Genomic DNA, 60,948 nt, shown 5'->3' on the forward strand with positions numbered 1-60,948 from the left:
CAAAAGACCATTTTACCCCTCCCCTCTGACTTGCTGCGAACTAGATAGGACTTCACCGGCTCACTGCTCTAAGTTCATACGGCCGATCGAACACGAAGGCGAGAGACAAAGCTAACGGGTTTTTCTGTCGGTGTTCGCATCTCTACTCCAAGATCGGTCGTTTCCCGCTGTCCGATCCGATCCCAGTGTTCTCTTCTGTAAGATCTTCGAGCTTTTGGATTTTCAGATATTTGTTGTTTGTTCAATTTTGTGGTTTCGAAATGATTCCTGATAAATTGATTCTTGATTTGTTGCCGTTTTTTATCAATTGGTGATTGAGGAGGTTTATTTCGTGAATCTATGTAATTTGGAGTATAATGTGAACTGGTGTAAACTCATTTGGATGTATTTGTTCTAAGTTTGATTGGACAAGGTCTGTCTGGCGTGTTCTTGTTGATTTCCTTGTTAGGGCGTTAAAGAGAATATTTAGATTTAGGACAATGCTGAGAGGTGAGGGTTTTGGGGAAGCAAGGTGCTAATGGTTGACGTGTTCTTAATTTTTCAAAATTATAAAGTAAGTCTATTTGTTTGTGTTCTTGCTCCTGTGCGATCTAGTGTAAATTATTGTCTCCTGCCTACTTTTCAAAACACACCCAAAATGTGTGTGAGATCGACCATTTATTAGAAATCAACTATATGTGACTATGAGTTTTCGTTTCTTTTACTACTGTCAACACGTTCAAGAACATCATTTCCATTAAAATAATTTAAAATCTGAAACACATCCAATTACACCCTTAACTATCAAGAATAACTTCATTTTAGTGATTTAATCTGACTGTACTTTAGCATTTGGTGTTCAAGTTTTTTTTTGTTTGTACTTGATCCGATGGCAGAAGGATAATACAATGGGAGCAGATAGTCAGAGCTGGCATCTGGAGTTAAGCTATGATCAGTGGGTAGCACTCCCTGTATCTGGTCCCCGCCCTGCTGCACGGTATAAGGTAATGTTTAAATAGTAAGTTCTTGGTTGCAGTCTGAATTGTTTCTTTCATCTTTTTCATTAGTGAGTATGAGCATAGGTGTGCTGGCGCTTTATGGGTTTTCTATTTCGGGTTCGGTTTTGTATATTGGTTTGAGTATTGGTTTTAATAGTGGTCTGAATGTGATCTTTTGTGAAAGGAAAATAGTATACTTTAAATAGGAAATCACGAGGGGTATAGTAAAGAAACTGAAACCAAACATCAAGTAAACAAAGCCTGTGTTACCTCTTATTTCCCTTTCCATTTCATTTTGCTCCACTTATATTCCAAGGAAACATTTCCTACTTTACAGCATGCTGCGGCTTTATTTGATGAGAAGTTATACATTACTGGTGGAAGTCGCAATGGTAGATACTTGTCCGATTTCCAGGTATTGTTTGAATTTCTTTTTCTATTACTCATGCAGGTTACATTACATATTTTATTTATTATTATTGTTCAAATTCTCAGGGATTTATTTCTTCAATGCTACTTAGGTTTTTGATTTGAGAAGTTTGACATGGTCCACCGTCAAATTGAATATTGAAGCTTCAGATGCGAAGACAAATGATGGCATCCCAGCACAAGTTTTTCCTGCAACTTCTGGTCATAGTATGGTAATGTGGTATTACAGAATGGTTTAGTGTGCCTTTGTTTATTATTGAGCCCTTGAACCGCTTACTATAGATTTTAAGATGCCAATTATCTAGTTTGTTCTTGATCGGTGTTAAGAAAAATATTTGAAAATCTAATTGTTTTGTGACATAAGCTATATCTTTTCTTTCCACAGATTAAATGGGGAAAAAGGCTACTTCTTATTGCTGGCCTTTCGAAACATACAACTGACAGGATGACAGGTTTGTTCGTACCTGATATAGTGTTGGGCTGCTTATTATTAAATTATTTGTGCGACTTGTTTGGTGCAAAAACCATTTCTACTTTGTAGTATTTGTATTGCTGAAATTTGCCTATTTTAAATCTGAATGTTTTGTTTTGTGTTCTGTAGTACGGTTCATTGACCTTGAATCATACAATTGCGGTGTTGTGGAGACCTTTGGAAAAATTCCGGTACTACAAAATTATTGAGCTTCTTATTAATTACGTACTCTCTTTTTACTAGTCCGGTTTGTATTCATTTAGGGTGTGTTTGTTTAGGGGATTGGATTTTAAATACACTATTCATCCAATTTTTTTTTCTTCAAAAACATCAAATCAAACACCTATTTTATATTTTTTATATTATACTAAAAATCAATTTTACATTCAAAACATCACATCAACTCCTATTTATATCACATCATACAACTAATCAAATCCCAACTCAAAATCCAAACCCCCAAACAAACACACCCTTAGTGTATCCATGTTGGCAACTTGAGTTGTGACTACAACAGGATCATCTAGTAATCTACAAGACCCATTCTCATTGTCATCCTTCATTTTTTTTGCAACTCATGTACTTATTAGGCATTCTTGTGAGATATCTGTAGGTAGCTCGCAGTGGACAATCAGTTACACTTTTTGGCTCAAAACTTATCATGTTTGGTGGAGAAGACTGGAATAGGAGATTACTGAATGATGTTAACGTTCTTGATTTGGAGACAATGACATGGACTCCTGTTGAGACTACGTATGTATCTGTATATGTAAATGGTTATAAATGCATGCTCATTGGACGAGTTCTTATCTCTTTTTTTTTTTACTTTTTGTACTTATGACAGGCAGGCACCTCCAACTCCAAGATTTGATCATGCAGCTGCACTGCACTCAGAGCGATATCTTTTTATCTTCGGTGGATGCTCTCATTCTGTATTTTTCAGTGACCTCTATGTGCTGGATTTGGAAGCAGTAGGTTTTTCTCCTTTTTTCTTAACAAATTAGTTTATCTCATTTTTCTTAAAATGCGATATTTTTAATGATGTTAAATGTTCAGAGCTTTATCTATATTTTTACTGGTCATAACCCCCATCCTGACCATGATAATAAAGTATTAGTATTCACTCTTGAGATTTAGGTTAACTCATTCATGGTGCCTATGCCTAGGGTGAATGAGTTAATAGGTTTTCATTTTCAAAAAGAAGTTATTGAACTCAGAACCATAAGTTATACACATTTTTGTTTATAACACTTTTGATAATAGTTTTACCGAATGGTTTTAAGTTCAGGTTGAATCCATTTGTTAATATAATATTTAAAATAATTGCAAAACATATGAAGACAAATTGGTATATAATAATTAAATTGGTCTTTACAAGGTGGGAATCAAGAAGGTATTCATCACTATCATTACAAACATATAATGTGTTGGAATGAATTATTATTGACATGTGATTTATTTTTATTTGTAAACTAAAAATAAAAGTTGGATACAAAGAATAGGTGATAATTTTGATCCACCAAAGAATTCAATGTAGTCTTGAGTGCATTGTTTAATTTAAACATGTCCTGGGCTTATTATGACATAGTATATTATATTTATTCAGCAGTATTTTTTCTTATATAATCAAAATCTTATATCTTTTATTGAATATTGCAGGGATTATTATACGGCTTATTAATTTAGTATTTACATATATAATATTGTTGTTTATAAATATTCGTAATTGATTTAGAAATATTCATCTTTATTGTTTATTTGATTTTATTTTCATGAAAACCCCTAGCCTCAGATATTCTTAAAATCTCCATCAAAATTTAACTAAATTTGCACACTCAAAATAAACACCAAACCAAATGTTAAACCCTTGATTGCAATATTGTTTTTGCTGTGCCAGATGGAATGGTCGCAACCACAGATTCAGGGTGATATTGTGAAATCAAGGGCAGGCCATGCTGGTGTTGATGTTGGAGAAAACTGGTTTATTGTTGGCGGTGGAGATAACAGAAGTGGTAAGTAAATATGCAGTGCAGTTGGCCTGAAACATTTTGGTTTTTGGTTTTTGTGACTACTATGTGAAGGCAAACCTTTCTCTATTTTTTTTATTTGAAGGTGCCTTGGAAACCCTTGTTATAAATATGTCCAAGCTTGTAGTATCTGTTGTGACTAGTGTAAAAGAAAGAGATCCACTGGCTAGTGAGGTATGACACCACCTTGCTTTCCACTAATTCCATAAATTTTTCAAGCTATCTGAAGGTTTTTAGTACATGTTAACGATAAGCAGTTTTCAAAACCCGGAAAATAGCATGCTGTGAGTACTTTCTCTAGAAGTACTAGGTTTTCTTGATTTTCCTTTTATTGCGAGTCTCAAGAGCTTAGTCTTTAGGTGATTCCACTAGTTAAGACTTAATATAATGTACATTTATTTGGCCACATTATTGTTCAATTTTTCTGCCCATGCTTTTGATTTCATATGTTTTTTCTTGCATGAAGCATGGGAAGGTGGAAGGGCCCTTGTAATGGCATGGCATAGATAGATACATGGGGCAAATCCTAAGATGTTAATGTTTGTATAGATTGTAATTTTCTTCTTAAAAATATCTTTACTAAAATCTGTGAAGAGCTTATAACTAGTTTCTATGAAGTTTATGGAGCCCGCAAGATTATTTAGTGCTAGTAGATAGTGTTTAAGCAAATGTCATTAGCTTTGAGAATAGTTATAATTATCTTCACAATATAAAATTGAATTCACAATATCTTTCCCTTTGTTTTATTATTTTTATTATTTTTTCCCCACAGTTTTGTATAATTTTTCAGTTTCAATGTGATGTGGAAGATGATCAGCTCATTCGTTTAGCACTCAATTCCATGCCTTGTCGCACTCCTACAATCAAGAACCACAAATGATATTTAGAAGCTTCTTTTTTCCTTCTTGTCTTCCTCTGCAATATGATATACCAATAGACACTTCATTACGATGAATTCCACAATTTAGTTAATTTTATAGTGGTCTGCACATTTTAATCCCTTGAGCTTATCACCTGCATTATTTCATTTATTATTTTCTGGCACATTTATTTTGTATAATATATACTATGGAGATGCAAACAGGGAATCAGCATTTCATCTGCATTGCTAGGTGGTGAGACTTTTTTGGTTACATTCGGTGGGTACAATGGAAAATACTACAATGAGGTATTCTTTATTTTTTCTTACCACTGCATCTTCATCCACTGGTTTTACAAATAAGATTTAGTTTATGCCAAAATGTTGCCTTTTATGGTCCTGGTGGTCTTTAGTACGAATAACAAGAGATAATACATAACTGGGATTGCTACCATGTAGTTCTGATTAAAAAGAAAACCATGTCGAATTCTGGAATGGAACTTTTCAATTCTTACTTTCTAGCAAGTATCTGGAATGAAACTTTTCGATTCAAGGTTTACATGATTTTGCTGTACAGATTAACCTGTAAGATGCCATTCAATTCTGTTTGCTCTTTTTGGATTTTTACTTTCAGTATATCTGCCGAATGTCTTGAGCCACTTTTCTTTTCTGTTGGATAATGCTTTCCTTGTAAGCAAAATCTTCTGTATGCCTTAACATTAACATTATCTTGTTTGCTGCATGTCTTTATTTTAATGCTTCTCTCTCCTACAATATTTATATTTATATATATATATATAGGTGTTTGTTATGAAAGTCAAACCAAGGGACTCTTCGCAACCCAAGATATTGCAATCGCCAGCAGCAGCTGCTGCTGCAGCTTCTGTTACTGCTGCATATGCCTTGGCAAAATCTGAAAGTTTGGATTATGGTGAGCAAGAGGATACAAATGCTAAGGTAATTACGGTGGATACTTCTCAACAAGATACTGCACTTGAAGTTAATTCAATCAAAGAAGAAATGAAAGCTTTGGAGTCGTCACTTATTGAGGTTACAGCAGAAACTGCTGCACTCAAGACTAAGATTGATGAAACAAATGGAAGTTATGCTGAGTTGTCCAAGGTTTGGTTCTTGAATAACTTGTGCAGATTTCTATAATACCCATGGCAACAATTTATATATCCTCCATCTTTTCTGGTTATAGGAATTGCATTCAGTCCAAGGACAGCTTGCTAATGAGAGATCGCGGTGCGCCAAACTAGAGGTTGTATGTTTTATTTGGAATGTGACATTCATTTTTTGTTCCTTCAGCAATTAATCAATCATCTATTGATATGATTACATTTTTAGTGTAGTTTTGGTTGGGATTGACTGGAAACTTAAAAAATTAGTAAAAGAGATTATTGAAATTTCCAGTTTTTTGAAGATTTTTTCTTCCTCGTACTGTAGTGATGCATTTAGTTACTATAAATGTACTGATTTTGTAGTTTATTTGTGTGTTATGTGTATGTGTTTTAATGTTTTTGAGATGAAATATATGTGATATTTTGAAAACATCGCTATTGGATTTATTTTTTATTTTTATTTTTGAGAAATTGAGAGATTGAATAGTTAACAAAAATTCAAAGTGAAAAAAAGTATTATGTTTATGCTCAAATTGTGGATAAACTTGACAAATAATATGATTGTCTGGATTTCTCCTTCAACTTTTTATGTTTTCAATTTTCGATTTAGAAGCTGTAAAAAAGTATTATGTATGCTTATGGTCTATTGGGATATTAATGTGAATATCTGATATCCTGCCATTGCTTAATGGTTCAGGCACAGATTTCAGAGCTCCAGAAGATGCTTGAATCTCTCCCATCATTGGAGAAAGAAGTTCAAGCCCTTCGTTCCGAAAAATCTGCATTCGAAGGTGATATGGAGCATGGTGGTGCAGCCCAGAGTCAGCGTTCTGGGGGCATTTGGAAATGGGTTGCAGGATAAGCAAACGTACTGCTCCAATCTGGTCAGGTCAGTGATCAATTCTCTTTCCTAGAAAACTAATACAATGTGTTATCGTCGATCAATTGCATATATCATATATATATATATATCTGAGGAGGTGAGGTTCTTCACATTTGTTGAGGGCCAACATTGTTGCCAAATTGAATTTTGAACTGCTTTTTGCTTGCGACATTGTTCCATTATCTTGGATTACGTGATTTTTTGGCTTTTATACGTGTAATCTGGTACATGAAAGAAATGTTATTAAGAATTTTATTCATGTGTTTTTTGTTCTTGGGTTAGCACTCCCTATTTCACATATCATTTGGGCATGGAGGAAGTTAGTCAATTTCATGCATAAATATTTGTTAGATTTCAACGTTTCCTTGTGCCAATTAAACCTCATGTTTTGATATGCGCATATATACATTTCTCAAGTTTTCGAAAACACATATATGGGGATGGAGTTTCATATTGATTGTCAATTTGTTCTTTTGGTGATTTTGTTTTGTTTTAATTTTCGTTTTAATTTTAATTTGAATAATTGTTTGTATGCGATTTTGCAAGAAATAATATTACAACTTATGTTATTCAAATGTGTCCTTTTATAAGAGGAAGACAATATGTTCTGCATAAGAGACCTCACTATGGCCCGATCTTCCACATACTTCTTCCAGACAATCACTTTGTTGTTCAGTTAGTGGCTGTTGAATATATTCCACTTTGAAAATAATGTTGGGACTCTCCTATTTTATAAGGTGGATGTTATTTCACTTAATATCAATTGGTTTTAAGTGGAATTTTCGATTCCTTCTTAACATGGCATCAGCGTCATCGTGCATGTATTGGGTATTGATCATATTTGGATTTTAAGATGATATCATCTCGAAGGGGGAGTGTTGAATATATCCCACATTGGAATAATGTTGGGATTTCCTTAATTTATAAATAAGAGAGAAGAATTGGGATTTCTTTAATTTATAAATAAGAGAGAAGAACTACTCTACTTAACAAGCTGAGTGTTGCTGCCCATGACCAAAAGATCATCAACATAAAGTGTGATCGCAATAAAGTCAGTAGTGTCACCTTTAATATGTATAGTGGACTCACTAGGGCTTTTTGCAAAGCCTAAGTTTAGTAAGTATTCATTTATCTTGCTATATTATGCCTTTGGAGTCTGTTTTAAGCCATATAATGTTTTCTTCAATAAATACACGCAAAAACTTCGGGCTACTCAATGTAAATTTGTTCTTTCGAAAGTCCATTAAGGAATGCTAGACCTTACATCAAGATGATAGATTTTCCATTTCTTTTGCGCAACAATAGCTAGAAACAGTCTAGTGGCTATATTGGATACCACAACAGAATAGGGTTAGAGAGCTAAAGATCAGAACAATAATGAACATAGTCAGATGTATACTTCATGAGAAGGATTCTCAATTATTGTTTTGTTCTTTAGCTCGCTAACCCTATTCTGTTGTGGGCTGCATGGGGCTGTCAGTTAATTTTCAATTCTAACTTCTTCACAAAATTTGAACCCGAGAAAATATATCCAACACATTTTGGAGAAATCATCAATGAAGATGACATAACATTTGTTTGTTTACCAAATTGACAAACTTTGCAGTATTTCTCCAATGTCCTTTTTGAAAAGATATCTTGCTTGTTTACCAAATTGAATTAATTGTAGCTTTGCAGTAGATCTCCAATGTCTCTTTTGAAAAGGAAGTCTTGCTTGTTTACCAAATTGACAAACTTTGCATCTTGGTAAATCTGGTTCTATGTGATGCAAGCCACGAGCTAGCCTCCCCGCTCTTTTTTTTTTTTATTTTTTTTTTTTTCATTTGCAATATTGTTGCATGATAGAAGTGGCCTAACCTTTTATGCCAAATTTCTGAGTTGGTCATTGCAGTAGTATAAACTGCTTGCTCCTTCACCATTGGGTCAAGAGAGAAGCTCTTGGTCATTGCATCTCATTTTAAGTTTTATGATATCGTTGTCATGAGCATCCTTGATCAACACTGATTTATTTCAAATATGACTTTGAATTCTTTTTCGACTAATTGCCCAAAGTAGATTCTAATCAATTTCAGGTACAAACAAACATTTGAAATTAATATTGTACCTGTGTAACTCTCTATTGCAACAATTCATTATCCTTTGATAGCAATATAGTCTTTGTTCCCTATTTTGACTTTGGAACCTTATGACCTATCCAACTATGTGAAGAGCTCTGCATTGCTGGTCATGTGAATGGTACAACCGTTGTCTATAAGCAAACAATCACTTGAGTTAGGGCTGTGGTTTGTAAAGAAAAATGCTACAAACAATTGTTGTTCTTCTTCTTGATTGCTTGCAATTTTGTCATTATTTTTGCTGGATTTTGCTTTTGCAAGTCCTTTCATGATGTCCAACTTTATTACACTTTTCGCACTTCACATCAAGTCTTTTCCAGCATTTGAAAGGGGATTCCTCATCTTGCCACAATTTCGACAAAGAGGAAATTCTTTTCTCTTTCCCTTTTTGTGGCTGCTAGGGTGTATCACTTGGGTTGAAGTTCCTTTTGTGACTTTTTTCTTGTCTTTCTCTCCTTGATTCAGTGCTTCTTGCACAAAGACCTTCACTTCTCATCCGTCTCTTTTGTTCTTGAGCCTGTAAAGCATTCGTTAGATCTGCCAAATAAATTCTTTATAGATCCTTGCTGCTTTTTATAGAGGATATGGTAGCATCAATGCTTTCAGGAATGGTTACAAGTATCTTCTTCTGAGCAATTTTAGCATCAGAAAATTCAAAGCCGAGCAACCTTATTTTGTTAGCAATGCCAAGAAGCTTATCTTTGTACTTCTTGATTGTTTTAGGCTCCTTCATTTGTTGCATCTCAAACTAACGAATCAGATTCGTCGCTTGCATTCATTCAACCTTTCCATCTCCTTCATATTCAGCTTTAAGGAAATTTCAGAATCAAATGTGGAGTTTTGGCTCATGATTCTTGTAAAGATCTCTTGTGAAGCAACAACAAACAAGTTTTGGCCTTTGACTTTTTTATTTTCCTTGCTGTGTGATTCTTCAGTTGGGCCATTGTTGGATTTTATAGCAAAAAGGAGATTCATAATCCTTCTCAATGGCATTCAAGAGATCATTTGCCTCTAGGTAAGCTTCCATTCTTCACATGAGGTGGAATGATTGACTTTGTAGTTTTGTGCCCCACTCCTACTAGGAGATTATGATGCCTACGCCATGTGGATGTTATTGACGAGTTCAATGCGAATCCGAAGGAAATTTGTTAGTTCTTTGAATTTTGGAGGCGTAGATGACCTAAACATAGGTACATAAATTCTTGAGGATAGGAAATATAAAAATTGTGTTACAAACATTATATTTTGTTGGATGGGAATAACTGGAGCATTAGAAGTCAGCTTAAGAATTTTATCACAATGCATGTGACCGAAAACTACTCTTTTCTGGTTTATGCCATAAAAATTGCTTCAAGTCATGATACAACTGGATTTTATGACTTAGCTTTATAATCGTTCAGATCTTATTCATGCGTAGATTTATATGGGAATTTAGAGAATCTATGAAAAATTGTTTAGAAACCTCCTGTCTATGACTTATGTCCATAGCAGTAAGGTCTCCAGACAATTTTTCATAGTTTCTTTGAAATCCCCAAATAAGAATACACATGAATTCGAATGACTGCAAAGCTAAGTTATTCCAGCTGTATTATGACTTGGACCAATGTCTATGACATGAACAAAAAATGGGTAGTTTCCAATCACGGGCATTGTTTTCGGATAGATAAAATTCTTATTGACTTGAAAGAATTGTTCTATCACGGTTACTCCCTTCCGACAGTAATATAATGCTTGCAACACGATTTTTGTACCTCCTATCCTCGAGAATCTCTGCATCTATATTTAGGCCCTTCTCAAAATTGGTTGAACGTCCAACATCCAAAGAACTAACAATTTCCTTTGTTTTCGCATTGGAGTTGTTAGAGCTATTTACATGGTGTAGGCACCATAATCTTTTAGTCGGAGTGGTGCACAAAACTACAGATATCTGATCCCGTCACGTCATGCTATGTATAACATACATGATAGCTGTTTTGGTGACTTTCAAAGGATCTCTACCATTACCATCACTGATGATATCTAAGACCAAAATAACATATATGGGAGCATGATGATAGTTATCTTTAGGTTGAGGTCCCTTAACCCTAATCAGAACATTAATGTCCGAATCGGATTGACGCTGTTGAATTTGAACAAAATCGACATTAATTGGTTCGATGGTGTTTGAGAATTGAGGTTACATATAATCATCAAACGGACGACACTCACGAGGAACTGTATGGGAAGGTACAACCGGCATCTTCCACCACAATGAGATGAAATCAGCACAAATATTAAGATAATGACCATTTACGGAACTGCTGAATTTTTTTATGAGATTTCAATGTTCGGTATTTTACTCAAAATAAACAACAACAACAATAATAATATGTGAAGCTGTTCTTCATAGGACCACGAATGAAACGGGAAGAACTGGTGCTCCCTTCTATCTCTTATGATGTCAGTTTGCTTGAAGGAAATATGAACCAAAATGGTGCATAGGTTTAAGGCCATTTCCAACCCAGCACCATAGCAGTTGTCTCCAACCGACGCCAAATCCTCCGTCATTTTTTGGTGTTATTACAATCCAACGCGCTGTAAAACTGGATAAAAGGAGTTGATGGGTTGGATATGGCCTAAGGGTTATATTCGATTATTAAATTCTGTTGGATATATTGATAGATAATCCAATAAAATTTATGAATTTTAAAAGTAAATTATTGAATGTTTATATACTCTTTAAAGTTTTTTTAAACTTGTATTGAATGACTTTGAATTTTTAAATAGTTTTAAAAATGTGAATACAACTTAAAAAATGTAAAAAAAAATCCTATAAACTCTAAATTGAAAGGAGATTGCATAATATAGATCAGTGCAGTGGAAGTTCAGGAGCCAAATTGAGCATTCAACTGCAAGACTGCAACTACTGTAAGATCTCATACGGTGGTTTGTGCTTATTTTTCTACTTTAGTTATTATTATTATTATTATTATCATCATCTAAGGATTCAATTTATTTTTGAGTTGATGTATTTAACATTAATTTTTTTTATATTTATATAATTTTTTGCATAATAGTATTACAAAATATTTTTACAATTTTTTTTTTAATTTATACTATATTTTTATATAATAATTAATATTGAAATATCAGTTGAACAGAAGTAGTATAATTTATTCTAAAATAAACACTCAGTATATCTTATTTACAGTATTATTATGATTATATATATTTAAAATTTAGTTTTGCTGTTTTGTGCATATATATATATATGGTAAACTATTTTTTTAGTATCTCTTTATCATTTTAGTTTCGTGGAGCGTATCGCAAATTAGTCTTATAAGTGAAAAATTTTCTTTGTTTTAGTCCTCCGGCGTCGGAGATGTCCGCGTGGCTCGCCGGAGGTGACGTGGCCGCCAGGTGTCCCGCCAGATCAGCGACACCTGGCAGACACGTAGATTTTTTTTTTTTCATTTTTTTTTATTTTCTTTTTAAATTGGACTAAATAAAAAAATAAAAAAATAAAAAAATACAAATAAAAGTAAAAATAAATAAAAAATAAGTTTTTAAAAAAATGAAAAAAAAATAAAAAAAATCCACGTGTCCGCCAGGTGTCGCTGACCTGGCGGACACGTCACCTCCGGCGAGCCACGCGGGCGTCTCCGGCGCCGGAGGATTAAAACAGAGAAATTTTTTTACTTACGGGATTAGTTTGCGACAGGCTCCATTTACGAAACTAAAATGATAAAGGGTCTAATTACGGGATAAAAAAATTGTTTACCCTATATATATATATATAATGTTTTGTTTCTTTTATTTAAATATATATTTTATATTTATAATAATAATAATAAAAAAAATTCTTGCATGCTGCTTTGTTTAGTACGTTTCAACATTACAAGTATGCCACAAAATATATTTATTTTGTGTTTTTCGATAAATGTATTTTTTTTATTTATATTAAATTTAGGAAATTATATTGATAATATAAAAAATAATATTTTATTTTAAATTATTTAATTTGTTGTGAGTAAAGTATATATTTTCTCCATCCCATTTATTTTTACACACAAATTTTTGAATATTGATATTATATAAAATTGTAGTAAAAAAAATAAAAATATCCTTTATAATATTATATAATAGTATGAAAGTAATGATATTTGTAAAATATATTGCAAATTAAAAAGATATTTATTATATTGGATAAGTAGTACAATTACTCAATTATGAAATAGTAACTTTGTTTGAAGAAAACAAACTTTCCATAGGAAGAATGAAGTATTATATTAATATATGTTATATTTTTTTAATACTCCCTCCGTCTCAATACAATAGTCTCCGTCCCAGAACAAGTCTCATTTTCGTAAATACTTATATTACCATAAAATTATCCTTACGTTTTCATATTATTACACAAATGCCACTACTTCTTACTAATACTTTTTATCCATTATCAATATAATATTAATATTCTTTAAATCTCGTGTCTAATCCAAATAAGACTATAATTTTGAGACGGAGGGAGTAATGCTTACGAAAGAATCAAACAAAACCAAATCATAAATTCCGTAAACTGATGGTACTATTTTCTCATTATGATTCAAATCTAAAACCAAACTGCAAAATTAAATTCCAAAAAACATACTACATCCTAATCAACAAGCCCAGAATTAAAAGGCATAATGTCAAATGATCAATATTTATACTCACAATATTTTCCGGTCTTACAAACAAATAAGTTCCAAATATCCTAAAATTATCCCAAACCCACAAAATTACCATTACTTTTACTGCATATTCGTCCCGAAAACATCGACGATTTTAACGGTGCCGGAGGGCTCGAAGACATCAATTAACGGGCACGAATGCAGGCCCCGGTTTTAGAGTTCAAGTAGAGACAAATAACACATATGAAAATTAAGTAAACCCAGGCTCTCAAGATAGCTGAACTGACCTTCCATGGAAGATTCAAGTCGGGTCCCGACAATACGCCATCTCCCGGTGTAAAGCCGAAGCAGAGAAGGATGTCGAAGTTGCTGTGCTTGCCAAGAGACCCTTCCATATTCAAGTTTCTTATTTGGACCACGCCGGAAGTGACGTTGTATGAGCTGGAAGAGCGGAATGCCGACTGGAGATGTCGAACCGTCTCTTCGGAATGATTTTCTGCGGCGAATGCCGGGGGAGCCCGAGTGTTGCCCAATATTTGGCTAGCCTTTTTGATGTAGGGAAGCTCGAAATCTGTCATGTGAAAGTGAGTGTTCAAGAAAATATACGTTAATTGTGTCGATGTGTGTGGTGCAAGATTGGGTTGAGGTTACAAAAATAGGCACGGTCTGAAAATCCGGTTCAAACCCGGCACGAAAAACCGTGCTCGGATCTCCAAAAATAGGCCCGATTTTTTTTGGGCTGTGCCTGGCCCGGCACACCAATAAACCGGACTGTTGGTGTGTTTCTGCGTCAACCCACACCCGATCCATAACCGACCCGACCCGACCCTGTCCGACCCGATCCAGAACCGATCCGGTTTGTTTTTTATCTCCTTAAATCAAACCGATCTCTCCCCATTCTGTTCGATCGTTTGAATCGGTCTCTCATCCGTTCCGTCGTTCACGGTGCTATCCCTATTTCTTCGAGATTGATTGAGTCCGCCATGGGTGTTGATAAGGTAAGGTTGTTTCCTACTCTTTTGGGTTCTATCCATCCGCCTCTCCCCTATATATATGGGTTTGTGATTTTGGGAGAAAGAGTGTGATCGAGTTCGCTATTCAGTTCTCTGTTATGTGAGCGACGAACTTACTGCCTTAGCCTATCGACTTCTCTTGCTATTTTTCGTCCTGATACTGAGTGTGCGAGGAATAAGGTTCTTAGGTTACTTCGTGTTAGGAACCACCGCAATCGACACCTTTGTGGGTTACCTCGTAGGACGACTTGGAGTTGGCGAAGGAGTGGCTGCGCTCTGAGCCTACACTACCGATTGATCTATTTTTTCTTTTCAATTCTTAACATATATTTCTGTTTTACATTCTTAATCATCGTTTTTATCCGCACTAATTATTTGGTTGAGAATCTGTGCAGATCACCCAACGTTCAGGAAGATCGAGAATCCCAACATTGGTATCAGAGCAAGGTTAAAAAGCTGAACGCGGGCTGAATTTGCTATCCTAGTTGCAAAGAGAAATTGGTAAAATTTGCCCCAATCGGTAACGGATGGCTAACCCTTGAACCTCTATGTGTTAGATAATATTTGGGCATTCGTGATTGTTTATATATGAATTGTGTGACACAACTATCACGTAACTGGTTGCTCCAAGAGCGAGTAAGTAGCTGACCACTGATAGTTAGTGAATTATTGTCTGACATACTTGATTGTGTGTGTTGGCTATTACGTACCAAGCTGCTCCTAAAGGAGTAGGTAGTTGACCTCTAATAGCCCCTTGTGTGACCGTGTGAATTATTCGTTAATATGTCGTCTGTGTCATCTTTCAATATTGCACCATTCGATGGAAAAATTGATTTTTCGATTTGGCAACAAAAAATGAAAGGACTTTTAGTAACTCAAAAAGTTTCCAAAGCAATTGATGGTGATTATATTGCGTTATTGACAGATGAGAGAAATGCTGAAATAGATGAATGTGCTTATTCTCTGATTATCTTGAACTTTTCTGATTCTGTGATTAGAAAGGTAGGAAAACTTGATTCTACGAAAGAATTATGGGAAAGATTAGAAGAACTTTACATGGAAAAATCTTTGCCAAACAAACTGTTCTTACTTGAAAAGTTTTTCCGTTTTAAACTTGATTTGAATCGAAACATTGATGAAAATTTAGATGTTTTTACAAAGTTAGTTCAAGATATAAAACAAACAGGCGATAAGAATATTGATGAATATTCCCTTATTGTTCTTTTGAATGCAATTCCTGACTCTTATTCTGATGTTAAGTCTGCTATCAAATATGGTAGAGATAGTATAAATCTTGAAACTGTCATGAATGAATTAAAAAACAAAGAACTTGACTCGCATGCACATAAAAGTCATAAACATGCTAGTGATGAAGTGATGTTTGCTAGGGGTAGGTCACAAGTTAGAAAAAATACAGAAAACCAAATGAATAGGGGAAAGAGCAATGAGAGATCTAGGTCTAAGTCTAGGCCTAAGAACAGAAAATGTTACAACTGTGGGGAACCCAACCATTATGCTAAGCAATGTCCACACCCTAAGAACTTTAGAAACCAACAAAATGAGCATGCTAATATGACTATAGGAAATGAATATGTAGGAGATGTTTTCATGGTTAAAGGAAGTTGTGCTGCTGTTAATACTATATGTGCTAACGAGTGTAGTTGCTTGATTCTGCATGTACCTTTCACATGTCTCATTTGAAAAGCTTGTTTTCAAACTATAGGTCTATTTCGCATGCTAGTGTTTCAATGGCAAATGAAAAACTTTGTAAAGTTGTTGGTATAGGTGTTTGTCTAAAGTTTAACTCTGGCTATGTGTTAACCTTAAGGGATGTTAGGCATGTTCCTGATTTGTGCAATAACTTGATTTCATGTGCTGCACTAGATGAAAGTGGATTAATAGGAAAATGGGGAAATGGCGTTATGAAAGTCTTAAAAGGTTCATTTGTTGCATTTAAGGCTGTTAGAAAAAATAATTTGTACGTTGCTTATGCTGAATCAAATTGCATGCCAAATGTGAATTCTGTTGTTAATGATAAAACTGAATTGCAGCATAGACGATTAGGTCACCTTAGTGATAAAGGTCTTGAAATATTAAAGAAAAATGGTTTTCTTGAAAATGATAAGATTACTACTGTGCCTTTTTGTGACTCGTGCGTTTATGGTAAACAACATAGGGTAAAATTTGATTTGTCCCATGCTCCTAAAGTGCCTAAATGTAAGGATGTGCTTGAATATTTGCATGCTGATGTGTGGGGTCCTGCTCCTGTTCCTACTCAAGGTGGGAGTCGTTATTTTCTGTCAGTAATTGATGAATTTTCACGAAAAGTTTGGATTTTTCTATTAGAACAAAAATCAGATGTTTTTGAAATTTTTCAAGCATGGAAAAAGTTAATAGAAAATCAAACAGGTAAGCGCATTAAATTTATTAGAACAAATAATGGTCTTGAGTTTTGCAACAATTTGCTTGATTCATTATGTGCTAAATCAGGTATAACTAGACATAAGCTAGTTCCCTATACACCCCAGCAAAATGGGGTGGCGGAACGAATGAATCGAACTCTTATTGAAAGGGTGAGGAGCATGCTAAACTCCTCGGGCCTTCCAAAGAGTTTTTGGGGGGAAGCTGTTACTACGGCTGCATATTTGATTAATAGGTCTCCCTCTGTGCCACTTGAGGGTAAGTGTCCTGAATCTGTATGGTCGGGTAAGAAACTTGATTTTTCCAATTTGAAAGTATTTGGGTGTACAACATATGCTTTATATAAAGGTGATAAACTTGAACCTAGAGCTGTGAAATGCGTTTTCTTAGGTTATCCTTTAGGAGTAAAAGGATATAGGCTATGGTTAAAAGATGAACCAGGTTTCAAAGTGCTAATTAGTAGAGATGTCACCTTTAATGAAAATGAGATGCCCTGTCTGAATGTGCCAAATATTGAAATAGATTTGACTTCAAATGAGGTAGAGCCAAATAAGGTAGAGCCAAATAAATTGGAAATTTCTGAAAAGTTGCATGACAAATCTGATTCTCATGATAAGTTGCTTGAAAATGACCTACCAAATGCTGAAAATTCTGAATCAGAATATGAGAACATAGAAAACTACCAACTTACGAGAGATAGGACTAAGAGAACCACTAAGCAACCGTCTAGATTTGATGAATACGACTTGACTTCTTATGCTTTTAGTGTGTTCGAGACATTAGATGGAAATGAACCTAAGTCTTATGAAGAAGCTTTTAAATCTAAACACGCTGAAGAATGGTTAAATGCAATGCATGATGAAATGAATTCCCTGCATGTTAACAATACGTGGATTCTTGTTCCTAGGCCAACTAATTGTTCTATTGTTGACTGCAAATGGATTTTCAAAGTCAAAAATGAAAATGATAATGTTAGATTTAAAGCTAGGTTGGTAGCAAAAGGATTCACTCAAAAAGAAGGGATTGATTACACTGAAATTTTCTCACATGTGGTTAAATATACTACTGTTAGGATAATGCTTGCCTTAGTTGCTCACTTTAATTGGGAACTAAAACAAATGGATGTTAAAACTGCTTTCCTACATGGTGATCTAAGTGAGAAAATTTACATGAAACAACCTGATGACTTTGTAGATAAAGGTAAGCCTGATCATGTGTGTCTACTTAAAAAATCTTTGTATGGTTTGAAACAATCACCTAGACAGTGGAACATTAAATTCAATGAGTGCATGAGATCTTTAAAATTCACAAGAAGTAATTTTGACCATTGTTTGTATTTTATGAGATCAAATGATGTTCCTGTTGTCTTACTTATTTATGTGGATGACATGTCATTGATTAGTCATTGTGTGAATACTATCAAACATGTTAATGACTGTTTGAGCAATAAGTTTGACATGAAATATTTGGGTGATGCAAAGAATATTCTTGGTATGAACATTATTAGAGATAGGGCTGCTTCTACACTTTTGTTAAATCAATCCGCATATATTGAAAAAGTCTTGAAACAATTCTGTATGTCCATGTCCAATGCAAAGTCAACTAATGTGCCTCTAGCTTCTTATTTTGTGCTAAGCAAAGATCAATGTCCTAAGTCTGAATCTGATATGAATTACATGAAAGATGTGCCATATTCGAATGCTATAGGCTCTGTGATGTACTTGATGATTTGCACTAGACCTAATATTGCATATTCTGTGAGTTGTTTGAGTCGTTTCATGTCTAATCCTGGAACTGAACATTGGAATGCAGTCAAATGGTTATTTAGATATTTGTGTGGTTCTAGTAACCTAGGGCTAAAATTTGGAAAATGTGTTGAAGGAGTAAAATTGAAAGGTTACGTAGACTCCAATTATGCGAATGATAGAGACAATAGAAAATCTACAACATCCTATGTGTTTACTTTGTGTGGCTCATGCATAAGTTGGAAATCACAACTCCAACATATTGTTGCTCTATCTACTACTGAATCAGAATATGTTGCGATAACTGATGCTCTAAAGGAAGCGATGTGGCTAAAAGGTTTGCTTTCTGAAATTGAAATATTACGTGATAATGTGACAGTCTATTCTGATAGTCAGTCTGGAATCCAATTATGCAAGAATCTTGTTTTTCATGATAGAACCAAACACATAGATGTTAGGTTTCATTTTATACGGGACATAGTTGCAAAAGGGTCAGTCACACTTGAAAAAATACCTTCTCAATTTAACCCTGCTGATATGGGAACCAAATGTCTGCCTGTTTCCAAGCTTCAGTCATGTTTAAATATGTTAAATTTTGATACATTGGATTAGAACCGTGTCTGCTCTTCATTGATAGCATGTATTATTTCTCTATGACTAATATATACTCTACAGAATTGACTCCGTGTTAAGATTGCAGGAATAATGGCAATGATGATAGCATGTTCCCACTCTCGATTGCCCTCCAATGTAACCACGAGGGTCGACTAGAAACAAGGTAGAGATTGTTGGTGTGTTTCTGCGTCAACCCACACCTGATCCAGAACCGACCCGACCCGACCCTGTCCGACCCGATCCAGAACCGACCCGGTTTGTTTTTTATCTCCTTAAATCAAACCGATCTCTCCCCATTCTGTTCGATCGTTTGAATCGGTCTCTCATCCGTTCCGTCGTTCACGGTGCTATCCCTATTTCTTCGAGATTGATTGAGTCCGCCATGGGTGTTGATAAGGTAAGGTTGTTTCCTACTCTTTTGGGTTCTATCCATCCGCCTCTCCCCTATATATATGGGTTTGTGATTTTGGGAGAAAGAGTGTGATCGAGTTTGCTATTCAGTTCTCTGTTATGTGAGCGACGAACTTACTGCCTTAGCCTATCGACTTCTCTTGCTATTTTTCGTCCTGATACTGAGTGTGCGAGGAATAGGGTTCTTAGGTTACTTCGTGTTAGGAACCACCGCAATCGACACCTTTGTGGGTTACCTCGTAGGACGACTTGGAGTTGGCGAAGGAGTGGCTGCAATATAAGCCTACACTACCGATTGATCTATTTTTTCTTTTCAATTCTTAACATATATTTCTGTTTTACATTCTTAATCATCGTTTTTATCCGCACTAATTATTTGGTTGAGAATCTGTGCAGATCACCCAACGTTCAGGAAGATCGAGAATCCCAACACGGACCGTGCCTATTTTTGTTTGCAATTGGTTGTGAGTTCAATTCCCACTTAAATGATTTAAAATTTCGGCACGGACCGATTTCAAACCGGGTCGTGCTCGGGCCTAACTGTTCAGGCCCGGTTCAAAACCGGGCCGTGTCTGTATAACCCATTTGGAAACCTGGTCGGGCTGGCCTGATACAAAAAAACCGAGCCGGCCCGAATTGCCACCCCTAAGATTGGGCAATGAATTTTAGTACCTGATTGGTCAGGTACAAAAAAACTGGGCCGGCCTGAATTACCACCCTAAGATTGGGGTGGGTGGATTTTAGTACCTGATTGGTATTTCGCCGTTTGCTTATCAGATGGTGCAGCTGCATCGGGGGCATTATGGTCAGCATTTTTGTCATCCGTCTGAATTGGCAAGATAGCTTGCTCGGTTCCTTTGCTTGGTTCCTGCAAAGAAAGCACCGGCTAAGTCGAAACATTGTATTTCAAAGGACCACTTGATAAGACATGAGAAATCAAGAAATTTTGGATAGGGTGCTACCGTATGAGGAAATATCTCGTCAGAAAGAATATTCTCGGTCCACGGCGTGACGAGAGGATCGTATGTTAAGTAGAGTGAGCTATCATCGTTGGAATCGAAGAATGTAAGGTATTCGTCAAGCATATCATTAGAGGCGGTGGGATCAGCTTCAACGGGTTTTGAGAGATCATTAGCTTCGATGAAGCCCTCGCCGGTGTACTGAAAGATATCAGAAGAATCAAGGAATGTTTCGTCTAGAAAGAAATCGATATCGTCTAAATCCCCAGTTTTGCTGCATTCACCGATCCACTCCTTGTCTGGTTCATTTACGTCGTCACACAACTCGGGCTCCCCATGTTGATTGCTTGCTGAGAACGGGTGCGTCTGCATATTATGAAACGATTCCGTAGATTCAATATGGGCGCTATCTGCAGGCTGGAAATTGACCAGAGCTGGAGCATTATTAGTTGGAGTGTCCGATCCAAGAATCTGGATAAAGAGACAAAGATAATAACATGAAAAACGGAACTTTTGAATATTGAATCAATTACATACAAAGCTTACCACTCTAAAAAAATAATACCAAAAGGAATATAACAACTTATCGACTTTTAAATGCAACGAAATACCCAAAATCAAGGAAAAACACCACATTCACGGTATTCCCGTGTTATTTGGAAGCTAGATTTCCACAGAAATTTCAATAACCAACAAGAGGGTCACATTATGTATCATAAAAACTTGGCCTAAATTAACTACTTCACAGTTCACACGAGCTTCTTTTAAAATGGCGCCTTTCGATTTATACAAGGATTCATGAAAAATAACCAAACAAACATTCTGGGGCTAGATAAGTCCGCCAAAGGCAAAGTCATTTTATCTCGAACGTCAAACACACCAAATAAGTATTATCATCCAGAATACTGTGTCATGGCCTAAAGTTTCCGCAATAAAAATTCCATGTCACAAAATTTCTCAAACTTCCATTAGCTCCTTTGTGGAAAATGCATTACTGATGTTTTGTACTATATAGGAAGGTGGGCGGAATATATTTGTTACAAGAAACAGCATAGTTAAGAGAATGACCTGCTGAAGATCACGGTAATCCAAAAGGGCATCGTCATCAAAATCAACATTCTCTGTGACAGTATTTTCAGGGACCAATTCCAACTCCTCGTCATCCCACTCCTCTTCGACAAATGGTGCACCATATTGTTCGCCATTCTTAGGCCCTGAACCACTCTTCTGGAAGATTCGACAAAGCACATAGGCATCCTTTAACACAAAAGGAATACCAACAAAAATATATCAGATAATTTTTTTTGAGGAATATAACATTATTTAAAGCTTATTTAGAGACGATAATAACTACCATAACAACCTCTCCACCAAATTGTTAAGAATCTTTTGCACCAAACTGGATTTTGACACAAGGTAAGAAAAATAATATTGTAGATGCTTGCTGAAAAAAAATTAACTCAATCATTTGGCCTTTGAGACAAAAATTAGGCTATTGTGGGGTGTATAAAAGAGAAATGAGAACTATTATGAAACTTTTCGGGTAGAGATTTTCTCTTTTTAGGTTGCACAAATGACTGAAACCTTCTAAAATGAGAATACTGGCTCTGATGCTAGAAGCAGGGATGAGGCATGGAGAGGATGATTATTGTCCTTTTCCATTTGGCAAAATCCCGAATTGCTTGAGCACCCACGTCCCCATAAATCAGTAACATTTTGCATCTCATTCAGATTCACCCAGAAGTAACGTAGAACTTTCCCGGCCTCTCAACTAAAAGGCATGTCACCAGGCACTGTGTTACAAGAGACTTAAGGAAATGAGGATGCAATCGATACAACCCACCTTGAGAATTCCGGACTTTTCCGACTCCATATCAACAAGCCTGTACTCATGCATGACCCAGTTGGTTCTCTCACCCTTCGGCGCCCTTCCAATGTGATAAACAAGGGTTTTCTTCATCCCTACAACCTGTGTTTTATGAAAAACTGCTCTATCCTTTCCTGTTGTCTTCCAATACCCTTTATCTGTTGCCCGGTTTGTTCTTGCTCCATTACCATATTTCTTGTCTAGCACACTGAAGAAATACCATTCCAAATCTCTGGTCTTCAGCTTTGACATGTCTAAAATTTTCACAACAAATCAAACTTGGGTATAGTCACACAATAATCTACCACAAAAAAATGCATGACTTGTGCAAACCATATTATAAGTGCAATAATGTATTATTATGGGATCCCAAAAGGAAATTCACTGAGATTGTGTTTGTTTGAGGTTTTTTAGGGAATTTTTATAATTCTTAAGAGTTCTATTCCCTAAACAAATATCAAATATCAAACATCATCACCTATTTCTATCCTATCAAACATCTATTCAAATTCAAAATTTTGCCATTCAAAACCGAAACGCCTAAACAATCACACCGTGGAATATTACCTACACATATAGTCACATGAACAAGTACTCAAGATATACAATCGGGTCAGAACAAAGAAACGTACAAGATATATAAGCAAGCAACATGATTCATGAAGTCAGGTTCTTATAAAAAAAACTCCACTATTGTAACTAACTATACAGGAAAAGTTCAACAACGAATCAAATTTCTAACATCCTCATATTTTATTGCAACAATCTCATTACCAACAGATTGAGAAAAATCAATTTTGACTAATTTAAAAGAAAAAAGAAGATCTATCAAAAGTTGTAAGATCATGTATGCCACACCTTGTAATCAAAAGGTAACACAGAGAAAGCAATTTAGGAGGTGAATCAATCAACTACTGATCGATCGATCGATCAACCAAAGGCAACAAAACCAAAATTCCACTGCAGATGTAAAAGTTCACACAGTTCACTGTATCAGCATCACCGCCACCATCACCAAATGTACAAAAACCTCACCAGTGCATTCGATAAATCAAAACTAAAGCCCGCAAAGAGTGAAAAATATTAAAACAGATAATAGTTTAAGAAAAGTCAACAAGGAGCTCGAGAGAAAAAATCTTACGAGGTAGATCCCAAGGTTCGGCTTTGTAAACATCGATCTCCGAAATAGCATCGAATCGGAAAACTTTACCGCACATTTTTCGCCTCAAATAATACTGTACCAACTCCTCGTCTGTCGGATGGAAGCGGAAACCCGGCCCTAACATACTCGACGATACCGGCGACTTCTTCTTGTCTTGTTTGCCGTCGATCGCCATGGAAAAATGATTGATTTGCTCGATTCTGATGGATTTGAAGGTAGGTTTAGTTGTGGTGTTGTGCGATTGAGGGAGGGAGGTTTAGTGGACTTGGAAGAACCGTGTCGCCATTTTCGGCCTTGGAAGAAACCTCAGAGAGAAAATTATTAATAAAAAGAGATTGGAAAATTAGTTTTGGTTTGGGTTACATGGCGGCGGCGATATAATTCTGGTCTTCGCTGCACAGGTGGGTTGGATTTTTGCATTAGTAAAAGTAAATATATATTAATATTAAAATTAAAATAATAAATAATTTAATTAATATTAAAAAATTGTAAATTTTAATTTAGGATTAAAATATAAAATAAATTATTTAAGACTGAATAAAAAAATTATGAACATTTTATATAGGAATATAGAATTGTATTTTATATATTATATTAAAAATTAATTTTATATTAAAAATGTTATTTTAATTTTTATGTATATTATATTTTGTGGTCGCTTTTGAATGCATTCTTTCTGATTTTGTGATAAATAATCTATTTTATATGAAATAAAAGTAGTAATATTTTATTGAATAGTCTTTGATTGTATGAAGTGATGGACTGTATAATGATATAGTTGTAATTTACATAAAAATTAAAGATATTTTTGTATTAGTGTACAATTAATTTTAGTTAAATATATATATAAAAATATATATTTTTAAGTGAGACATGCTACAATGATAAAAATAGTAATTTGAATTGAAACGGACATTGTATTAAACAATTCTTAAATTCAAAATTTTATTATTCAAATTATGTTAAATTGCACAAAATTTATTTGTGATTTCACGAAATTGCGTCAAATCTTCCGTATTTTTAAAATTGCGTCAAACTCCCTTGTGGTTTTATAAACTTTGCGTCTAACCCTCTGGCGGTCCTTATTTAATAGTATTTGACCTAAGTGCGCCCAAAATGTGAATAAATTTTAGAATTTTAATTTTTAAACCTCTAAAATTACAAATATATATTTTTTTCCTTATATTTAGCCTAAAAAATAGTAAAAATAAACTCTTAAAACCGGATTAAAAAATAACTATTTTTTTAGTATATTTATTATTTTTAAAAACAAAATACAAAAAAATGAATATATTTATAATTTTAGGGGTTTAGAAATTGAAATTTTAGATTTATTTGCAATTTGGGCGCATTTAGGTCAAATACCGTTAAATAAGGACCGCCGAGGGGGTTAAACGCAGAGTTTATGAAACTACGAGGGAGTTTGACGCAGTTTTAAAAATATAAGGGATTTGGCGCAATTTCATAAAACCACGTGTAAATTTTGTGCGATTTAGGCTTCAAATTAAAATTCAAACTCCAAACAAATACAAATTAATCAATTTGTGTTGTGGAAAATTTTTGATAAATGTTATTTAAAATAAAATTACCGGTTTGTTCTTTTAATTATTTGTTCATACATAATTCTTAATATATATTTTATTATTTTGTAAAATTTAATGTGTAAAATACTCCATCCGTCCACAAACTAATTTTCTATTTTACTAGGGACGTCCGACAACTATTGTTCTATTTTTTTTTATATAAATTTCATATTTTTACCCTTTATTCATTTATTACTTTTAATCTCTACCATATAATTAAGGGCAAATTTATCAATTCATAATAAAAAAAGACAATAACCTAAAAAATGTAAATATATTTTAGAACAATAGAAATTGGACGAATGAAGTATTATTTTTTTCATATTTTTTCGACATATTTTTCTGTATCTAACATAAAAAAATTCAAATCAAAATTAGAACGTAAAAAAAATTGCTTATATACACAGGTCTGTTGGAATTTTAAACGAGTTAAATATTAGTATTTCCGCAATTCTTGTAAATTTTTTTTTAAAAAAAAAATAGAAAAGAATAAAACTAAAATTTTTGAACGGAGAAAGTAATTTAATTTTGGAGGTAAATAGCAAACATATCAGGATGTTTTCAATATGACCAAGATGCTACCACAAATTACTATTTTCAATCATTTTTATATTTATTTTATCTACAATACTTCGATATCTAATTATGTCATAATATTAATTTTAACACAATATATATATATTAATCCAACAAATACTTATTATATATGAAATAAAATACTCTTTTCGTCTCCGATAGAGTGTCTCATAGATGAATATAAATACGATAATTTGTAAAAGTTATAGTTAATAAGTAATTAAAAAATATATTAAAAAAATAATTATGGTATAATAAAAAATAATTATAAATTAAAATTAAAATAACTAAATAATCTAATTAAGTTTATTAAAATTACATATTATAAAATTTAAAAAATGATTAAAGTATATAACATTTTTTTAAAAAAATACAAAATAAAAAATTATACCATTAAACGGACCGGAACGAAAATATTTGAAATTTTGTGTGGGATGGAGAGAATATTAAAGAGAAAAGAAAATAATTTGTTACCGTATTTAACACAACTCTATCTTTAACACGACCATATTAGAAACACAACCATATTAGATGAGTTGAAAAATTAAATTTTACTGACAAAGTGACAGTGACTACACCAGTATGGATTTGAAAAAGACAATATTGGATGAGTTAAAAATTGAGATGGGTGAAATTTTTTAATTAATATTTGATATATAATATAATATATATAATTATTTTTTAAAAAAAATATGTATATAAATATTTAAAAATTTATATTTAATACAATATGTTATATGAATATTATTTTGTATTTCATAAAGAATAATTTATATAATACAAATAAATGAAAAATATAAATATTTATGTATGATTAATATAAATTAATTTTATTTAAAATAAATATTTTTGAATTTATATAAATATCTTTATTTATTGAAGAGATATAAAATGTATGATTAATATAAATTAATTTTATTAAAAAATAATAATTTTGAATTTATATAAATATCTTTATTTATTGAAGAGATATAAAAAAAAATTGAAAATATAGTACCAATCTAAAAAAAAATATATATATATATAATTAAACACACTTTTTATTTTACAAACGGTAAAATTGATTAATTTTAGTTAAATGAGATAAAAATTGAAAAAAAAGAAGTTAAAAATGCATTTTAACAAATAAAACTAATGATTGTATATTATCCATGTTATTTCATGTTATTTTTTTTTTCAATAATGCTTACATATTTATTGAATTTTTAATACTTATAAATTGTAAGCTGAAAATATTTTTAAATTTTTTAGTGCAAATTTTGACAAAAGAGCATATATAATTTTTATTATTAAATATATTTTAATTTATCTATTTATTTATTTTTGCAATCATTTGTTAAAATATTAAGGGTTTTTTTGGCCAATAGGATTTTTTCCTACACAATTTTTAGTATTTATAATAAATACTTCATCCTTCATTTATCAAATATATATATATTTTTATTTTGAATTATCTAATTACAAATTAACTATTTCAAAAATATTTCATTTTTTTTTTTCTACAAATATTTACCTCTAGTTTATAATCAATCTTTACCCTATTTTAAGCTACCAATAATAATTAAAATATTACTCCATCCGTCCATCTAGGAAGTATACATATTTCTATTTTGGGACGTCCAATTACAAAGTAACAATTTCATTAAATACCCCATTTTTTCCACAAATACCCCTACTTTACATCACATCATTACTTTTATACCCAAAAAGTAAGGGCAAAAATGTCATTTCACTATTTTTACCTACACATTATAATTAAAATATTATTATTCCTTAATCTCTGCGCCAAAAATAAATGTATACTTTTAGCTTGGACGGAGGGAGTATTATTTTTTAGATTTTATACCAAAAATAAATATTTACTTTCAAATCGGACGAAAGTAATATTATATGTTTCTCACAAAATATTATTTTTATATTATCGATATAATTCTCTATATCTTGTATTAAAAAAATACCTCAAACTAAAACAATAAATAAACCCTATTTAGTATTTTTATATATTATAATAATGGTTAAAAATATTTAATTTGACTATAAATATATTGAATTGAGATATATTAAGAGGGTATTTGACAAATAGCTTTTTGAAGAGCTTTTAGCTTATTGAACAATTTTTAGCTGTTTGACCAGTCAAAAAGCTAATTTAGGTGTTGTAAATTAGCTTTTTGGACCCAAAAAACTAATTTCTGAAAAGCTAACTTACCCAGCATTTTGAATTAGTTTTTTATGTAAAATTTTTTTTATTCCTTATATGCCTTTAAAATTTATTATACATTTTACACAAATAAATATATTTTGATTATTTATTAATTATATTAGAATATTTTATTATATTATAGTTTTACTTTTATAAATTTAAAATAATTAATTTTTATATAAAAATTATTTTAATTGTAAAATATATAAATTTATTAAAATCAACATAAAATAAAAAATATAAATATTAATAATTTTTTTTATTAAAATTACATTATATAAATTTTATACTAAAAATAAATTAAATAAATTAAATTTATTGAAAATTATAAATATAATGACCTAATCGACAACTAACATAATAAATATATATAAAAAAAATTATTATTTTATATTTTACATCATTTTTAATAAAAAAACTATTTATATATTTTAATAAAAATATATTATTTTTGAAATCTAACTGTAATAAAAATAAATAATTTTATAACACTTTTACAATTTTCAATAACTAATAACAAAATTTTTTAAATATTTTAAATTCAAAAAAACATAATTAAATATATTATAAACAAGAATAAAATAAAAATATTCTCAATTGTCATTTTACGTATAAACAGCTAATATCAAACAGTTATTTTACCAAACATTTTAATACAAATAACCAATCGAATCAGATAGTCAAACCAGCTAATTGAATCAACTAATAACTATCAGCTAATTGAATCAGCTAACAGCTAACAACTATCAGTTAATTGCCAAACACACCCTAAGATGCAGTCATGTTGTAGGCTAATCAGACCATTTTGTTATGTAACCGTATAAGTAAATGAAATTAGAAAATAAATATTAAGTGCAAAAATATTCCATTTTTGCGGTGCGTAAGTGCTGATGTCAGCATTGACACGTGGAATATCTTAGGAAGCAAGTATGTCCCTGTCATTGTGAATTTACTATTTCACCCTTGACTTGTTCACCAAGCACGTCTAACGTCACTATCATACGTTCCATTGGATAATGTGAGTGATTTTTATTTTATTAGTCAAATAAATTGAGGAAATAAAAATAACGTTAAAAATGAAATTATTAAATTAATGTTTATTCGATACTTACTACCATTGAGGGAAGCTGATGCATTTACTTTAAAGCAAATTATGGAGCACATTTTTTTAGTAACATTATAATTAGCCGCGAAACGTAATATTCTATCCGTACACTTCGCATGTTTAAATATTTTTATTTTCGTCTGTTTAATTTAAGAATTTATAGTTTATTTTTATAAATTGTGGATTCTACTATTAATTACTGTTATAATTCAAAATATATTTTTGCAGCTTATCGGAACTAGTCACAAATTGAGTGGATTCTCCAATTTTCTTTAAAAAAAAAAAAAAGTTTGAAGTCGTATTAGTAAAAATAATAAATAATAAATAAATAAAAGAAGAAGAGGAAAGTAATAAGAGACTGAAAAACAACGGAAGGAAATAATAAACAAAACAAAAACATAAAAAAAAAGGAACGAAAATAAACACAATAATGAAAAAATTAAAAGAAAAGCAAGAAAAAAAAAATAGAAGAGATAGGACGAATTAGAAGAAAAAAATGCAAGAGAAAAATTATTTTCAACGGAATATTACTTCATTTGGGCCTGCTAATTTAGATTTGGGGCTCCGATTGAGTTGAACAATTGAGTTAATTTTATTTTTATTTTATTTTTTTTCTAAGCTCGAACAATTTTCTAAAATAATTTTGGGATAACAACTATTAATATTTTTTTAATACTTATTTATCATTTTACATTCACTTTATTATACACTTGTATAAAAGTAAGAAGAATTTAGTTTTTACATTATTATATTTACCCACTGATAAATTACTAACATCAATTAATATGCATACAAAAAGTAAATGTAAATTTTAAAGGTGTACGGAAGGATAACTTGTAAATTATATAGTTTTTAAGTATCATCTGTCTCCAGAAAATTTTCACTGTATCGTGAAACTTGTTGAGAGATTCCAACTGTATTTGATTGTGTTTTGGTGGACGCATGAGGTTTAGAAATGTGGAATTTGAAGCAATAATCTTATAGTTTCGAATTCACCTTACATCAAAAAAAATTTCTCTTACAAATATCCAATTAATGTATTGAAATTTTTGTTAAATAGTATAATTTTAGACAAAATCTTTCAAAAGAACATACTCGATAAATACTTATATTTGAACTAAAATTAATATATTTTAATTATATTATGATTATTATTATTTTTTTTTTCCATTTTAACTATATCAACTATTCTAAATTCAAAAAAAATAAATTTAAAAATATAACAAAAAACTAAAATTTTAGACTGAAACAGAAAAATACACGGCCGTATAGAATTATACATGGCCGTGTAACAACATGATCATGTATAATTATACACTGAAATATACATGGTTATGTAACAACATGGCCGTGTAACAACATGACAATGTATAATTATACACTGAAATATACATTGCCCTATAACAACATGACCGTGTATAATTGTACATGGCCGTGTAACAACATGACCATGTATAATTATACACTGAAATATACATGGCCATGTAACAATATGGCCGTGTATAATTGTACATGACCGTGTACTTTCCAGGTCAACTGCCACGTCACCTCCACGTCAGCAATTTCCGTTAGTTTTTTAACGGTGAGACCAAAATTGATAAAAATTGTTTATAATGAGACCAAAATTGATTGAAATTGTTTTTATTGGGACCAAAATTGATGAATTTTTTATATCGAGACCAAAATTGATTAATTTTGATTATATTGGGACAAAAATTGATTTTTTTCCTAAATTTTTATATATTATTATAATATTAATATAGATGATGGTGGGCCCATTCATTTATCAACTCACTTTTTCTCTTTTTGTCTTGTCACCTTAGATTTTATTCGATCCATAATTTTTTTCTCATTACTAAATTCTTCATTCAACTCAAAATTACATCATATGGCCCGCCATTCATATTATATATTTATTTTTATCATTTCAAAATCTATGGGTGTGTTTTTTTTTTCGATGAGTTTTGAAAATAAATTGATTTGAATTTGGTATGAAAATAATGTTTGATGAGATATTTTGTGAGGGTAAAAAATGTAATTTTTTCGAGAATCGCAAAGTCCAAATAGTAAAATTTGGAGAAATTCGGCTAAAGAAACATACTCTATATAATTCATCAATTTTATATTATTAATTGATTAAATATTGTTATAATTTTATCTTTTATTTTAGTAATATAACGAATTTAAAATATTTAATAATAAATAATTATTTTGACATAATAATTTTTTTTTATTAATTTTTAGATATTTTAAAATAAAAAAGTAAATTTATTAAAATACTCTCTTCATTTTTTCTGTCTCACGTTTGTGATGATTATTTTTTATTTTTGGTAAATTTATTAATGTTAAACATACTTAATAAATATAAATAAATTTAATTAAATTTCTAGAATTTACTCAAACCCATTTATTTCTCTCACTCCTCAATTAACCAATATTTTTATTTACCTTTAAAATTCTCTATTTTTTTTATAAAATTAATTTATAATAATGATAATAAATAAATATATATTTTTTTATTGTATTATATAAAATTCTGTTCTCTACAAAATGATATCCATAATATATTTTATTGAGATATAATGATAAGAATATTTAAATATATATTTTAGTTTTTTTAATCATTAAATAACTAATCCTCAATATTTAAATAACTAATCTATACTATTTAAATTTTTCCAAACGAAATGGTTTATCTCTACCGGAATAGAAGAAATATATTTTAAAATAAATAAATAAATAAATGAAATCAGCTAAAAGTATGAAAATGAGCCATTTCAATGAACAGTGCAAATTTTATCACGAATACAAAAGGGACGAAATTTTAGTTTGACAATGTTTGACATTACTTAATATCTCCGAAAAAAACCATAGGATCATGAAAAAATAATTTCGAAGTAACTATTTTCAATCCATATTATTTATTTGCATCAAGCCCCTTCTCCAAAATAATAAATTTAATTGTCAAATCCTTTTAGATCAACCGGTGAGACATCCCTCCCTTGAGGATAGAGTCCCAGGTTTGATCCTACATATTTAGCTACAATAAAAAATAATAAAAAATAATAAATTTAATTTGGAATCAATATTTTTGCTCATCCAAATTCCTAATACACACACATACACATCTTAATCATCTTTAGTTAGCTAAAACGCAAGACACTCACAGCCATTGACTCCAATCATACACACAAATCTAACAAGACAAGAACCATCCATATATATACATATATCATCTTGTAATAATTTCTAGTTTCCTTTCTTGTTATTACCAATTCATTACATTAATGTGTATGACCAAATCTCAAAAAGCACCACCATGTATGCACTTCTTGTTTCGATCGCCTTACCCCTTTTGCTCATTTTAATCGGCAATTGCGCGCGCACCTATTCCAACCCATTGCACGTTGAGGATTCTTTCTCGCACGGAGTTGCCACGTGGTATGGAAGCCCCACAGGATTTGGGAGCGCCGGTAATGCCAATGTTTAAGAATATATAGTACTGTCTCAAAAATTGACAATTTTATTTTGTTCGTGCATGTGTAATATATATATATATGTCTAATTATCACTTGAGTCGCGAAGGAATAGTCATTTGCAATTTGGCCTTGTATGTTTTCAATGTCTATGAGTTGATGATTGTAAGTCGAATTAAGATACCGTAGCTAGTGCAAGAATGATGATATGGATCAAGATCAAACTCGCCAAAAGTTATAAACATACAAAGATTGAGTTGTATCGAAAAATATTTTAGGACTTTATTGATAATTAGAATTGCATGCTTACTATGATTAACAAATTTCCCTTAATCTTGTTTAATTCCCCACGAGGATATATAATGATTCCGGTGAACACAAATATGGATGGTCGAATTGGAGAATAATTGACGATCAAAGATTGAAATCTTCTTTCTATTCAATCAACACTGATTACAAAAAAAAAAAAAAAAAAAAAAAAAAAAAACTAGGTATTTACTGAATCGAAAACCCTAAATTCTAAAATGCCCCAAATAAGATAATTGAAAAAAAAAAAAAGACTTAGAAAGTAGAAAATTTCCCATTTAAAGCCCTAAATGGTCTTGGATGATCAAAATGGTACATCATGGAAAAGCCTGAATTTGACTCATGAACCATGCAAATTTTGTCTAGTTCCAAATACAAATACAAAAAGAGAAAAAAAAAATATATATATAAGTTGGCAAGATTTGACAATATGATCTTGAAATTAACAATTTTTCTGGTGTATTTTTGATCGATATTTATATGCATCATAAAATTTTGGTCATATATATATAGTTATCATTTTTGTGTTGTATATTTCCTAGGTTCGTTACAAGAAAGTTGAAATTTAGCTACAAAAAATTTCGCAGCAAAAGGTAATAATTCATAAACTATTTTGCTATAAGATTAAAATTTATAAAAAAAAAAGTTTTAGCAACAAAATATGTATGATTTTTATAGCAAAATGATTTTAGCTATGAAAAATTATTTTGTAGCTAATACATTTTTGCTATGAAGATAAAATTTTCTAGCAAAAAGAAATTTAGCAACGAAATTAATTTTGTAATACATAATTTATATTTAGCGACGGAATTAATTTATGTTGCTAAATGACAAGTTTTAACTACAAAAATATTTCATAATTAAAAATATTTAAGCTAATTAGATACTTTTTTGTACTGGCTATATTTCTGTGTTGTTAACTAAAACATACCATCTTTATATTTTGTTCTAGATTCTCATGTAATAGTGATGTGATCTTATTTTCATGAAAAAATGAGTAAAATGTCGCAATTTATATGACTGCTATACAAAATGACACGATAAAAATGATCATCATCCATTGATCATACATACAGGGCGAAATTATAATTTTCTTGAGATATTTTTGACAAAAATTGTCAATTTTATACGTTCATTCCTGCAGGAGGTGCCTGTGGATTCCAAAACGACGTGGAAAATCCGCCGTATAATAGCATGGTGGCTGCCGGAAACAATATTATTTATCAATCCGGAAAAGGTTGTGGGGCTTGTTATGAGGTATTAGTCAGTTTGATTTAATTATTTTGACCAAGTATGTAGGTTGGTAATCGATTTACCAAGTTTGATGTAGCATGGTAATTTAAAATTGTCGATCACAAATATATGGGTCGAAGGTGAAATGCACTGACCATCCGGCATGCTCGGGTTTTCCTGTTACAATAACCATCGCGGATGAGTGTCCGAGCTGCCAACATGATTCCCACCACTTTGATCTTAGCGGAACGGCTTTCGGTTGCTTAGCCAAGCCCAATCAAGCTGATACACTACGAAAAGCCGGAAAAATCAACATTCATCAACGACGGTATGAGTTAATGGAGATAAATTTTAATATATAGTAAAGTATATTTGTTTTGTATTTCAATATAATCCATAACGATGTATAAAATTTCTATATTTGCATTTAGAAACTTGATCGAATATGAATTATACGTTTGTAGTATCGTACATTTTTTTTTAACCTAAAAAGCTAAACTATATGATAAAATTTATAGAGTATTTAATTCATTTATTTAATATACTAGTAGTATCGTACGTTTTATTTTATTTTATTTTTTACATAAAAGGTTATATAGAACAACATACATTCTTTTTCTTTTTTTTTTATTTTACTATTTTGACTCTATAATTTTTGAAAAAATTATACTTTTGTTTCTCTTGTAAAATATCACATCAAATATTATTTAAATAAAAATTTTAAACTTTTAAGGTTTAAAACAAAAGCACCACGATGAACTTATGGTTTTATTTAATTTTTATGTCGGTATATTCTACTTGTAAATTTAAGCGTAACACGGGATTATGCAGAGTACAATGTCATTACCACACGGACATAAAGTTCAAGCTCGACCAAGGCGCGAATCCATACTATCTTGCTTTCTTGGTCGAACACATGAGTGGAGACGGAGACGTATCCTCAGTCGAGGTGTTGACTTCAAATTCCAAAGGTAAGTGGATGTCGATGCAACGAAGTTGGGGCGAGACATGGAAGATGGATATGCCTGATGGGATGAAAGGCCCTTTTACTGTGAGGCTTACCACCGTAAAATCGGGCAAACAGATCGTGGCGAAAGATGCCATTCCGGCTGACTGGTATCCCGGCCAGAAATGTGAATCCAAACTTACACTTGAATGATTGGAAGCTAACACATTTGAGATATATCTATGAAAAATAATAATAATTGACAGTAATTAATTAAGAATGTCCGTATAAAGAGAGAGATAAATAAGAGTCACTGTCAATTATTATTAATTTTCATAGATAATTAACGGAATAAACAAAATTCGGAATGCTTAGAAAATTAAAGTATTGGTAATGATATAAGTATTGTTAAATACGATGACATAAAAATGTACTTATTTCGAACACACCCACTATATACAAAGCTTTTGCAAAAATAGAAACTTTACGGAGAATAATTCAAAATAATCAGATCAAGTAAAAATATAAACTTTTGTTTGTTTTGTTTCTTATTTTGAGTTATTATAATTATTTTTTTTACTTGAATTTTGATTTAAATGATGAATAGTCAAAAAAATAATTTGAAAAACGAATCAAACAAATCTATAAACATAAAAGAAGGAAGGAGAGTGGAAAACACATAAATATTTCGTAACATATATAACTTGACAATCCTATCTTTTCTTGGGTTTGCGACGAATTCGAGAATAAGAATAAATTTTCCTTTTCGGAAATACGTTTTCGAGAATAAGAATAAATTTTCCTTTTCGGAAATACGTTTATATGATTCATAGAGATTGAAGACTGCTAGATTATCATTGTAGTTTGGTAACCATTAATGAATATTAGTTTTCTAAATCTCGTATTTTGGATTGTGGTAAATACGTGCACTACAAAAAAAAATAGTATATTTGTAACGGAATTCCGTTCCTAAAGTTCACGTAGTTAACGTAATTCCATCTCTAATTCCGTCTCTAATATCATTAGTAACAGAAAAAGTGAATTTAGGAATGAAAAAATCTCGTTACAAAATTAATAATTTCTTGTAGTGGTGTAATAAATAATATGAAAATTATACCATTATTCGGGGATCATTTTTATTTTTATTTTTATTTTTTCCTTTGTTTTTCATAATTTCACAACAAGACGTTAAATAGACTTAGATTAGATGGTTTGCATGTTAACCAGGGCCGTCTCGGACTTTTTCGGGACCCTGAGCAAAAGTAGAATTTAGATTCTATAAACACACGACTAAATGTACTTTTAAAATGATATCATTAACATTGACGTCGGCTAGACAACAAGTTGAAGGTTGCAGTCTGATGACGGTGTTGACTCGGGAAAAAATATGGAAATTGAACTAACACCGCTTCGTCTGGAGGTTCGAATAGTGAGAAAAACTGAGAGAAGATGAAAGTGTAGAGAGAGGGAGAAGTGGGTTTTGGCGTGGATGGGTGGGAGCAGGCGAGAGGTGTAGGCAATGATTAAATTTCGAAAGATGTAGTGCGGTGTGATTAGGAATAAGAGATAAAGAAAAAAAAAAAAGAGATATAGATAATATTATATTTTTAAATTTAATCTTAATTAAAATCGAATTCGATAATAATAATAAAAAAATATATATGTATAAAATAAAATTTAAAATTTAATAGTGATAATGAGCTATTTTTTTTTTTTTTAAAAAAGGCTCTTCTTTAATTAGGGTCTGACCAGTGGCTCATCTCCTGATAAGTCGCTCATGTTAACCCAATTATTGTGTATGTTATATACTTAATAGTTATCTATATTTATATAAAAGTCTTTAAATGCATATTGCTTTGGATTGAATCAAATTATTGCATGGTATACTATTCTTGCTTTCCTTATTGTCTGTTTTTATTTTCAAGTTCATGAACAAATTTTGATGTTACAATTATATAATTATAAATATACCAAGCTCAAAGAATTACAATTAAAAAAACTAATAAAAAAAAACAAAACATATTCTTATTAATGCATAGACATGTTAAATTTATTATAATATATAAATATAACAATTAAATTATTGTAGATCATGAATTAATTTTCACCATATTACTTCTTCCTCCTCTTGGCCTTCTCTTCGTGTAGGACCGACGGGTCGTTGCTAGCTCTCATTCTCAATGCCGAATGTCTTGGTTTGGAAGGCTCGGGGAGTGGCGTGGAATTTTCCGGTTGGACAACGGCCGGTACTGGTTGAACGAGTGGCAAAGGAATTTGCTCTTCGAAACTTTTGTTTGGTGCAAGATTCGCGTCATTTTGAACTATTTGGTGTTCATTATCTATATAAATGAAACATTAAAAGTATGTTAACTATGCAATTTTATAAAAAAAATTTACTTCACATTATATTTACCTAGCAAACTTAAAAAACTAAGTCCAATAGTTTGAGGAAAAAAAATCAAAAGCAACTTATTAGTAGAACAAAGAAAATTGGAAAAAATATTTCCAACTTTCTGTATAAACATAATTTTTAGGAATAAAAACAGATCTTATTACCACAATATATAATCAAAAAATATAAATTTCATGAAAAAAATAAAACTTAATAGAATAATGTAAAAATTGAAAGAACAATATATATTATCTCTAGCAAATATTATTGATTGAAATTTTTACCTGTTTTTGCCTCTTTGCTCATATTTGAACCGTGAAAGAAGCAGATTTCTAAATTGAAAATAAATAAAGTCAATTGTTATATTTTAAACAAACAATCTAAAAAACAAAAAAAAATGCTAAGAAAAATCAATTTCTATAACAATACCTAGAAAGAATGCTGATGAAATAACCAAATGAGAGTAATAAAATGAATGATTATAGCCAACAACAACCCCCTTATTTATAACCATAAAGTATTTATTAACATTATATCTATACATAAATTTGGCATACTTTTTCAAGGTGTTTTTATTATTTATTCCCAAAATTTGAAAAAGTACATTTTACTTTTATTTTAAAGGATAAAAATACAATAAATCTTGCTATGTGTAAATAGAGTAAGTAACACATAATTCATTATATGCATAAAATTCAATTGAAATATGACCAATTAGCAACTAGGAAATAAAATATCATGTAATAAAAATGAAGAATTTTCAAATTGGTGATGTTCACAATTTTTTTTTTGCGCCTGATAGTATGTAATATGAAAAGAATTGTTAGCATGTTATAAGAATGTTAAAGAATGTTAAGTAACTATTTATTTAAAAAATTATATAAAACTTTGTACGATTTTAATCATATGACACTCGCAACGATCAGATCGTATCTATTAATTTTTTTATATAGCAATAATTAATGTACATTCTCTGCTTGATCATATAACAATAATGTACATGCTCGTAGATTAGCATATTAAAAGTTTAACGACCATTTAATATGGAGAAAATAAATTAAGTAAAATTCTTGAAAAACTTCAATATTATATATTTTGGTTGAAGTATATTGTATCTTGTGATTGTTCGATCATTTGATGTGCAATGCTCAACATCTATTTATTAACTTCAGAATCAACATTTACGAATTTTATTGTTGTTACGTATGAAATTTAGAATTAGGTTAAAAAGCCCAAGGTAAAAAGAAAAAATGGGCCTTACAATTGAGGTGATCGAACGGGTCGAGGGGCACCGCGGGAAACTCAGGTAAAATAGGTGCGTTTATAAGGAAATAACAGGTTGGAAGGTCCGCAGGTCAGAAGGTCCGCAGGTCGGAAAGTCCGCAGGTCGGAAAGTCCGCGGGTCGGAAGGTACACGAGTCGGGAGGTCCGCAGGTCGGAAGGTCCGTAGTTCGGAAAGTCCGTGGGTCGGAAAGTCCGCAGATCGGGAGATCCACAAGTCGGATGGTCTATAAGTCGGGAGGTCCGCGGGTCGGTTGGACCAAGCAAGTCGGATGGTCTATAAGTCGGGAGGTCCGCAGGTCGGCTGGACCAAGCAAGTTGGATGGTCTATAAGTCGGGAGGTCCGTGGGTCGGTTGGACCAAGCAAGTCGGATGGTCTATAAGTCGGGAGGTCCGCGGGTCGGCTGGACCAAACAAGTCGGATGGTCTATAAGTCGGGAGGTCCGAGGGTCGGCTGGATCAGACAAGTCGGGAGGTTTGCAGTCGGACCAACAAGGCGGAAAAGTCTGCGGTCGGTCCAAAGAATCGGATACTGTTGAGAGTAAGTGAGAATGATACTGTGGTCGGTTGAGGGCACGTGTCAATAGGAGAAGGGTTAGCAGACGGTTGAAAAAGAGACGTTGTAACCGTTCGGGCGACGGTTTCCAGTACCGTTTCTCAAGGAATATTTAAGGATTTGGATTTTTCTGGAGAATATATCTTCAATCAACTTCAACAAAAGCAAATTCAGATTCGGGGATCACCACTTTAAATTTCCAGTATTTTAATTTTCCAATTAATTATCTTATGTACCGTACAATGTTTAGAGATTCCTAATCTCAGGCGCTAATTAATCAAATTTAAGGATATTTCCATATCTTTGAATTTTACTTTTTTGTTTGTTGAAAAAATACATCAACAAATTGGTGACCACAGTGGGAGAAAGGCAAGATTGCTGATCCTACATTACCAGAGAATTTCATACGACTGAGGTCTGGCCGAATCATCAAAAAGTTCAATATGGCAGGCACACAACCTCAATCATCATCAGCACCGGTCGGAGAAAATATTTCACCACCCGTCATGCCAAATTCAAGGGAGATTCCCCAACCACCAACAGATTGGTTGTCTTATGTTCAACAATTGAACAATCAGCATACTTCGGCGATGCAAAATATGTTGCGCGAGTAGCAAAATCTGATACAGAACATGTTAGATCAGGCGTTATCAAGGGTTACTCTTCAACCCACCCAGACGCTGCCAGGTGTGTCACCATCGAGAATGCAAGCAAATTTCGCAGGGCCATCATATGTGGACAGCACACTTCCGAGCGCCACAACGTTCAACCGAACATGTAGGGGAAAGACTCCTCTGACTTTCCCAAATAATATTCCTTTGGGACCAAGGGTTGAGAATGTGCAGCCGAACATTATAAGGGAGGAAAGGCCAGGGGGACATGTGCAAGATCCTATTCTTATTCCTGTGCAAAATTCCATTGATATTCCTGATCATCAACATTTTCGTTTGGGCGATGAAATTGCTCACGTATTGAGGGTTCAGTTTGGTCTAAATCCTCAGATGGCCAACCGACCTGCCTATCAAAGACCTTTTCCAGAAATGATTATTAATGAATATCCTCTCCCAAGGAATTACAGGCCACCAGATTTTCATGCTTTTTCCGGAGAGGATGGATCATCCACTATATAGCATGTGGGGTGTTTTACAACACAGTTAGGGGAAATTGGTAACAATCCTTTTTACAAGTTACAACTGTTTGGATTGTCCCTAACTAGGACTGCTTTTTCATAGTTTGTAAGTCTGCCACCTTGGCAGATACAAACTTGGGAAGGTTTAGAGATGGCATTTCATGCCAGATTTTTCAATCCCTTGCCAACGGTTTCTTTGACGGATTTATTGGAAATGAAACAATATCCAGAGGAGTCAGCTTCACAATTTATTGAAATGGTGCGATTGATGAAAGGACGGTGTCCTACAATAATCAATGAAAAAGAGATGACCAACTTAGTGGTCCGAAATATGCATGGTCGCCTAAGAGATGCACTTACTGCACATGATGTCGAGGATTTGGCAAGCCTCGCATCCAAGGCTGGACGTTTAGAATCTCTTTTCAGGGAAATGGATCAAAATTTCAGGCGTAATAAAGGTCAACATATGGCTAGTATGGAAACAGAATCATACGATATTGATTATGATCAAACAGAGGAGATGGCGGCCGAAATAATTTCTGGGAAGCCTTATGTATGCTCAAAGTTAAAGCCAGCACCAGGAACTGAAGCTAAAGAGCAACCGACCTTTGACAATTCAAAGGCCGACGAGATATTTGATATTCTGCTAACAGATGGTCAAATCCGAATTCCAAAGGGGTAGAGGTTGGCTACCAAGGAAGAAATCAAAGGGAGGCCATACTGTAAGTGGCATAACTCCTTCACACATAATACAAGTCAATGCACTCATTTTCGAAATGAGATCCAAAAGGCTATTAAGGCAGGTCGGCTCAAATATATTACTATGGGAGTGGAGCAGCAACCATTTCCGAAAGTAACCACAGCGATGGTTAATATACAAGCAACTTCCAGAAAAGAAAAAGGGAGTTCATCAAACAGTGGCCGACCAGAGGAGAAACTCAACGTTTGTGAAAAAACAGTGGCTGAAAAATGGGATAACCAAGATGGTTCTTTTAATATGGAATTGAAGGAACAAGTTTTGGTTCGGGACCACCCGACCAGGAGAACGGGTTCGGTCGGAAGCAAATGGACTCGAAATAAAAAATCTTTACCAATTGACGTGGATCCTCGCTTCCCAGGCATGAATCGCACTCAGATTCGGAATGCCAAGCGCAGGTACGCTGCAAGATACAGAGACAAGATCGCCTCATCAAAGCAACCGAATGACACCTGAGGCGCTGCTAAGTATTCAGAGGGAGGTCGGTCCATCAGGATCGTTTCGTTTGAGCAGCCGAATGAGGCAGATGAAGGTCGGCTCATCGGGGCTGCCTCATGAAAGTAGCCGACCAGCGTACGGGACACTGCTAATTACAATGAGGTAGGTCGGTCCATGCAAAAGAAGGATAAAGGCTTGTCTGATGAAAGAGTTAAGGGTTTCAGATGTCAATATTGTGAGAAGGTTAACATTAACCCACCACCGGAGGAGTTTCGTTTGGAATCTTTGACTGTTCAACCCGAAATTGAAGTTGGAGACGAAATTCCAGAGAAGGGTTCAATGTCTGTCAAATCTCAACTAGGGCCACGTATCCCCTACCGAATGACAGAGATTAATTGGGTTAAGAAAGAACCTTTATGGGCGAGTCTGGTGGATGAGTCTATAGAAGAGCCAGAATGGGCAAAAATTGCGGACCCTGATTTTCAATCAGAGGTCCCTCCAATAGTCTTCCCTCCCATTCCAGAAGGCATGGCATCTCATTTGAAGCCTCTGTACGTTAATGCTCATATTTGTGGGAAACCAATCACAAAGGTTTTCATAGATAATGGGGCCGTCTTCAATGTAATGCCATTACAGACTCTCAAGAAGTTAGGAAAGAGAATTCATGATCTATCTCCTGTGGATTTTGAGATGACTAGTTTACAGGGCAGCCGACCAGACCAGAAGGCATGTTGGTCGCCTCAATTGAAGTCGGTCCAAAGAAGATTTCTTCTGTCTTCTTCGTGGTGGATGCAGATACCACATATTCAATCATACTTGGACGAGATTGGATTCATACATCTAAATGTGTACCATCAACACTGCATCAACAATTGATGTTCTGGGAAGGCAACCAGGTCTTCAAAATGGAGGTAAATGACAATTCTTTTGGAGCATCAGAACAAGTTTAAGAATCAGTTTTTTATTTTGGTTATGTACCTCCAATGTATCAGTTTTTTATGGCTAATGACTACCCAAAGAAGGGTTTTAAATTCATTGGCTAGAATTCAATGTTCTTTTGAAAGAACAGTTGTACTATACGGCTCTTGAGTAAGCCAGACCTACTTTTTATAATATATTTTTGATGGAAGAAGTAGAATTACAATATTGTAATTTACTTATTAATCAGTATTATTTAGATCAACTTTTGAAAAAAGTAGAAAAAATCAAAAAGATACATGATGTTCATTTCCAATAAGATGAATAATTTCGTTGGCCTGATCTATTAGAGAAAACAGAGCCAACTTTTTCAGCACAAGATCCTCTGCTGGAATTTAACTTAGGAATCGACCTGGTTCCAAAAATAATCAGAATGAGTGGTTATTTATCTAAAGAGCAACAAACATTGATGCTCGAGGTTATAAGAAACAATATTGATTGTTTAGCTTGGGACTATTCAGAAATGCCCTGTTTGAAACGAAGTTTGATAGAACATCGATTGCCCATTAAAAAGGGTTATAAGCCTTGTAAGCAATCTCCAAGACGTATGAGTCCCGAGTTGATGCCTCAGATCAAAGAAGAGATTCAAAAGCTTCTTAAAGTAGGTTTTATCCGACCTTGCCGTTATGCGGATTGGTTGGCCAATATTGTGCGAGTGGTTAAGAAAAATGGTAAGATCAAGATATGCATTGATTTTAGAGATCTTAATATGGCCACCCCTAAATATGAGTATGTGATGCCTATGGCCGACATGCTAATTGACTCAACAGCAGGACACAGAATTCTCAGTTTGATGGATGGTTATGCATGATATAACCAAATCTTTTTGGCAGAGGAGGACATTCACAAGACAACATTTAGATGTCCAGGAGCATTAGGCATTTATGAGTGGACAGTTATGCCTTTTGATTTGAAGAATGCTGGAGCGACCTATCAAAGAGCCATGAACTCAATTTTTCACGATTTCATTGGTAAGTCTATGGAAGTGTATATTAATGATGTCATTGTCAAATCTTCTAGTTTTGAGGAACATTTGAGGGATCTTAAGGATGCTTTCAGTCGGCTGAAGAAGTACAAATTGAAAATGAACCCGACTAAGTGTGTTTTCGGTATACCAGCCGGGAGCTTCTTGGGGTTCTTGGTTCATGAAAGGGGCATTGAGATCGATGCTAATAAAGCCAAGGTAATTCTTGCCAGCCGACCACCTAAGACGGTTAAGGAAATTCAAAGTCTGTTGGGGAAGGTGAATTATCTCAGGCGGTTCATTTCCAATGCTGCTGGTAAGGTTAGACTAATCACTAAATTATTGAAGGCAGGAGGAAGTGCCTTTGAGTGGGGACCAGACCAACAGACGACTTTAGAGGCTATAAAGCAAGCATTGGCTCAACCACCTATGTTGATGCCTCCCAAGGAAGGTTGGCCCCTCAAACTTTATTTGGCAAATACCTATGAAGTGGTCAGTTTCTTACTAGCTCAAGATGGAGATGATGGAATGGAAAGGGCAATTTATTATTTGAGCAAGACTCTCACAGGACCAGAGTTAAATTATACAATGCCAAAGAAGATGTGTTATTCACTGGTATTCGCATGCACCAAACTCGAACATTATATATTGCCCAGAAGAGTTGAGGTTATTTCAAAGATTGATCTAATCAAGTTAATTTTGCAAAGACCTATGATGCAGGGCAGGCTTATGAAGTGGGCCATTAAATTAGCCCATTTTGATTTGTATCATTCTCCTTTGAGGGCGGTTAAAGGCCAAGCAATAACAGATTTTTTGGCAGACTTTACAGGTCATGAGGAGCAACCGACTGGGTGTATATCTTATGTAAGCACCCGAAATTGGTTAATGTTTTTTGATGATTATACCTCAGGAAACAGATCGGGTGCAAGTGTCTTGTTGAAAGGACCAGATGGTCAAATAATCAATTTGCAGCTACAATTGGAAGCCATGACCCATAATTCAGCAGAGTATGAGGCTCTAATCTTGGGATTGGAGGCTTTGATAGCCAGAAGAGTTCAGTCGGTTATTATAAAAGGGGATTCTCAATTGGTGATCAACCAAGTAAACAAACAGTATGTTTGCAATTATCCCCACTTACGGAGGTACAGGGATTTGGTAGGTCAGTTGCTATCGAAGATCTCCAAAGTGATAATTGAGTTCGTCCCTAGAAAGGAGAATCAATTTGCGGATGATTTAACTCAAAAAGCTTGCAAGGGAATTCTAAAAGATATGTGCGCAGAGGTCGGCCCTGAGACTGAAACAGGAGCCGACTAGAGGACTGAAACAGGAGCCGACTGGAGGACAGAACTTGTCTTATACTTACAAGATCCATGAGCAAATGTACCGATTAGAATTCGACTGAAAGCTCTGCGATTCCAATTGGTGGAAGGAGTGTTATATAAAAGAACATTCGAAGGATTGCTCTTGAAATATTTGGGGCCCAAGCAAGCTTTGGAGGTGATGACAGAAGTGCACAACGGAATTTGTGGAGCTCATCGGGCAGGTCTGAATATGAGATGGGCTATCCATCGTTTAGATTTCTTTTGGCCAAAGATTTTTGAAGATTGCATACAATTTGCCAAGGGCTGCCAAGAATGTCAGAGGCATGGGCAGTTAATTCATTTACCAGTCATAGAATTGCAAGCTATGGTAAAACCATGGCCCTTTAAATCTTGGGCTATGGATATCATTGGTAAAATCCATTATCCCTCGTCCAAGAATCATTGTTTTATTCTGGTTGCAACAGATTATTTCACCAAATAGGTGGAGGCGGTTGCTCTGAAAAGTGTGGATCAGAAGGAGGTGATTGATTTTGTGCTGAATCAGATCATATATAGGTATGGTATTCCTCATTCAGTAACAACCGACCAAGGTCTGGTCTTTACTGGGGAGAAGTTTTTAAGCTTTTTGGCAGAGTTTGGTATTCGTTTGAATCATTCTTCGCCTTATTATCCCCAGGCTAATGGGCAGGCAGAAACAACTAACAAGATTATTATTGGAATTATCAAGAAAACGATTGAAGGGAACCCAAGGAAATGACATTTGTTGTTATCACGAGCCTTATGGGCACATAGGAATAACAGAAGTTCTGCCACAGGGTTTTTGCCATATCAACTTACTTTTGGGCAAGATGTTGTGTTGCCAGCTGAAGTGCATGTCTCATCTGGACGCACAAGCTTTACCAATGATGAATTTACTGAGGAATACCAACAAATGATGTTGCAGCAATTGGAAAGTCACGATGTCAACCGACTTTATGCAATTGATCAAATTGTAAAACAAAATGAGATCAGGGCCAAGACTTATGGAAAGAAAATCTTTTACAGAACATTCAAAGAAGGAGATTTGGTTTGGAAGACTATTCTTCCAACATATAAGAAGTTTGATCAATTAGGAAAGTGGTCCCCGAATTGGGAGGGACCATTCATAATTCAAAAGGAGATCAGAAATGGTGCATTTATTATTATAAAAAGGGTACATGACTGTATTAATGCTAGATATCTGAAGAGGTATTTTCCTGCCTTTTCAGATAACAAGAAAGCATGAAACAGTAAGTTTATTCAGAACCCATTTACCAAGGGTTCGAACCTAATAGGGGTTCATTCATTATCAGATGTTGAGTTGTGCAGAGAATTACTTCCTTCTGAGTCAGAAGCTTCATTCCAGTGATTAGGGACTAGCTCTGGTTCTTCATCAATAAGGTTCTCTAAGCCAGGTCGGTACTTCTCCCATTGGTCCTATATCTTCTCAAGATCATAGTCGGTCCGAGCTTTCATGTCTGTCACGGCTTGGCGTTCACGATCAACAAGAGTGCGTAACCTTGAAAAGACCACACGTTGATTGGAGAAGGTGTGATCCCAGCCAAGGTCTGGGAGTATGGCTGTCACATGATGTTCAATCAAATCCATGTGATGATCAATGTCGGGAAGGCAATTTTGTATATCCCGAAGAGTTTCGTATCCTTCTAGCACATTTTCCATCAGGCGAATAACACGATGAATGGTCTTTCTGCCTCGTTGGGAAAATCTGAATTTGAAATCTAATTGTTTGAGGATGCATAGCAGGTCTTCGGCATGACCTCCAACTGGATGATTACCCACAAAAAAGGGTTAGATAACACATTATCAATTGTTTACAGGAACATGAGGACGATGAGGTGGCATTTTAATACTTGTGGGCAGGCGTTTTCAAGGTTGATTTGTGAGTAAATGCTTATCTGTTGATTTGCAAGGACTGCAAATATTTATAAGGGTGATGAATTGATTGGTTACCTGAGAGTTGGAAATTTGAAAAGTGATCCTTAAAAATAGGATGAAAATTTATTTACCAAGTCAAAGTTTCCAAAAGTTTACAAAAGAGATCCTAAAACAAGTTTTATTTGGGACCATTTGTCTTCTGTTCTGGAGCGTCGTCTGTTATTGGCAGTCGACTAATACTGCTTTATGAGTTGGGATCGGACGTGAATCTTCAACTCCTGGTCCAGGTCGGCTGCATTGTTTTGGTATCGATCAATCAGGCGCTGCTCATCATTTATATGGCCTTCCAAGACTGACTTTTCTTGGTGAAGCGCCTTCAGTTCTGCTTTTTTTTTTTTTTTTTTCTAGATTGATCCCTTTATTTGTGCCTTGGCATTATTCAGGCCTTCTAGTCGACGATAATCTGTAAGGCGACTTGTCGCACGAAACTATAGAGAGGCGGTCCCTCGGGCCAAGGTTGTTTGCAACAAATCTAACAGCATTTTGCACATGACGAATGTTTGTTGTGTCCATATCACTGATAATATCTACGATCATAACAAGGTTTAGAGGAGCGCATTGATACCATCTCGAATAGCTTTGCAAATGCGGTCCTTTCATCGTAAACAGAACATCAATGTCCGAACCCAATTGATGCCCTTCAATCACCTTTTCAGGTATTGGTATTTCCGGCATTACTTCATCATATTCAAAATTTAGGTCGATCGGGCCATTAGGCGGAGGTTGATCATCATCAAAGCGAGTGCGCTCGCCAAGGGCTGTATGCGAAGGTCCAGCTGACGTCTGCCATTGCAACAAGATGAAATCAGCATAAATGTATGATGACAACGACTAACAGGTAAACATGATTAGATGGATAATAATCAGAACTAATTAAAATTAGTAGTGTTTTGGAAACATAAATAAACTGGAAGAAGGCAAGTTAGATTGTCGATATAAATCCATTCAAAAAATATCAGGCCAAGAAAGTTAACTTCCATGATCAAGAACAACTGCAGGATAACAGAAACTAATTGATCCAAATAATGTGAATTGCGTATAATAACAGAGAATTTATATATATCTTAACAGGAAATTAAAAACAGAATCATTCATTGTCTCAACTCTTATCTGCACAGCTTCCATGAAAATGTAATTCAAGAAATCATGAATCCATTGAATAATTATACAGAAACTGATCAATTATATTAAACAAAAAAGGCATGAAAGGTTTAAAGAATGACGAGATATATGGTTAAGAAGTATAGGAGAACTCACATCCATATTAGATTTCTTTTTATTGATCAAATGTTTCTGAAAAACTCTTCGTCTTCTTGGATGAAAAAAAACCGATTGATGCTCTAGTCCTGGAGGTTATATCTAATGAGTTTTGCAAGTTGAGAGTAGTATCAGACTAAATTTATCTTTCACAGTGATCCTATTGGTATAAATGCTTCATTGCGAGTGACCGATATATACATACATATATTGGTGTTTCAAATTTACTGAATCTGCCCCTAAAATGGTGGAAAACGTTCAACGAGAATACTCGTAAAGTGGCACTTTCTATTTGTTAATGAATTGTTGGAATACGTAGAAGATATATAGTGCAATTAACTTACACTATCCCAAAACTTGTGTAAGTTAATTAATTGTTGGAATTAGTAGAAGTCTTCTTATAACTTAGTAGTTTAGAAGAAGAGATAAGAGAAGGTTTGTGTAATCTTTTTGGAATGGAAGGAGTGCCCTTTTATAGTGTTATGAAATAAACGCGGAATAAATTTGATTTTATTAAAAAAAAAAAAGACCAACAAAAATCAAACAAAAGTTTCAACTAGGGTTTGGTTTTAGCCTCAGTCCAAGTCACCCAAGAAACACAAAATCGGTACAAACACAAGTAAACAGCTGACAAACTCAAAAGAACCCGCCCTAAACCATAACCTAAACCAACAAAACAACCCCACAAAATTTTATATCAGTAGTCATCTCTACCCTTGGGGAATTGAAGTTCTGAAGTCGAAAACTCCCAAAATCATTGCCCGGAGGTGAAACTGCCAACCATTATTGTTGGTAACCAGCCAATCGTCGACTTCGACCATCAAATGTGACATTTCAAATTGGAAATTCATATTCATGCATGTCTAATTAGTGCTTTGATATCCTTTCGACTCATCTCTAGAATACTATAAAATAGGCCTCACGAGGCCAAGCATTCTCGAAGCCCATGACCTCGACCCAACCCGTGCTAGTATATGTCTTGGGTCGGGGTGGACAACACACACGTATGGCTCTCTGGCATACGTATTCGTTAGCTACACCTTATGCCACCTTATAAAATGTAATCGTATATAAACACATAATACTTGTGTTATTCTTATTGTAATGTTGGATGATTAATATTCTAGTTAATTAATCCCTCAAACACGAGGCATTTCTTGCCCTGCCTCCAAAAGTCATCATATATATATATAATCTCCAGAATTAGAAAATAAATCCGTTTCTAATCCCAAGAAGATCAAGAATTGAGTTTTCAGGAACATTCGATCACTAAGAAGAAATCTTACATGGATGTGAGTGCTCTTCTACTTCTTGACTATCTCGTCAGTCATTATATTCTTCAAACCTAGTTTTTATGCACTTTTTGTTTTATCTCTTCAGTTCAGTTGCTGTATATATACTCATCCAATGCCTTCATGCATGTTTTCTTGATTTGCATTTCAATGGAATTTGGGGAAATCGGAGCTGAGTGAAGGAATGATTCCTGATTTTAATTTCCTGTTAATATATATATATATATATATATATCAAGTTCATCTCTACATTGTTCGGATCATCAAAGTTACCTTTCTTGGCCTGAATCTAACTTTCATGTCCTCTTCGAGTTCTTTTTAGAAGTTTTGTAGAACGAGTCATTTATTATTGACAATTGTAATCTAATGATCAATCTTCTTAGAAATAATTTCGTATATTGGGAATCTTGTTTTGAACTGGTCTGTAAATACACCTTTTACTCATCATCATCATCATCATCATATATATTTATGCTGATTTCATCTCTTTGCAATGGAAGACGTCGACAGGACCTTCCGGTACAGCCCCTTGTGAGCGTCCTCCGTTCAATGATGATCGACCTCCACCTAGTTCCCCTATCGATCATATTTTCGAAATTTACGATTTAATGCAGTACATACCGAAACCTAGAACTACATTCATTGAAGGGCAGCAGTCCGGTTCGGACATTGATGTCCTGATTCAGATCGAAGGACCTGGATTGGAAAGTTATCCGAGATGGTATCAACGTGCGCCTCTAGACCTTGTTATGGTCGTAGATATCAGCACTGATATCGACATAATGAGCTTTTGTCTTGTGCAAAATGCTATTAAATTTGTTGCAAATAACCTCGGCCCGAAGGATCGATTTTCTATAGTTTCGTGCACCACTCCTGCTACCAGATTATTGCGCCTATGCCCGATGGACAGTACTGGGCTACCGAATGCACTACATGTTGTCAGCTTGCTTGTCCCCGGAGGTCCAACCGATTTTGTGGACGGACTAAAGATTGCTGCTCAGATACTGGAGGAGAGGATCTACAGGAATCCTGTTGCGAGCATTATTGTTTTATCGAATGTGAGTAACCATAGCTGGAGTACGAGGCAGCCGAGCTGTGGAATAAATCCGGAGTATCTAAATCAATTGCCGGATTCAATCAGTCCTAGAATGATGCCTCCAACCGGAAACCATCCCTTTCCGGTTCACGCCTTTGGCCTTGGCGTGCGCCACGATCCACTCGCATTGTACGGCGTATCTTTAGAATCGAGCGGCACTTACTCATACGTAGAATCCTACGCGGTATTGCAGGATGCCGTCGCTACCTGCTTGGGAGGGCTCCAGAGTGTCGTCGCTCAAAACATCCGGCTAAACGTTTCGACGCTACCCCTGTTACACCTCCAAAGAATCCAATATGCCAAGTTCAACATCCAGAGATTGCCGTACGGCGCCGAATTTAATATCGGCAACCTCTATGCTAATGAGAGAAAATTCTTTCTGGTCACATTCGGAGGCATCCCTGAGACAACCGAAGAAAATATGAATTTAAGAAGGCATGTAAGAGCATTCGCAGTGTATACAGAACCAACGTCGCAGATAAGACTATGGATTATTGACAAGGTTCTGATGCGTGCGCAGTCGATTCAGCGTAATCTGACGAGTCGAGATCTAGGGAGCGAACACATGGATTTGCTGTCGATTTTCCTTGGAATTCCTGATGACATTGAAGATGATATCAATAGGGTGGAGAGTGTTGGTCCCGGATTCGCATCTATGAGTAATAGTTTTAATGCTTTTAGATTGCTCGCCGAGCCGAACAGTATGGTCAAGCAGTGGCTGTGGGATGAGACTATGGCTTTGGTTGAGAGAATAGAGTCGGCAGAGGGGTATGAAAATGGCGGGCTGGCATTTCTACTGTCGAAGAAGAGCAGCCATGAATTCCAGAGGGCGACAACCAGTGGATGTAGAGTGATAGGATTTCCTCTCTTTGTGACTTGGTCGATGACAGATATGCTGCGCAGGTCGTGTAGAGTTATTAATTGATTCGTGAAAATTGTAGGTACTGTACTGCCTCTTCAAATTTGGTCTTTTCAACGCAGACAGGTTTGCCATTGCAAAACGATGATCGAATGGAGTTTGAAATTGCATGAAAATAAAGTTCATAATAATGCTTACAAAATGTTAAGGTTTTACATCTGAAGTTTTCATGGAGGCGAAGACAATGTGCAGTTGTGTCGATATAGGGATGACAGCTGAACGAGTTCCACTTAATTTTGCAAGACTTAACTCGTAGATACACCATGGGAGATGGTCTTGAGGGCTGGGATCATCTTGATCTTTAGCCAAAACGAATATATATATAGATATATATAACCAAGGCCAGCCCTCGCCTTTGAACATTGTAGGATCTTAAGCTGATCATCAGAACAATCAGTTTCGTTTTGTTGTTTGTTTTTATTTCTATTTTTAAGTTAGTATGTTTAATAAGAGGATTTTTTTTTTTTTTTAGACTCAGTTTGAAAGTTTGAATTTTTGTTATCTAAATGATCTTAATGTCATATTTTTGTAAAAAATATAATTATATTTTTTAAAAAACTTAAAATCCAAACAGTAAAAAAAAGGAAAAAAAAAAAAAAAAACTCAAAAGAAACGCATGGGTTGTTTTCCAACTACATGATACTAAAAAATATTGTCCAAAAATAATACTCTCTCATTCATTCTAAAAGTAGAGATATTTGTAAAAAAAATAAAGTACTTTTGAAATGATTACTTTTTTATATGACAATCCAAAATTAAAATATATGTATTGCAAGTGAACAGAGAAAATATAAAATATTCTATATTTACAAATATTAATAAAAGTCAACAAATAAAAATAAAGGCGGTTAATTGATTGGACTAAGCTACTATCCATTCTTCGGACGGTAGCTGATTTAAATAACCACATGTCAACACTAGGAGCTTCAAAAGGGTAACCGACGTTAAGACGGTTCCAAAAAGTTTGGATAGGTGTTTTTATCAGTGATGAAGACACAAGAAAGGGCATCTTCTATCAACATTGATTTCATGAAAGCCTCATTGGGGATAATCCTTTTAATAATTGAAGATCGATGAAGTAATCAAATGGGGGTGAAGTTATATATGGTTGCTCTGTTCCTAAATCCTTCAAAATATTTTGAATTGAAGATGAGTGATCTTTTTAATGATGTCTTAGAAGAGATAATTAAAGATGAAGAGTTGATGGATAAGATTAGTGGTCAAGCAGATGATTACGATAAAATGTGAGAAATTTGGCCGTCAATTGGCAATCAAACACCAAATACAAAAGAATGTGGGATGCATATGGTAAAAATTAATTTCAGATATTGAATTTGATGTTATAATTTTATATTATATAATTAAATATTAGAAATTTATAATAGGCAGAGTGTCGCCATTTCGGGCCTAAATCGTCGCTGCAACAACCTTGCTATAAACATTTGGTACATTCATTTTATTTAAATTCATAAATTATTTTAATATACATAAGCAGTTTTAAAAACTATTGCAAATTTATTTATCTAAGGCATTCTTATTGTCCTATTGTCTAATAATTCATTCTAATTCAAAATCGGTGCCCTCCAATGGTAACCGCCTCGCCCTCAGAAACCGTACGTCAGTCTGCAATGGCGAATTCGAAGAACGCCCTGCTGCTGCTGCTGCCAATAATCGTACTACTCCTCAGCGCCTCCAAATCCAATTGCTTGCAGTTGCAGCACATCGTCGGAGACTCCATCTGGACGATTCCAGCCGTCGCCGATTTCTACGCCAACTGGTCTTCCTCCAACTCTGATTCATTCCACGCCGGAGATACTCTCTGTACGTACGTACGCCTATTAAATTCATTTCCATGTTTTTGCTTGCACTCGATCCGATCGGATCGGATCGGAGTTAGTGACTGGCTGTAGATCATATCGGCAGATTTCGACTTCGCGTCGGGGCTCTACAACGTGATTCAGGTGTCTCGAGGCGATTTTGATCAGTGCAGCGGAGATCAATTAGCGTTCGCGGCATTCATGGAAGGTCCGGTGGTGTTTCCGCTCTCCGGAGAAGGCGTGATGTACTTCGTCTCCAATGTCTCCAACTATTGCTCTTTGGGAATGAAGGTTAGTGTTGCCGTACAACCCTAATTAATTAATTTAATCTATGCTTCTCTAATTAATTATAATTAATGGTGTTATGCTGTTTTACATTTGTTGTGTTTTTATTTACTGTCAAACCGAAATTCAATTATATAGGTAAACTGGTTCTTAGTCATATTTCTGAACTTTTATTATTTTAGAACATTAAATAAACTATATGTGAAAATAGTTTAACATGCAAAATTTTTTCGCTAAAATGGTTTGTTGGCCCGCCGTTGTTGACAATGGCTCTGACACGGCTGATATGTCATCGACACATCAGTAATACAAAAAAAAAATTAAAAAAAAAATTTCTATGAGGCGCTAACGTGGCATCAACGTGATGACATGTCATCCGCATCAGCGCCACGTCAGCAATGGCAGACCAGCATGACGAGTCCGGCACCGAATAATTATTTTAGCGAAAAAAGTATACTTGGAGGACTATTTTTACATAGAATACTAGAAGTTGTTTCGCCAATCTTCAATAGCCCGTCTATTGTATGCTATTGATTAAATTGAAACCAACTCTTTAATATCTATGATTAAATTAGAAGTTGTTTCACCAATCTTCAATAGCCATTATGAAACAATAATAATACTCTTTCATCTCATAAAAATGATATCATTTTTTATTTTTGTCTGTCCCAAAAAGGGTACAATTTCCTAATTTAATAATTGTACTACCTATCTAATATAATAAATACAATATGTTACATCATTACTTTTAAATTATATCATACTAATAGGGGTATATTTGTCATTTCTACTACAAATCAATATAATACTAATATTAAAAAATCTACATGTAAAAAATAAATTGTACTCTTGTTGCGGGACGAAGATAGTAAAAAATTTTAGAATTAGTATAGGATATAAATCCGAATTATAAAACTCATTGCAAATCAAATAGGTTTTGATCATTCAAGCGTATCCTAAAGAGTATCTAAGTTTCTGAATGATTATCCAACACATATTGTATCAGAACCTTTGAACTATATGAAAGGTCTTGACTTTGCGAGGCCATTTAAACCTGCTTTGTAGTTATATTATGAATTTTAAAAAGGATTTTCCACCCACATACTTATATATATATATATACATAGTGTAATGTATGCAACATTTTTTATTTACAAATTAATGTTTAATCGTTTGAATTTTTTAAAATTAGAAATGGTTTTAATATTTTATTTTTTTACTATGTTATACTAGGCAGTAAACTAAAAATATACTCCCTCCGTCATTCAAATCTATGTTTACTTTTTTTTTTCGGTTGTCATCGAAAAATATTCTCGTTTCTTTTTAAGTAAAAAATCATTACATTTTTGTACTTTTTTTTTACTATAAAAGAAAAAAATAACCATTATTATTCACTTTTATTAAAACTTGTGTCCGGTCAAGTGAGCATACATTTGGATGACGGAGGGAGTATATATTTTTATTTAGTATTTATAATTTTAAATATTTAATTATGAGGTATGGAAATGGTAAAAGTATCATAGGTATGTTTTTTTTACTATTTAGCGTTTTTTTTTAAAATATATATTTTTGAAAAATTATTTTTTCATTCTTTTAGACACGTAACTGAAATTCCCATAGAATTGTTTCATAAGTGAAAATTTTTGACACAATTGGTCATTCGATGCCAGAGATGTCTACTTAGCACCCATGTAACAAGCCGGAGCATATGTGTGCGACAGGTAAGCACTATTTGGCGGACACGAAAAATATTTTTAACTTTTTTAAAATATAAGAGTATATATAAGTTTTTTATTTTGTTTTAAAAAAATTACACATGTGCTTCATGTGACACGTATTTGACGGACATGTAAGCTCCGATGAGCCATGTGGGCACATACACACTTTTGGCATTGAAAGACTAATTGTGACAAAAATATATATATCGGACCATTTTGATGTATACTTCAATTATGAGATTAAAATGATAAATATAATAACTTAAAATTAAAAAAAAAAACAATTTTTTTTATATATTTTTATAAAATATCATAAAAAAATATTATTTAAATAAAAAATTTAAGCCTTTAACCTTAAAATATAAATGGAAAACAAAAATAGACGCTAAACTAGCATATTAAAGCTTTGTTCTTTTAAAGAAACTGGTTGTCGTAGTCGGCTTAGGAGCCTACAAGTTGATGGCGGGCCTGGCCTTGATCATATACTTTCTTTTTTAGTGGGAAAAGTTCTAATAAGTATTACAAAACCACATATGTGCAACACTGATATGCGTTGGGAATTTTACTGGGTTAACAACGAAAATGGCTGGATATAATTCTGTATCGTGATGAGCTCATTTTTCGAATACGATATTTTGACCCAAATTTCTATCAAGGGATACACAAAATTCGTATTGGAATAATACAAAGTTCAGTATCGAATTCAGGTAGAAAATATCGAGACAAGGTGAACGTTGGGAATAAAAATGTGTGTGGAGGCTATAATTATATGTTTATCTTGTTTAGATAATATATCGGCAAATGAGACTAACTCATCTATTAATAGATCATAAGTAATATTTCATTTAAATTGAACAGACACAATAGTTCAATTTAAATTCCAATTTCAAAATGAATGGGTGTGTTGTTTCAATTCAAATATTAAATTGAATTCAAAAGGAATTGATGTATTGATTCATTTCAAACAAAAGTTTGAATTCATAATTTAAATATTATTAGACACATTAATTTATAAATAAATACAACTTTTGAAATTAAAATTTTAGGAAAATTCATAATAGCCCGTACCACATAGTCATGCCCATGACCAAGTTCGCTATTACATTCTCTCTCATAAATTTAATTACAGAACTTACAGACTTATAGACGGTAAACTTTTTCGAGTGCGCACTCCACACATCACATCCCGAAGTTCACTTAATGATGCCGGGAAATTAGAGAAGTAGGAGGTACCATAAGAAAACACTCACCACTCACCACTCTAGGAATCCACTAAGAGAGTTTAGAGTAAAATATAAGAAGACAATATCTTCCAACAAGCTTAATAGCTTAAGGTAAATTTTTAATTCTTAAAAATTCCCCCTCAAACTTACAAACGATAGTCATAAAATAGGCATCAACTTAAACTCCAAATAAATGTAAACTTAAATAAAGATGGATAAGTACTATGAATACGAAGAAACCAAGGTTCATAACGAGGAGATGAATCATCAAAATCAGCAACATAAAAGTTGGTTCAGTGACTCTTTGCAGTCTGTCACGCTTCAGTGAAACAGACGTAACTTTCAGTGGAAGTATTATTTTTATGATCCGTATTTTTTGTTGAAAAGTAGACTCGAAGAGCTTTCCAACCATATAGGATATTCACCATAATTCATTTCCAATCAAAGCAGTTTAGTTATCGAAGTTGATGTTTTGTTGGTGATCTCTTGCTGCGTTAATGCTGCCAACTTTTCAGCTTCTTCTCCCACTCCTGCATCACTTAATCCCAACACTCATTGGTATTGAATAAATTCAATTACGCTAAAATTACTAACAATATGTATATTGACACAACTGCACTACACTACACATTCCTCCATGAAAATTACATATGTAAAAAAAACACCCAACATTTTGTAAGCATTACTATATACTTCATTTTCATGCAATTTTCGAACACCATTCGATCATCGTTTAATTTGCAATGGCAAACCTGCGTGCGTTAAACAGACCAAAATTTTCACCAGATTGTAGACGACCTACGCAGCATATCTATCATCGAAGAAGTAACAAGGAGAGGAAATCCTAAGACTCTACAGCCACCAGTGGTGACCCTCTGGAATTCATGGCTGCTCTTATTCGACAGCAGAAAAGCGAGCCCGCCATTTTCATGTGCCTCCTGCGACTCCATTCTCGCAACCAAAGCCGTAGTCGCATCCCACAGCCACTGCCCTCCCAAACAGGCGGTGACGGCGTCCTGCAATTCAGTGTAGGATTCCACGTATGAGTAAGCGCCACTCGATGCTAAAGATACGCCGTACAATGAAGGTGGATCGTGGCGCACGCCAAGGCCAAAGGTGTGAACAGGAAAGGGATAGTTTCCAGTCGGAGGCGTCGTTTTAGGACAGATTGAAACCGGAAATTGATGTAGATACTCCGGGTTTATTCCACAGCTCGGCTGCCTCGTACTCACATTCGATAAAACAATAATGCTCGCAACAGGATTCGTGTACATCCTCTCCTCGAGAATCCGAGCAGCAATCTTTAGTCCGTCCACAAAATCAGTATTATCTCCAGGGACAACTAAGTCCACAGCATGTAGTGCATTCGCTAGCCCGGTACTGTCCATTGGGCATAGGCGCAACAATCTGGTAGCAGGAGTGTTGCACGAAACTATAGAAAGCCGGTCCCTCGGGCCGAGGTTATTTGCAGCAAACGTAATAGCAATTAGCAAAAGACAAAAGCTTATGAAGCCGATGTCAGTGCTGATTTCTAAGACCATAACAAGGTCTAGAGGAGCACGTTGATACCATCTCGGATAACTTTCCAATACAGGTCCTTGTTTCTGAATCAGGACATCAATGTCCGAACCCGATTGGTCCCTTTTAATGCATGTAATTCTAGGTTTCGATATGAGTGATTCCACTCTATACAATTCGTCATCTAAAGCTTCGGATTTATGATAATTAAAACATCGCTAACATTTTACAAATAATAAACGACAGTCTCACGCCTATCCGCGATTTCTCATCCTCACTAGGGAAGCAAGTGATTAAGTGCCTTTAGGGTAATACAAAATTTTCTTTTAATAAGCCAACATAATCGTCCTCTAACAGTTGATGTGAAAGGAAAATCGCGGTCAGAGAAGTGTGCCAAACTCCAAAGGAATATATACTTCGAAAAAATACAAATGGAACTATGAGATATGTATAAAGATATAAGAGCAAATACCCTGTTTCTTTGAAAGAGAACTCCTTCAGTCTTTTAGCTAGTTCAATTTCAGTTGCTGCTGCACCAGGCACAATTCGACTATCCCTGCACATTGCCTAGTGACAAGAATTTACGAAGTAGGATGAGATATATAGACTTCGAATGATGAGAAAATATAATTTTATTCACCAAAAGAACTGAAGTTGGCGAAAACTTCATAGATTTATGAGACATCGAACACCTTATAAGCATTCACACCATCATCAACTGCTCTTCCAAGGTCATCCAATATGCTATCAGTGCTTCCTCGTAGAACAACAGTAGACACAGAGTTTCCACCTTGTTCATTTTTTATAACTGTTACCTACATGAAATTAAATAAATCAATGAAAACACTGAAGCACAAAAGAAGAAATGGTTGTCATCCTATTTCTTCCACAGAAACAGAATCCACATATATAGCCAAGATCATCAGGTGATGGCTGACTAAGCTTTAACTGTTTTGTCACAATAAACAAGTGGTGGGTGAGACAAAATTGCCAAGCTTATAGGAAAATGGCGTTTGAATTGAAATTTGAATCGAACCAAACATATGTTTTTTTATGTCTATTGGTTTCAAATGAAAAGACACCTTCCGATATCTATAATTATAGGATGTTTGGCTTCACTTTGTAGGATTTTATATTCATACACTCTAAATTTCTTTTACTTTGATTCCATTTGTTTTCCTTCCCAAAAATTTAGTTGTTCTTATCTTATCCGGTATACGAAACTCTTGATACCCGTGGCAAGACATAGGATGAAATTTTCTTATTTGGAAAGCGTGTTCAATGGAAGAACAACTATCTAGCAATTTTTGTCGAACACTATACTTTCCCCAACAATCAAATACAATAATTTAGGTGACCATCATGGCGAGTGAAATTTCATCAACATAGAGACCAAGCTTAGAAGCTATCGAATGTTCGAAGACAAAGAAGTTCAATTTAATGCAGCCTTCCTGAAGGTATTTGCAGCATTGAATAGTAAACAAATTGAATTGAAATAGTAGTATGACGTGATATAAATAAGTATTGATGTGATGTTTTGAATGTAAAATTGATTTGATTTTTTTTTTTGGGGGGGGGGGGGGGGAATAGTATAAATACTTCCAAATCCTTCAAACAAACACACCCATAGTGTGCCGGTCTGCTTTTTTTTACTTTGCGTGCACAACATTGTTTTGTTTTGGTTATCTGACCAACACATAGACGACTAGTTTTGGTACACTTCTAAGGTGTACTTCTTATTCCGCTGCATTTATTTGTTCGTGTCTGGACCTCGGCCGCTGTTTGAGGTTCATTTCCCGTCAATACATATATATATATAATTCGGAGTATAGGTCATTCGGAATGAAGTATATCAATAGGATCACTGTGTTTGTTGACTTAGTTCGGATTTCATAAAGTTTTACTATGGGAATCATCATTCGGCTGCTAATCCAATATCTAAATCTAAACATTGTAGGATACAATAGAGCTCTAGATTGACTCTTATCACCACTTTAATATCTTGACTAAAACCTCAAACACTTATCATCTACAAAAATACAATACACACATTAGCACAATATATATAGTATATATTATCTATTTGAGAAACTTTTGAAACTGACTAATAAGTCTTCTGGTCTCGGATTAGATGAAAAAATAAGTTCAGAATTCAATGTGTTCGATGGTCGAATGAAAGCACCTTTCGGTGGTGTCTTGAAGTCACGTGGTCGGGTACATTTGGCAGATTGAAAGCTTAACCGGAAAAGGTTGTTTCCATCGGGAATATATAGTAGGATTCGGCAGACTTCCAAGGTTCTTCCATTAGAAAAGAGCCAAACAATGAATTCTTTCGAGTATATATATATATATATGGCAACGAAGAATTAAACTTGTCAATTTATTTTCATCGAAGCAAATAAAATTCGACAATTAACAAGTCTTCATCGAATCAACTTAATTTATATAATAATATTTTGCCTAGATAACAAAACATTAAAAGTAGGAAAAATAAAACAAAACGAAACAGAAGCTGAACTTATTTTATCTAGATACCGCTGAAGAAGAGATTATCTGAGTATCCCATCAAAGGAAATCCACTACCAAAACCCAATTGATCCCAGCTCAAGAATCTAAGTTTTTTTTCAATCAAATTATAGATCATGACACGACGTTTACGACGACCTATTTGGCCATAAGGAAAAGTGAACATAAGTTCTTTATCATCGTCGGTCAAGTACATCTTGCAATTGCCGGTGAAAAAATCCATCCAGGTCATTGAACTCCATCCATTCACGACCAGTTCTCTTCCACAAAAAACGGCACTTGTCACTGCCAACGTCGGTCAAGAGTATGCAAAAATGTCCGGGTGAACCATCAACATAACAATACGGAGTTATA

At 33.8% G+C, this 60,948-nt stretch overlaps 5 protein-coding genes across 5 annotated transcripts; 4 read left to right on the forward strand and 1 right to left on the reverse strand.

Moving 5' to 3' along the window:
- The first annotated feature begins 31 nt into the window (after positions 1–31).
- On the forward strand, positions 32–7,030 carry LOC127241426 (acyl-CoA-binding domain-containing protein 4). The gene is made up of 14 exons (XM_051260468.1): positions 32–197; positions 876–983; positions 1,315–1,392; positions 1,499–1,618; positions 1,792–1,858; positions 2,008–2,069; positions 2,492–2,631; positions 2,723–2,849; positions 3,776–3,890; positions 3,991–4,079; positions 4,990–5,073; positions 5,566–5,886; positions 5,969–6,028; positions 6,586–7,030. The coding sequence occupies exons 2-14, from the start codon at positions 888–890 to the stop codon at positions 6,748–6,750; spliced, it is 1,524 nt and encodes a 507-aa protein (XP_051116425.1). The 5' UTR covers positions 32–197; positions 876–887; the 3' UTR covers positions 6,751–7,030.
- A 6,507-nt stretch (positions 7,031–13,537) lies between these two features.
- Positions 13,538–24,079, reverse strand: LOC127241545 (NAC domain-containing protein 53-like). The gene is made up of 6 exons (XM_051260665.1): positions 23,707–24,079; positions 22,542–22,819; positions 21,767–21,955; positions 20,702–21,169; positions 20,487–20,607; positions 13,538–14,105 (listed from the first exon to the last, which is right to left on the reverse strand). Exons 1-6 carry the CDS (start codon positions 23,900–23,902, stop codon positions 13,720–13,722), a joined length of 1,638 nt encoding a protein of 545 aa, XP_051116622.1. The 5' UTR covers positions 23,903–24,079; the 3' UTR covers positions 13,538–13,719.
- Positions 24,080–32,510: 8,431 nt separating this feature from the next.
- Positions 32,511–35,365, forward strand: LOC127241224 (putative expansin-B14). The gene is made up of 4 exons (XM_051260155.1): positions 32,511–32,664; positions 34,121–34,230; positions 34,347–34,534; positions 35,038–35,365. Exons 1-4 carry the CDS (start codon positions 32,511–32,513, stop codon positions 35,363–35,365), a joined length of 780 nt encoding a protein of 259 aa, XP_051116112.1.
- A 14,735-nt stretch (positions 35,366–50,100) lies between these two features.
- LOC127241225 (E3 ubiquitin-protein ligase WAV3-like) lies at positions 50,101–51,513 on the forward strand. Its single transcript, XM_051260156.1, has one exon. The coding sequence runs from the start codon at positions 50,101–50,103 to the stop codon at positions 51,511–51,513; it is 1,413 nt and encodes a 470-aa protein (XP_051116113.1).
- A 1,581-nt stretch (positions 51,514–53,094) lies between these two features.
- LOC127241226 (mavicyanin-like) lies at positions 53,095–57,115 on the forward strand. The gene is made up of 4 exons (XM_051260157.1): positions 53,095–53,328; positions 53,431–53,615; positions 55,280–55,344; positions 57,001–57,115. The coding sequence occupies exons 1-4, from the start codon at positions 53,136–53,138 to the stop codon at positions 57,113–57,115; spliced, it is 558 nt and encodes a 185-aa protein (XP_051116114.1). The 5' UTR covers positions 53,095–53,135.
- The last annotated feature ends 3,833 nt before the right edge of the window (positions 57,116–60,948 follow it).

The sequence above is a fragment of the Andrographis paniculata genome, unplaced genomic scaffold (genome assembly GCF_009805555.1).
Source record: "Andrographis paniculata isolate CXL003 unplaced genomic scaffold, ASM980555v1 Contig82END, whole genome shotgun sequence".
NCBI classification, from domain to species: Eukaryota; Viridiplantae; Streptophyta; class Magnoliopsida; order Lamiales; family Acanthaceae; genus Andrographis; species Andrographis paniculata.

Excerpts from the sequence above, each read along its gene's own strand:
- LOC127241225 (XM_051260156.1), top strand. The coding sequence starts at position 50,101 with ATGCAGTACATACCGAAACCTAGAACTACATTCATTGAAGGGCAGCAG.
- LOC127241426 (XM_051260468.1), top strand. The coding sequence starts at position 888 with ATGGGAGCAGATAGTCAGAGCTGGCATCTGGAGTTAAGCTATGATCAG. Across the intron at positions 2,850-3,775 it reads ATGTGCTGGATTTGGAAGCA|ATGGAATGGTCGCAACCACA; the intron begins GTAGGTTTTTCT and ends TTGCTGTGCCAG. Across the intron at positions 6,029-6,585 it reads CGCGGTGCGCCAAACTAGAG|GCACAGATTTCAGAGCTCCA; the intron begins GTTGTATGTTTT and ends TTAATGGTTCAG.
- LOC127241224 (XM_051260155.1), top strand. The coding sequence starts at position 32,511 with ATGTATGCACTTCTTGTTTCGATCGCCTTACCCCTTTTGCTCATTTTA. Across the intron at positions 32,665-34,120 it reads CACAGGATTTGGGAGCGCCG|GTGCCTGTGGATTCCAAAAC; the intron begins GTAATGCCAATG and ends TTCCTGCAGGAG. Across the intron at positions 34,231-34,346 it reads GTTGTGGGGCTTGTTATGAG|GTGAAATGCACTGACCATCC; the intron begins GTATTAGTCAGT and ends TATGGGTCGAAG.
- LOC127241545 (XM_051260665.1), bottom strand. The coding sequence starts at position 23,902 with ATGGCGATCGACGGCAAACAAGACAAGAAGAAGTCGCCGGTATCGTCG. Across the intron at positions 21,170-21,766 it reads ATTACCGTGATCTTCAGCAG|ATTCTTGGATCGGACACTCC; the intron begins GTCATTCTCTTA and ends CTCTTTATCCAG. Across the intron at positions 14,106-20,486 it reads AACGGCGAAATACCAATCAG|ATTTCGAGCTTCCCTACATC; the intron begins GTACTAAAATCC and ends TTCACATGACAG.
- LOC127241226 (XM_051260157.1), top strand. The coding sequence starts at position 53,136 with ATGGCGAATTCGAAGAACGCCCTGCTGCTGCTGCTGCCAATAATCGTA. Across the intron at positions 53,329-53,430 it reads CCACGCCGGAGATACTCTCT|ATTTCGACTTCGCGTCGGGG; the intron begins GTACGTACGTAC and ends TCATATCGGCAG. Across the intron at positions 53,616-55,279 it reads ATTGCTCTTTGGGAATGAAG|AGATGTCTACTTAGCACCCA; the intron begins GTTAGTGTTGCC and ends ATTCGATGCCAG.